The 71,827-nt window shown below is 44.2% G+C and overlaps 2 protein-coding genes and 1 pseudogene across 6 annotated transcripts in view; all 3 read right to left on the reverse strand.

Moving 5' to 3' along the window:
• The window catches only part of PSD4 (pleckstrin and Sec7 domain containing 4), a 44,322-nt gene extending 34,553 nt beyond the window's left edge, over nucleotides 1–9,769 (reverse strand). Inside the window, exon 1 of one of the 2 annotated variants that reach the window (XM_032243650.1) lies at nucleotides 9,605–9,769. The gene's annotated coding sequence lies outside the window, so the exon portion shown is untranslated. Of the gene's footprint in view, nucleotides 1–9,472; nucleotides 9,579–9,604 lie in introns of those variants that run through there. The other variant, XM_032243651.1, reaches the window with a different exon arrangement.
• A 15,458-nt stretch (nucleotides 9,770–25,227) lies between these two features.
• On the reverse strand, nucleotides 25,228–59,524 carry IL1RN (interleukin 1 receptor antagonist). Of its 4 annotated transcripts, XR_004258316.1 has the most exons (10): nucleotides 59,297–59,524; nucleotides 48,242–48,325; nucleotides 46,292–46,406; nucleotides 39,270–39,332; nucleotides 37,334–37,503; nucleotides 30,925–30,976; nucleotides 28,992–29,080; nucleotides 27,773–27,885; nucleotides 25,810–26,604; nucleotides 25,228–25,631 (listed from the first exon to the last, which is right to left on the reverse strand). XR_004258316.1 is itself a non-coding variant. In XM_032243656.1 (5 exons), the coding sequence occupies exons 1-5, from the start codon at nucleotides 41,365–41,367 to the stop codon at nucleotides 26,389–26,391; spliced, it is 480 nt and encodes a 159-aa protein (XP_032099547.1). In that variant the 5' UTR covers nucleotides 41,368–41,510; the 3' UTR covers nucleotides 25,824–26,388. The 4 variants fall into 4 exon arrangements, 3 of the variants coding, with proteins under 3 accessions (XP_032099547.1, XP_032099548.1, XP_032099546.1); XM_032243656.1 differs by lacking the exons at nucleotides 25,228–25,631; nucleotides 37,334–37,503; nucleotides 39,270–39,332; ... (1 more) ...; nucleotides 48,242–48,325; nucleotides 59,297–59,524 and adding an exon at nucleotides 41,358–41,510 and having other exon boundaries at nucleotides 25,824–26,604; XM_032243657.1 differs by lacking the exons at nucleotides 25,228–25,631; nucleotides 37,334–37,503; nucleotides 39,270–39,332; ... (1 more) ...; nucleotides 48,242–48,325; nucleotides 59,297–59,524 and adding an exon at nucleotides 31,115–31,222 and having other exon boundaries at nucleotides 25,824–26,604.
• Nucleotides 59,525–65,432: 5,908 nt separating this feature from the next.
• LOC116527041 lies at nucleotides 65,433–65,545 on the reverse strand (annotated as a pseudogene).
• Nucleotides 65,546–71,827: the final 6,282 nt, after the last annotated feature.

The following is a 71,827-nucleotide window of genomic DNA, read 5'->3' on the forward strand; positions in this document are numbered from 1 at the left end:
CCTTAGAGTGGGAGGGAGAACTCTCCTAGAGTCAGGGAAAAGAGGAAAGGGAGAACAGCCCAGCCAGCGCTGACAGCACCAGCCTCTGACCATGTGTGTGCGCTGGTGCTGCCCTGGGTGTTCTGGAGAAGGGCAGGAAGTGATTACAAAAGCGAATGACAAGTCTCCAACTCTGCACTTGCTTGCCCAATCCCGTGCGGTTGCAGTGACCTTGAGAGGCTGTCCTTACGCTGCCTGTGGCCAGTCAAACGGAGCACACCCAGTGTCTGTGGACAGATGGCCAGGGACGGGGCCACCTGGGTCACAGCTCCCTGACTCTCCTCTGCCCCAGCACAAAATCTTGCCCCAGACTTTCAAGGTCCTTTTCCTGGGCTCTCTCCCAGTTTTGTGTTTTTTAGATAAGCCCTTTCCCTGCAGCCAGCCACTTGTGGTTCTGTCCTTCTCACACGAGCAGTGAGTTGGGTCTGTAGTTATTCACTCTCCGTCCCCCAACCCCCTTGGCACCAGAAGGCACCCACAAAACATCTGCTGAAACACATGTGTGTGCAGTTACTTATGACAGCAAAAATGCTCACCACATCAATATCCACAGTAAGGAATGAGATAAATGAATAGATTACTGGGTAGCCATATAGCTATATGGTGAACCTAGGCAACCTTTAGCTATCTTGTTTTCAAAGAGTATCTAATGAAATGGAAATACGCTCACAGAATTTTGTTAAATAACAAAACTATTTATAATTTCACTATGGTCCCTTTTTTTTTTTTTTTTTTTTTTTTTTTTTTTGAGACAGAGTCTTGCTCTGTCACCCAGGCTGAAGTACAGTGGCATGATCTCAGCTCTCTGCAACCTCTACCTCCTCAGTTCAAGCGATTCTTCTGCCTCAGCCTACTGAGTAGCTGGGATTATAGGCACATGCCACCACGCCTGGCTAATTTTTGTATTTTCAGTAGAGACATGGTTTCATCATGTTAGTCAGGCTGGTTTCCAACTCTTGATCTCGTGATCCACCAGCCTCGGCCTCCCAAAGTGCTGGGATTACAAGCAGAAGCCACCACACCCTGCCAGAAACTTCAGTTTTTCTTATGTGACGAAAAGCAGCAACTTATGGAAAAATAAGGCTGCCTCAGGACAGATCTACTCCCAGAAGGGAGAAGAGGAATAAAACCCATCCCAAATTCCTTCTCCAGGGGAGTTTTAAGGCCCTAAAGGAGACAGAAAGACCACTCCTACCTTGATTGATAAACATTATCACAAACTTTATCTCTCATTTATTCTCCTAAAAATCCATCTGTCTTTCTTAAAGAAACTCATTTTTTCTCCCCATAGAAGCCTGTTTCTGCTCCCTCTCTTTCCCCTACTGAGTTAGGTATATGGCCTTGAACTTTAACCATCTAACAAGCCAGATACTTCCTTTATTGACCTCCTTGTACGTTTCTTCTGTTAATCTTGCTTTTGTCAATTTAATTCGCAGGTCCTAGTCCCTAAACCTAAGAAGGAAGAGGAAAAGGGTTCTTTCCTCCCCTACCTAGGGTTAGGATAAATGTAACCTACCCCAAGATTACCTTCATGAACCCACAAATCTGAGGCTGTGTTTGCCTACATGGATATGCGGTACACGTACTGAACATTAATAGTTAAACATCTATTTGAAACTACATTAGAATAAGATATAGTGTAGCAAAACTGATTTTATAGATAAGATTGCTTAGGAACACACCAAAATAGAAAACATCTACTTTATGTTGTTTTTTAAGTAGTGTATTCAAAGAAAATTGTTAAATATCATTTAATAATATAAATAGGAATAAATATAAAAACGCTCATCTCAAAAATTATAGTAGGGAGATGTAAATGAGCAGGCACTTCGTGCAGCTGATCTGACCTTTGCAGCATTTTCTCCTTTGGAGAAAGAACTGAAAGTCTTCCTAATGCTCATTAGCCCTGATTAGCGACTAATCACTGAATAGAAATTCAGGTGCGTATGATTCACAGAAAAGCAAAGCTCTGGCATTAAACCTAGAACAGGTATGCTTTGACAAAGTGAAGGAGGAAGACAAACTCAGAGCAGGACATTTCCTGGGCCTTGTAAAGGGTCACATATTCCCCTGGGAAGGCCCACACTTAACCCTGCCTATAGCAACAAAGCCGTGAGCGTCCCAGTGCCCTCTGCAGCAGCAGGGGCTGACCCACACTCTGTCCATTATCATCTTCAGAGGAAAACAGGGACCGCTGATTTGGCAGCTCCAAGCCAGAAGAGCTCTGGGGCCTCAGAGCTCATGCCCCTGGAGGAGAGCTGGTACACCTAAGCTTCCTGGGGCCATTTCCCTCCTCTCTGACTCAGTGCATCTGTGCATCCCCCAAGGTCGCACTGGGAGCTCCAGAAACGCAGAGACTACTCGTTGGGTCTTGCTGTATACACCCACCTCCCCTCCCTCCCCTGCCCAGGCTCCACAGCAGCACAGAGTTCAAGCCAAGAGGATAATTTCCTTAGGTTGTCTAGCCAGGAAAGGGCAGAGTTCAAAAGTGCACCACATATTCTTGCCTGGCTCATGCTGTCCGTCTACTCCTCCCTGTAAACCTGCCCCAGGCTCTGTTCTGGCTGGGCATCTCTCACCCTCACATTCTTCTAGGAGGACCTCACCCAGTCCCGCATGTTATCCTCCCACCTACTCACTAAAGGTTCACAATTCCCTCTCTAGCCTAGCCTCTTAATTACCAACAGGAATCTTCTAGCGGGATGTACAGCAGAGCATCAGACTTCGCAGCCTTCTCACATGCCCGTAAACACCCTTCTCAACCTGTGCCATGCCTGCCCTTCCCAGGACCTGTCTAGTGACAGGCATCACGTCCCCCAGCTTCCCAAGTTAGCAACCTTGGCACCAACCCAGGCCTCTCCCCTCATGGCGTTGGTACCCTGTCCTGCTGGGTCCTCCTCCCCTGCGGGTCCCTGGGCTCCACCAGCACACAGAGTGCCTCCTCGATTTTCTGGAGAACTGCAGCAACTGCCTGCCTAATTCTCCCCTGGGAGATCACTCATGCCCTAGAAAATCTTTACCTGGCACCCTCCTCCCCCATTCCCCAATAGTGCCCCTAACTGCCTCTCTCCCCCATTGCTTTAAGGAATGTCCAGCTCTGTTATCTGAGAACTCTCCAGCTTCTCCTATGACCACACACCACCACACCCTGACCTACAGCCCCAGCAGGCTACAGGTCCTTCCCTAAATGTTCTTGGCATGTTCACACGTCCTCTTGGACAGCTCCATTTCTGTCCCCAATCCTCTTCATCTTTTGAGGCTCACACCATAATGCCAACTCTCCATGCAGTCTTTCTAGACCAATCCAATAAGAATTGACTATTACAGGCCGGGTGCGGTGGCTCACGCCTGTAATCCTAGCACTTTGGGAGGCCAAGGTGGGTGGATCACCTGAGGTCAGGAGTTCAAGACCAGCCTGGCCATCATGGTGAAACTCCATCTTTTTTTTTTTTTTTTTTTTTGAGACGGAGTTTCGCTCTTGTTACCCAGGCTGGAGTGCAATGGCGCGATCTCGGCTCACCACAACCTCCGCCTCCTGGGTTCAGGCAATTCTCCTGCCTCAGCCTCCTGAGTAGCTGGGATTACAGGCACGCGCCACCATGCCCAGCTAATTTTTTGTAGTTTTAGTAGTGACGGGGTTTCACTGTGTTGACCAGGATGGTCTCAATCTCTTGACCTCGTGATCCACCCGCCTTGGCCTCCCAAAGTGCTGGGATTACAGGCGTGAGCCACTGTGCCCGGCCTGAAACTCCATCTTAAAAAAAAAAAAAAAAGAATTGACTATTACAATAATTCGGTAACTGCAACTATAGGGTGCAATGCAGCAATCAGAAGCAACAAACCAAGAGTACACACTGCAGTCAGATAGATCTTTTAAAAAATAGTACTGGTTGGTCGGGTGTGGTGGCTCACATCTGTAATCTCAGCACTTTGGGAGGCCGAGGTGGGTGGATCACTTGAGGTCAGGAGTTTGAGACCAGCCTGGCCAACATGGTAAAACCCCGTCTCTACTAAAAATATAAAAATTAGCCGGGTATGCTCACTTGAACCCAGGAGGTAGGTGATGCAGTAAGCCAAAATCATTGACAGAGTGAGACTGTGTCTCAAAATAATAGTGCTGCTTTTAAAAAGCAAGAAAAATATTATTTATAGCACAAAGTGATTGGGTATTTTGTGTGTGTGTGTGTGTGTGTGTGTGTGTGTGTGTGTGTGTGTGTGTTTGAGATGGAGTCTCGCTCTGTTGCCCAGGCTGGAGTTCAGTGGCATGATCTGGGCTCACTGTAACCTCCACCTCCCAGGTTCAAGAGATTCTCCTGCCTCAACCTCCCAAGTAGCTGGGATTACAGGGGCCTGCCACCATGCCCAACTAAGTTTTGTATTTTTAGAGACTAGGTTTCACCATATTGGCCAGGCTGGTCTCAAACTCCTGACCTTGTGGTGTTCCTGCCTTGGCCTCCCAGAGTGCTAGTATTACAGGCATGAGCCACCACACCTGGCCTAAGCTATTGTTTTTAAGGCGGGGTCTCACTCTGTTGCTGAGGCTCTAGTACAGTGATGCTATCATAACTCACTGCAGTCTCAAACTCCTGGGCTCACGTGATCCTCCTGCCTCAGCCTCCCAAGTAGCTAGGGCTATAGGAGTGCGCCACCACACCTGGCTAATATTTTTTTATTATTTGCCTTTTTTTTTTTTTTTTTGTAGAGAAGAGTCTTGTTATGTTGCCCATGCCAGTCTTGAACTCCCGGCCTGAGGCAATCCTCCCACCTTAGCCTCCCAAAAGTCTGGGGTTACAGGCATAAGCCACTGTGCCCAGCCCCACAGAGCAATTTATGTAAGGTTAAAATGCATGCATATATCAATCAACATCACATACCTTTCTTTTTTTCTATATACCTTTCTAAAATACATCCAGGTCTAAGGATAAACCTGTCATAAATATGTCAGGGTAGCTGCTGCTCATGATGGTAGGGTTAGGGGGTAGGTGTGAGGCGAAACCACTGGGACTAGGAATGAGGGATGAAGAGGAATGATAATTCAATAACAACAACAAAAATCCAATTGAAAACATAGGCCAAGTATATGAACAGTCCACAGAAATACCAATGGCTTGTAAGTCCTGTAACACCACTCACTAGAAAGAAACACCTATTAAAACTATAGCATGATGGCATTTTTTTTTAATCTGTCAAATTGGCAAGAACAAAAAGTTGATGATACATCAAGTTGGTGGAGCCGAGGGGAAAGCAGCATTCACCTACATACAAAGACATGCGTGCCTTCGGAAAGCAGGCTGACAGCATTCCGCAAGATCTAAAATATATACGTAACTTTTAAACCATATTTATGAATTCCTCCAGCTGAAACAGTCACAGAACTGAGAGATTATATAGGTACAGGTATGCTTAATGTATTATCGTCTATCACAGCAGAAAAACAGAAATGGGGGAAATAACTTATAAACCCCCAATGTACTGGCTAGATAAATATGGTAACCCATTCAATGAGATACAGTATTATACATGTACTTAAAAAGGATGGAGGCAGGATGTGGAGGCTCACACCTGCAATCCAAGCACTTTGGGAGGGTGGCTGAGGTGGGAGGATTGCTTGAGGCCAGCAGTTTGAGACCAGCCTGGGAAACATAGTGACATTCCCATCTCTACAAAAAATACAAAATTTAGCCTGGTGTGGTGGCACCTGCCTGTGGTCCCAGCTACTGGGCAGGGGCGGACAGGTCAGGGCACTGAGGCTGGAGGATCACTTGAGCCCAGGAGGTGGGGCTGCAGTGAGCCATGATCAGGCCACTGTACTCCAGCCTGGGTGACAGAGTGAGATCTTGTTTCGAAAAAAAAAGAAAAAAATATAAAGATGAAGCCTGTCTATATGTCTTGAAGCAGAATGATTGTTAAGTATATTGAGTTTTTTTAAAAACTGCATACCTAAGTATTATTTCCTACTATTTATATTAAAAAAAATAAGACAAGGAAGGTATACATATATATATGCACTTGTTTACAAATAGAATATATCTCTCTGAAAGTATTCTCAAGAAATTGCCTCCCAGGGGAATTGGAGATCACGGGACAGGAGAGGGAAAGAGATTTTTCACTGTGTACCTTAAGGGTTGCTTGCATTAATTTTTTTTTAGACAGAATTTCACTCTTGTTGCCCAGGCTGGAGTGCAGTGGCATGATCTTAACTCATTGCAACCTTCGCCTCCTGAGTTCAAGCGGTTCTCCTGCCTCAGTCTCCCCAGTAGCTGGGATTACAGGCATGCACCACCTTGCCAGGCTATTTTTTTTTTTTTTTTTAAGTAGAAATGGGGTTTCACCATGTTGGCCAGGCTGATCTCAAACTCCTGACCTTGAGTGATCTGCTGACCTTGGCCTCCCAAAGTACTGCGATTTCAAGCGTGAGCTACCGCAACCGGCTGGCCATGACTGTTTTATAAAGGAACCAATTTCATTTGCCAACTAGAAGCTTCTCCAAAAGTTAGAACAGTCAGAAGTCCCTTTTGGTGGACAGACTCTCTTCAGAATTTGGGCCCAAGTTTGGCTCTCTGACATTGTTACAGCATAGTGTGAGAGCACTTAGCTCAAAAATGACACCACCTGATGGCAAGTTCTGATTTTTCTCTTACTATCCATGTAACCTTGGACAACTTTTGTTTTTTCTATTTTTATTCTTCATTCTTTTTATTTTTTCAGTGAAGACTTTGCAATCATTGGACAACTTTCTTACTCTCTCTGGGCCTCAGTTTTCTTATGTGTGAAGATAGATCATAACTGTATTAACTGCATAGACCAGCTGCGAGAATTATTTGTGTTAGTGCACACAAAGTACCCAAAGGAGGGCCTGGCCTTTAGTGTGTGCTCAATAAATGCTACTGATTATGGTCTCTGGCTGCTTTTTTTTTTTTTTTTTTTTTTTAAGAAAAACCTGCTAATGAGATCATCTAATAATTTTAAGGATAAAAAAAAAATAGATTATTGGCATTTTCCCAGAAGGCAAGTTTTTTCTCATCTTCCATTCTGTGGGCATTTATTTTTAATGACAAAAGCCACAATTGCTTTTGCACTAACCTAATACTAAATTTGGAATCCTCAGGGTCTGCTGCCCACTATAATTCTCATTGTGTGGGCCCATAATGTTTTTGGGTTTTGTTTTGTTTTGTTTTTTATTATTTTTTGAGGCAGGGTCTCACTCTGTCACCCACGCTGGAGTACAGTGGCACAATCTCTGCTCACCACAACTTCTGCCTCCTGGGTTCAAGCGATTCTCATGCCTCAGCCTCCCTAGTAGCTGGGATTATAGGAAAGCACCACTACTCCTGGCTAGTTTCTATACTTTTAGCAGAGATGGGGTTTCACTATGTTGGCCAGGCTGCCCAGTGTTTTGAGGGATGCAGGGTGTGAGTAAGAAAAGCAAATGATATCTCTCGCACCAAAAGACACGCTCTCCATCTCTGTGATCACCTCTTGTCCTGCTTGGTGTAAACCACCAGGCCTGTCCACAAGTTCCTGCCACAGCAGTGAGGGGCATCATCTGCTTTCCTGGATGCCAGTGGTCAAGGCTGAGCCCTACCCCGGCCTCCTTTAAGGCAAGTCTCTGAGATGCCTGCTCCCTACCCAAGTCACACTGGCCTCCTCCCTGTTCATCCAGCATGCCCAGCATTTTCATGCCACACTCTGGCTTCAGGGCCTTTGCACTCACTGTTCCCTCTGTCTAGAATGTTATTCCCCCAGGTAGTCACATGGCCATGTCCCACCTTCATTCAGGTCTCTCTGCTCAAATTTCATCTTAGCACTGGCTGTCCTAACCACTTTATTGAACACAGTAGCCCCAATCAACTTCTAGCCCCTTAAGCTGCTTTGCTTTTCTTCAGAGCCTTCATCTGACACAACATTAAAATTGTATGTTGTTTATTGTCTGTTTCTCCTATAAGCTTTGTGAGAGTAAGGATTGTCTTAGTCACTGGTGTATCCTTCAAACTTCGAATAGTGCCTGGGACATACAGGCCCTCAATAAATGTTTGCTGAATAAATATACAAATGAGTGAGTGAGTCAATAGAGCATGTTTTCTGAGAATCTTAATCTCTGTCTTAGATTTAAGCGTTCCAATAAGAAACATACTCTTAGAGAGGGGCTGCTCACAGCTAGTCCATTTCTCATTGATCCCTTATAGGCAGCTTATAACTCTCGGTTGATAGAAACAGAGGGTACCTCATCCTGTCTCCCTGGATTTTGAGGACCTGAACATGGGACCAATTTCCCACCTAACTTAGAAAGTCTGCTTGCTACATTTTCTAGCTAAGGACAAATTTCTCTTATACGTTTCACTGCCATGCCCCATATCTGTCTTTTGGGGGATTTTTCAGTTTTGTGTTTTCAGCATTTATTGCTCTCTGAAATAATGTCATTCAACTGCTTACTAGCTTATTTTGTCTCTCCAACTTGTATGCAAATGAGAGCAGTCGTATTCCCAGTACCTACATGCCTAATTTGTAGTTGGCACTCAGTAAATATCTGCTAGATGAATGAATGAATGACTCTTTTTCATATGCTTCACATACAGGAAATACCACGTCTGGAAGAAAAGAATGAATCATTTGGCGCTATGCACTGTCTAAACCTGATCTTGGTGTGTTCCTTATGCAGAGAGGCTCATGGACATCCAGTTAGTTGCTAATTACATTCAATCAGGTCTGGGCCTTTGGAGGGGGCCAACCCCCAGGTTCAAGGGCAGATGGGCTGACCTTGCTCAGTCTTCACTTTGACACTAACCCCCTGACCTAGGCATGCAGACCATGCACAGAGGCCTGGCGAGTGCATTGACCAGAGTAGCAAGTCCATCCTGCAGCATGGAAAAATCCAGCAAAGAACTCACATTCTTAGCTCCACCATCCTAAGAAAAGATGAGCTAGGCAATTCTAGGACCGGAAAGAAATCTTAGAGGGATATGAGTTTGTCAGCCGAGCAGACACTGTTTACCTTCCCAGAAATCTCTAATACTTTCTTGCTAGACACACCTAGGAGAAGGGCCAACACCCAAGGGGACAGGGAAGAGATGCCTCGTCCTCAAGCCCAGTGCCCTCTTGGGGGGAAGCTCCCACCAAGCAGGGGACAGCCTGGCCTGGTCATGAGCACCAGGAACCACTGAGCCACAGCGCGATGAGAGATTAGAAGCAAAGCCCTCAGTGTCGCCTGGTTCTGACACTTGGATGACTTTAAGGGCTCCTCCTGCTCGCCAGCGGGGCTTGGAGTCCAGATCCAGCAGCGCAGCTGGGGTAGCCCGCAGCGGGAGAGCGCAGGCTGATTCTCTCAGTGATGAGAGCGTCCCCTAGCTGTCCCAGTCTCCGCCACTTGCTTAGGCTGGATTCTCTGGGTCCTCTGCTCGCTCTCAACCCTCTTTCCAGCTCCAGAGACCCTTACCCTCCTCAGCGACAGCCGCTCCGCAGGTGCTCACTGGCTTGGTGAGACCGGTGCGTGGCACACAGTCACTGTCGAGGGCGGCGACGACGGGAGGTGCCCCCGCCCGGCCCAGGCCTCCCCGCAATCCCTTACCCATTTCCCGCCTGGCTCCTGCTCCGGCCTCCCGCGGGCCCGGGCGCCCCATGGCCGCGCGCCGAGGGGCCGGCGGTGGGCAGCGAGAGCTGCGGGGCCTCGGCTGCGCGGGGGGCTGGGCCAGTCCAGCTCCGGGAGCTCACAGCAGGGACTCGGTTTCCGGGACTGCAGGCGGGAGGGCGGGTGGCGGCGCAGGGCAGGGAGGGGCGGGCTGAGGCCCGGCCCGGGCTGGGGGGCGAAGCTGTCTGACTGGTCTGACCGCGGCGACGCCGGGCTGGGCCGCCAGGCAGACCGGGTACCTCCAGCACGCCCCGCACGGCTCTGCCTGACCTGTGCGCTAGTGAGCTGCGGGCACTCCAAAGCCCTCTGGTTATTTTTCCAGTACCTAAACCGGAAACTGAGGCCTGCCCAGATACGTGCACGCCTTGAAAGGGTTTATCTGGAGTCCTTACATTTATTATTCACTGGGCACAAGAAAAAGTTTTATTATTTGATCTCCGAATTTCAGCTGTCTGTAACTGTTGACTTACAGTGAACATTCACTAGTTGGTTTCGAGATTGGTGGCACAGAAGCAAATAGCTGTGATTTTACACTTAATCTATTTTAGAGAACTTGTGCTCAGAATAGGTTGTCATTGGCGAGAAGCTATTATTTTTCAATATCACCCTTGATGACACTAGCTGGTTTCTATTTCTGTAACTATCTAAGTCACCATACGATGAAATTTTGAACTAAATGATTCCATATTTCCTATATATTGTGAACAAAGGTTCTCTAAAAGGAATCTTCCAGGCAGCAGTTTGTAAAATGGAGAGACACAACCTTTATTGTAAAACAAAGGTGCCCTTCCAAAGAACAAAGGGAAGCCTCGGGTTTTATAGCAAATGGTCGCGCACAGGTTTCCAATCACGTCCATTTATGCAAATGAAGGCTTGAAATTTGCTTAGTTCTGATTGCTTGACAAGGCTGACTTCTGATTGATCATACATCTGAGCCCTGTCTCGTTGATACAGCTGAGCTCTGATTGGCCAAGGCAGGTGAGCTCTGATTGGTTGGTTCAGGTGAGCTCTGAAAAAGGACAAAATGTTGCTGTTTTCCAGAGAGCTCAGAGTATGTGACCTCTAGTCAGTAAATGATCACTTGGCTCTATTTTAAATTTAGGCCAATCGGTCCACTTATTTGACATTTAAAAACGGAAAAATAAAATAAAATAAAATAATATAAAACAGATGTAGGCCCAGTTAACCACTCAGGATCCATCTTGAAGAATTGGCTCTTTAAGGCTCATGTTTTCTCACAATATCTAGTGAACATTTTAGCTCCCCTAGGAATTGGGAACCTAGAGAGGTCCATTTCTTGATTTGATGCTGCTAAAATGAAGCTGACCAGACTCTCAACAAGCAGCAACAACCATGACAACACCTAATATTTATTGAGTGCTAGGCAATAGGCTGTCTTAACATTCATCCTCACGGCAAACTTACTAGCTAGGAAGCTTTTCACATCATGAGAAAACTGAGGCATGGAGAGGCTAAGTGACCTGATCAAGGACACACAGACAGTAAGTCTGGACCCAAAGACCAAGCTCTAAATCAGCACTCCCCAACCTTTTTGGCATCAGGGAGGGACTGGTTTCGTGGAATACAACTTTTCCACAGATGATGGAGATGGGAGTGGGTGGCATTTCAAGATGATTCAAGCACATTACATTTATTGTGTGCACTTCGTTTCTGGAATTGTTACATTGTAATATATAATGAAATGATTATATAATTCACCATAATATAGAATCAGTGGGAGCACTGAGCTTGTTTTCCTGAAACTAGAGAGTCCCATCTGGGGGTGGTAGGAGACAGTGACACATCATCAAGCACTAGATTCTCATAATGATCGCACAACCTAGATCCCTCAAATGCACTGTACACATTAGTGTTTACACTCCTATGAGACCCTAATGCTGCAGTTGATCTGACAGGGGGTGGAGTTCAGGTGGAATGCAGGCAATGGGAAGCGCCTGGAAATCAGATGAAGCTTTGTTCGAACCACCCCCGCTCCCCGCAACTGTGCCTCCAGTTCCTAACAGGTCACGGACAGGGAACTGGGGACCCTTGCTCTAAATCAATGTGCAACACTGCTTAGAATTTTTTTTTTTTTTTTGAGACGAAATTTTGCTCTTGTTACCCAGACTGGATTGCAATGGAATGGTCTTGGCTCACTGCAACCTCTGCTTCCAAGTTCAAGTGATTCTCCTGCCTCAGCCTCCTGAGTAGCTGGGATTACAGGCACTCACCACCATGCCCAGACGCCCGGCTAATTTTGTATTTTTAGTAGAGACGGAGTTTCGCCATGTTGGTCAGGCTGGTCTCGAACTGCTGATCTCAGGTGATCCGCCCACCTTTGCCTCCCAAAGTGCTGGGATTACAAGCATGAGCCACCATGCCCTGCCCCTGCTTAGTCTTTTTAGATGTGGCTCTGATGCTAGGTTTAATAATCCTATAATTTATTAGTTCATTTGTTCACTCTACAAATATTCACTTCGGTATTCACCTACTGTACATATGCTAGGTGCTGGTTAGGCAGTACAGGATAAAACAATGAACCGAACACTCCAGAAACTTGCACTAACAGGGAATATAAGCAGTAGTGTGAAGTACACTGGTAAATTGTAAACTTGGGAGGCAAGAGGGTAACTCAGTGGGATGTCTTTGAGGAGGAAAATTCTGAAAAGGAAGGAGCCACAAAGAACAGAAACCCAACAACTGCATGCAAACTCCTTAAAATCCTTGGCAGATTCCTGAATGAACAATGCGTGGAGCAAGAATCTAAATAACCTAGAGGAAAACAGTAACGAGCAGAGATCTCAGCCGTTAGTTGCCTGTCTCTGGGAAAGTTCTACCATCTGAGAGGAACTTGGTTCTATCGGGCTTTCCACTGAAACCTAGAATGGTCACTGCTTAGCAGGAATGACTGCAACCCAGCATTAAGGTATATACCCTAGAATGAGGGACAAAACCAAAAGAAATTTATCCAAACAAAGTGCAAGGTCTCCACAAAACCAAGATGTGTTTTCAATAATTTAACTTACTGTTAGAACAAAACTTGACACTCTTCAAAGGAAAATAAAAATAAGAGCATCTGCAATATATCAGTCACAGTGTTCATCATATGACAAAAAAATTATTAGACATTCAAAAAAGCAGAAAAATGTGAGCATAGTCAAGAGAAAAAAATCAATTGAAATAGACCCACAGATGACCAAGATATTGGGATCAAAAGATAAGGAATTAAAAACAAAAATTATGATAAATATGGTTAAAAAAACAGCAAAAAATGGTTATAATGGATAAAGAAATCAGGAATTTCAGCAGAAATACAATAACCATTTTTTAAATAAAGCACCAAATGGAATATAAATAAATCCACATCAATGAAGGTGTCATCTGTATCTTTATTACCCCAGAATGAAGAGACATCCCAAAGTTTGCCCTCCAGGGGGAAGCCTAGGCAGGTGTGCCAACAGCTACTATGTAAGTTCAGGGCCTCCTAATATTAGGGTTCCTTTTTTATAATGTACTTCACCATGTGTCCAGGTAACATATGGAGCTCATCACAACTTCCTGTAGAAAGTGGGCCTCAAGGAGCCTGTGTATTATTTTGTTAGTGCTATGAGGAACAAATGTCTTCAATCATCTTCTATTAGAATCTATAAAATAGTGATGGGGTATCTAGTTAGCTTGCAAGCAGAATAAAAACTCAGACCCTTTCAAGTTACTGACTTAACAGAGATAAATATAAAACTCTTAAAAGCAACCAAATTAAAAAAAAAAAAAAAAACACATTCATTGCGTACAGGAATGATGAATAATTTCTTATCAGAAACCATGTAGGCCAGAGGACAAAATGTTCTTTTGTTAGCTTGTTTGTTTGTTTGAGATGAAGTATTGTTCTTTCGCCCAGGCTGGAGTGCAGTGCTGCAATATCCATTCACTGCAACCCCTGCCTACAAGGTTCAAGAGATTCCTCTGCCTCACCCTCCCAAGTAGCTGTGATTACAGGTGCATACCACCACGCCTGACTAATTTCATTTTTTTAATAGAGATAATGTTTCACCATGTTGGCAGGCTGCTCTTGAACTCCTGGCCTCAAGTTTATTCAAAGGGATCATAACAAGAATTTCCCAATCTAGAGAAATAAATCAATATTCAAGTACAACAAGACTATAGAACACCAAGCAGAGTCAATTCAAAGAAGACTACCTGAAGGCATTTAATAATCAAACTCTCAAAGGTCAAGGAAAGAATCCTAATGGCAGTAAAAGAAGAAAAGCAAGTTACCATACAATGGAGCTCAATACATCTAGCAGCAGACTTCTCAGTAGAAACTTTACAGGCCAGGAGAGTGGCATGACATATTTAAGGTGCTGAGGGGCAAAAAAAACCTTTTAACATGGAATAGTATATCCAGCAAAAATATCTTTCAAACATGAAGGAGAAATAAAGACTTTTTCAGACAAACAAAATATGAGAGACTTCATCAACACAAGAACTGTCCTACAAGAAATGCTGAAGGGAGTTCTTCAGTCTGAAAGAAAAGGACATTCATGAGCAATAAGAAATCATCTGAAGGTACAAAATTCAGGTAATTACTGGTAACAGTAAGTACACAAAAAAATAACTCTATAGGAAAAACTATAATAATTCAGTTAAAAATGGGCATAAGATCTGAACAGACATTTCTCAAAAGACAACATACAAATGGAAAACAGATATAGGAAAAGGTGCTCAACATCATCAGAGAAATACAAATCCAAACTACAATGAGCTATCATCTCACCCCAGTTAAAATGACTTTTATCCGAAAGACAAATAATTGCTATTAATTGTAATAACAAATGCTGGTGACAATGTAGAGAAAAGGGAATCCTTGTACACAATTGGTGGGGATGTAAAGTAGTACAACCCCTATGGAGAACATTTGGAGATTCCTCAAAAAACTGAAAGTAGAGCTGCATACAATCCAGCAATCCCACTGCTGGGCACATACCCAAAAGCAAGGAAATCAGTATAATGAAGAGATATCTGCACTCCCGTGTTTATTGTAGCACTCTTCACAATCGCCGAGATTTGGAACCAATTTAAGTGTCAATCACCAGATGATTGGATAAAGAAAATGAGGTATATATGCCCAATGGAGTACTATTCAGTCATAAAAAAAGAATGAGATCCTGCCATTTGCATTAATAGGGATGGAACTGGAGGTCATTATGTTAAGTGAAATAAGTCAGGCATAGAAAGACAAACCTTGCATGTTTTCATTTACTTGTGGGAGTTAAAAATGAAAACAATTGCACTCAAGAGGATGGTAGAATGATGGGTACCAGAGGCTGCAAAAGGTGGTGAGGGAGTGAGGAAAAGCGGAGATGGTTAATGGATGCAAAAAATAGTTAGAAAAATAAATAAGACCAAGTATTTGATAACACAACAGATGACTATAGTCAATAATAATTTAATTGTACATTTTTAAATAAAAGAGTATAACTGGATTATTGTAACACAAAGAATAAATGCTTGAGGGGATGGATATCCCATTTACCCTGATATGATTATTATGTATTGCATGCCCGAATTAAAATATCTCATGTACTCCATAAATACTCACAAAAATTAAAAGTAATTTAAAAAAAACTACAAATCAATTAAAAAATGACAAACTACTCAAAATAATGGCCAAAAGAGTTAAACAGACACTTTGCAATTAAAAAAAAATCACAAATGACCAATAAACACATGAAAAGATGTTCAATGTTTTCAGTACAAATTCAAACCTCAAAGAGATACTACCTCATCTCCAGAAGAATGACTAAAATTTAAAACACTGACAATACCACCAAATATTGTTGAGTTGACAAGGACCTAGAGCCACTGGCACTCTTTTTTTTTTTTTTTTTTGAGACCAAGTCTCACTCTGTCACCCAGGCTGAAGTGCAATAGAGCGATCTCAGCTCACTGCAACCTCCTCCTTCTGAGTTTCTGCAAATCTCCTGCCTCATCCTTCCAAGTAGCTGGAACTACAGGTTCCTACCACCATGTCCAGCTAGTTCTTATATTTAGTAGAGAGGGGGTTTTACCATGTTGGCCAGGCTGGTCTTGAGCTCCGGACATCAGGTGATCTGCTCGCCTTGGCCTCCCAAAGTGCTGGAATTACAGGTGTGTGCCACTGTGCCTGGCCGCCACTGGTACCCTTTTTTGGTTTGTTTGTTTGTTTGTTTTTTGAGGTGGAGTCTCACTCTGTCACCTAGACTGGAGTGTAGTGGCGCAATCTCCGCTCACTGAAGCCTCCACCTCCCAAGTTCAAGCCATTCTCCTGGCCCTACCTTCCAAGTAGCTGGGACTACAGGCACCCGCTACCATGCCCAGCTAATTTTTGTGTTTTTAGTAGAGACAGGATTTCACCATTTTGGCCAGTTTGGTCTCAAACTCCTGTCCATGTGATCCACCCACCTCGGCCTCCTGAAGTGCTGGGATTACAGGCATGAGCCACCACACCTGGCCTGCCACTGGTACTCTTATACCTTGCTGATGGGAGTGTAAAACCATGCAAGAACTTTGGAAAACAAGTTAGCAATTTCTTGTAAATTGACCTACCTTTTGACCTAGACCTTTCACTCCTAGGCATTTACTCAAATCAAGAGAGTTGAAAACAAATGTCCACAAAAAGAATGGTATAAAAGAATAGCTGCTTTATCCGTCATAGACAAAAACTGGAGACATCTCAAAAGTCCATGGATAATATGTTATGATTTATTCATAAGTTGGAATAGTATTCAATAATAGAAAGGAACAATCTGTTGATTTCTCACAACATGGTTTTAATTTCAAAACATTATGTTGAGAGAAAGAAGCCAAGTAAAAGAATACATACTGTGATTCCATTTATATGAAGTTCAAAACAGGACACAACCAACCTATGGGATAAAAGTCCGTCTGGTTTTTGGAATTTTCAGCGTTTTCGTAAAATTAAAAAAAAAGAACTGTGGATACCTCTTGAGTGGGAGGAATTGATTAGTAAGGGACATAGATGAATTTTCAGGAGTTATGGAAATGTTTTAGATTTTCATTGGGTTGGTGGTTAATTTAATGCATATACATGTCAAAATTCATGCAACTGAGCATTTAAAATCTGTACACGGGGCAGGTCAGGGTATAGTGAGGGGTTTAAGGGTGACCTAAGTCAGGACCAAGACATTCAGATAACCCACGGACTGGAGACATCTGGTGATACTTGGGTTATAACTTTATTCAAGCAGTTTTATAGTGAGCTTAACCCAGAGCACTTTTGCATGTTATTTAATGTGACAATAACCCTGAGAAGTATTATGATCTTGGTTTTCTTTCTTTTTTGTTTGTTTTAGAGACAGGGTCTCGCTCTGTCACCCAGGCTGGAGTGCAGTGGCATAATCATGGCTCACGGCAGCCAGGCCTCCAGGGTTCAAGTGATCCTCCTGCCTCAGCCTCCCACACCTGGCTAATTTTGTAGAATTTTCTTGTAGAGATGAGGGGTTTTGCTCCATTGGCCAGGCTGATTTTGAACTCCTGGCCTAAAGCGATCCTTGCACCTGAGGCTCCCAAACTGCTGGGATTGTAGGCATGAGCCACTGCACCCAGCCTTGATTTTCTAAATGAATGAAATGAGCTTCACGAGGCTTCAGAAGCTTGTTCATAATCACCTGACTATTAAATGATGTAGCTGGACCTCATCCCTGAGAGTTATGATTTCAAACTAGAAACTCTTGTCCCTTTCCACCTGCAAATGGCCTGTCTGAACATCAGCTCTGTCTGCAGCTGGCCCCCTTCCCCTCTGCTCCCTGCGGCACAGGCTTCCTAATTGAGCTTCTCAGAAGGGGTGTGGGGGAGGCATACTTTCAGCAGGAGGTTTGCTCTGGTCTGAAAGAGGTACACGTTCTGTTGAAGAGTTTGATATTAAAGGTAACTGTAATTTTAGAGTCCTGCGTTTCCGAAGTGGATGGGCTCTGCGTTTAGCAGAGAACTTTGGTCTGTGTTTAGAGAGGCAAAGGTAAGCCCTGGATGCACTTGGAGTGACAGGAGGTCAGGATAAGTGAGATCCTCCACAGAAGTCAGCAGCAGAACTGCGGGCTTAGTCCCAGCGCAGTGGCTCTGTAATCCCAGCACTTTGGGAGGCTGAGGCAGGCGGATCACCTGAGGTCAGGAGTTCAAGACCAGCCTGATCAACATGGAGAAATCCCACCTCTACTGAAAAAAAAAAAAAAAAAAAAATTAGCCAGATATGATGGCACATGCCTGTAATCCCAACTACTTGGGAGGCTGAGGCAGGAGAATCTCTTAAACCCGGAAGGCGGAGGTTGCACACCATTGCACTCCAGCCTGGAGAGCAAGAGCGAAGCACCATCTCAAAAAAAAAAAAAAAAAAAAATCAGAACCGCAGGCAGATCCTGCCTTATGGGGTGGTGAGGCTGGGGAGTGTTGACAGTGCCATCTCATGGCTCTGCTATGATCCTTTATTCACTATTTTGAGCATTATTCATTCTTCCCAGTTAATTCCACCCCACCTGCCTCTATGAGGTTTTGTGGCTCTCACAGAGAGAAGGAGGATGGGGACTTGCAGGCTTTCTTCACACAGCATGGGTGAACATAGAGACACCCAGTTTGTACCCTGGAGTCCTGTTATTCTACGTCAAGAGAAGGAATTATTATTTTCCCAATTTACCCCACAATACACACAAAAAAGACAAAACTGGGAATATAAATTAACTATGTAAAACGACTACTAATGACACGTGTATATTTGAGCTGGTTTCCATTCACAGCTAAGCACTGTAGGGAGTGCTCTGTGGGTGGTCTCCTGCACCTGGAGTTGAACCATAGTAGGTGCTCAATGAAGAAGGTTGTTGAATTAATGAGCAGGCACTGGTGTGGATGGAAGTGTCCTTATCTTAATGGATCTTAAACGGTAGTAGGAAAAAATCTTAAATAAGCACACAAACACATAACATGGTGGCAGGTAATCATCGTTAGGAAGAAAAAGAAAGGAAAGTACAAAAGCAGTAAGCAAAGGAGGTCCAGGTGGCTTTCAGGAGTCACACGCTCTTTTAGATAAGGTGGTCAAAAAAGACCTCTCTGATAAGGTGCCGTGGGTGCAGAGGCCTCAATGCAGAAGAAGAAACGGCCAGGTGGATCTCTGGGGTAGAGAATTCTAAGACAGAAGAATAAATGGGAAGTGCATATTAAACTAATCTACTTCATAAAGAACTAAAAGGAGAACTACCATTTGATCCAGCAATCCCACTACCGGGAAAAGAAGTCATTATACGAAAAAGATACTTGCACACACATGTTTAGAGCAGTACAATTCACAATTGCAAAATTATAGAACCAACCCAAATGTCATCAGTCAATGAGTGGGTAAAGAAACTGTGATGTATATATATATGATAACATATATGTGCGTGTATATATATATATATATATATACACACACACACATAAAGAAACTGTGATATATATGATTATATATATATATATATATATACACATAAAGAAAGAAACTGTGATATATATATATATATATATATATATATATGATGGAATACTACTCAGCCATAAAAAGGAATGAATTAACAGCATTCACAGGGACCTGGATGAGATTGGAGACTACTATTCTAAGTGAAGTAACTCAGGAATGGAAAACCAAACATCATATGTTCTCACTGATATGTGGGAGCTAAGCTATGAGGATGCAAAGGCATAAGAATGATACAGGGGACTTTGGGGACTTGGGGAGAAGGGTGGGAGAGGGGCGAGGGATAAAAGACCACAAATAGGGTGCAGTGTATCTGATTGTGTGATGGGTGCACCAGGATCTCACAAATCTCCACTAACTAACTTACTTATGTAACCAAATACCACCCCCAAAACCTATGGAAAAATAAAATAAATAAATAAATGAAAATACTTCACAATATGTCGGCAATGAGTTTTCACCAGTTTCAGATAAGGGCCCAGGTGCTCTAGGGAGTGCAAACAGCAAAACACTGAGTTCCTGTGCTGAGTTCTAGCATGTGGGTGTGTGTTCCCAAGGGCGAGGAGGGAAGTGTTAATTCCACACACCAATCAATCATACAGGTAAAAGGTGCTCAGCAAACAACAGGATGGCAGGAAGTAGACTTTAAAGCAGGCACAGAAGACAGAATTTCTTGGGTCCCACCCCTTGGAGATTAGACATTGGCAATAGGGAACATTTATTGGATACTTGTCAGGGGTCAGGCTCCGCTTCGGCTTGATTGATAAGTGAATGAAAATAAACTTTTCCTTAGAGTGAAACACCTAGAGAGTCTTGAAAAACTAGAGCTTCACTAATTTGAGAGCATGAACCAAACTGATTATTTGCCCCGTCAAGATTCTTTCCAGGCCGACTGTGGTGGCTCACATGATAATCCTAGAACTTTGGGAGGCTGAGGCAGACAGATCGCTTGAGTCCAGGAGTTCAAAACCAGCCTGTGCAAAATGGTGTAACCCCGTTTCTATTTTTAAAAAATATATATTTTTTCCAGAACAGTCAGGTGTGTATAAAATGCTGACCCCTGGTGGACATTTCCTGAACTACTCTTTTACCTCCAAGTGAAGGAGACTCAAGAGGCAAGATGTCAAAGCTAATCTTCCCTCTTTTTAAGCTTGCTGAGATTTAAGGCTAGGAACACAATAGATTAGTTTCATTAGCTCCAGAAACTTTTATGAGAGAGCTGGGCTTAATTTAAAGCATGTTGAGATTTACTGTTGTGGCTTAGGGATTTCATAGTTATGTGAAGAGAAAGCGCAAAATTATTTGGTTTCCCCAAGATTTGCAAGGATTTTACCCCAGTTTGACACTCCCCTCTTGTAGCCCAATTTGTGTCCCCCTAAAAGTGAAACTTGAAATGTATTTTGGCCGGGCGTGGTGGCTCATGCCTGTAATCCCTGCACTTTGGGAGTCTGAGGTGGGTGGATCACCTGAGGTCAGGAATTCGAGACCAGCCTGGCCAACATGGTGAAACCCATCTCTACTAAAAACACAAAAAAATTAGCTGAGTGTGGTGGTGGACACCTGTAATCCCAGCTGCTTGGGAGGCTAAGGTAGGAGAATTGCTCGAACCTGGGAGACAGAGGTTGCAGTAAGCCAAGATCACACCATTGCACTCCAGCCTGGGCAACAGAGAGGGACTCTGTCTCAAAAACAAAAAAAAATGAAATGAAAGAGAGAGAAAGAAGGAAGGAAGGAAGGAAGGAAGGAAGGAAGAAAGAAAGGAAGGAAAGAAAGAAATGTTTTAGCCAGTCTGTAATTGAGAAAACAGAAAATCTTCTACCTTCAACCCAAATTAACGTATAGTCAAAATGTACAGCTGATGCAGTAATGAACCTTTCTCTGAAATTAAAGACCATCTCTGTCCTTTGTATTGACAGACACTGCTAGGGCCAGGCAGGAGAGCTGGGAGGACTTGATCTCAGGGTCCCTGACTCAGTAGCCATGTGGTCCAGAGGGCCTCAGCCAATGTCTTTGTCCCACCCCAGATCAAGTCAATCAGAATCCGTGGATGGAGGAAGTCGGGCTTTTTTTTAAAAAAAGCTCCTGCAAATCAGCCTAATGAGGACAGATATCTAGTTCAATTCCATCTTTTTATAAAACTTGAGGCCTTAGGGAGAGGAGATCCCTTGACATAGGCTCTCCCAGAAACTTTATAGGAAAACTGACTCAACTATGGAAGACTTGAATTCAGCCTTGAATTATCAAATAGTTGTCCTTGATTCTGTAGTACTGTAGTTGGTCAGGCCCAGAAGTGACAGAAGAAGCCACATTCCTCTTAAGGCTTGCTTGTCTTCTCTCTCTGTGCTTTTCTCTCCCATCTCAGCCCCTCTACCTCCTGGTCACCTGCGCACCGCCTCTTAATTGAACAAAGCCTCACTTAAACATGAACCCAGGCCTGACTTTCCTAATCCATGGCCCCTGCCTTGTGCTACATAAATGAGCCAAAGATGGCCTCTGTGTGCTGGCCCCTTGATTATTAATTTCTTCACTGCAGGCTGAGACTATGCCTGAAATACCCCACCAAGCCAAACTCAAATGTTTGCATATCCATTTGTTTTAAACATAGCCCAGACAAGCCTATTTTAAGCCATTTAGAACCTTCCTGCTCTGCATACTCCATGAAACTGTACCCAATATCTGCTGGCCAAGGATAAGTCGCAAGCAGAAGGGCCCCAAGCCATTGCAGCCCACAGGAGCTCTCTGATCCACAGATTCCCTGCCGTGTTGCTGGGTGACTTCTGGCCATGTAAGCTGCCTTTCCAGTTCTCTTCTTTCCTGGGAGTTCTCTTGCCCTCCTTCCCTTCTGAGTAAGGACCTCATCTCCACGCTATAGCCCTCTTGATGGACTCCTGTTGTGAAGGACCTTCTCCAGGGCAAACCTGTTAAAGCATCACCCAGAAAGACTGTGTGTGCTACCGCCACCTCGTGGTCATATCTTTTTCCTTAACCCCCAAATCTCCGGAAAATCCTTCACTCTGGGCCCTTCCTCTCTTCTAGGCTTCTTTCAAAAAATTCCAAGTCCCCAGCCTTCTCAAATTTGCTGGCCAGTCTAATAAATTAATCCCTATTGCTATATCAGTGGCTAAGTCATTTATTTACCAAATATTCACTGAGCACCCAGTATATTGCATGCATTGGCCTTGGCACTTGAAATGCCCTGTAGAACAAAGCAGAAAAAATACCTGCATGGGTTGAGCTGACATTCTAGCAGCATCATGATGGTTTAAAGTTTTTCTTCTTAGGAATATTTTATGGAATACTTAAAATGAAAGTTTAAAAATGTGGTTTTTCTATTTGTTTGAGATAGGATGTTACCCTGTCACCCAGGCTGGGGTGCAGCGGCACGATCTTGGCTCACCACAACTGTCACCTCCCAGGTCTGAGCTATTCTTATGCCTCAGTCTGTCAAGTAGTGATCATTACAGGCATGTAGCACCACACCAAGCTTTTTTTTTTTTTTTTTTTTTTTTTTAGCGTTTTCGGTAGAGACAGGGTTTTGCCATGTTAGTCAGGCTAGTCTTGAACTCCTGGCCTTAAGTACTCTGCCCACCTCTGCCTCCCAGAGTGCTGGCATTACAGGTATGAGCCCCCATGGCGGGCTAGGAAGTGTTAAGAAGGGAGTTTTTGGCATCATCAATGGGCTAGTGGGATAGAGAGTAGGGACATGGGCTAGGTTTACAGTTAGGGTCATGCACTGTGTGACTGATGCATTTTAATACAGTGCTTCTCAAATTTAACATGCCTGGGAGATCTGGTTAAGAGGATGACCTTAAATCAGTAAGTCAAGCCTGAGATCTGAGAATTTGTGCTTTAACTCTAGAAGCATGCTGATGCTGCTGATGCATGAACCACACTTGGACAAACAAGGCTCTAAAGCAGACCCCTTTGAGTACTGACTCTTTTAGGACTAATAATAATAATATATGCTCCTCACCACAGAAAACTATTGCAAAGATTAAGTAACTTTGCAATAACTCATCATTCCCTATTATTTGCATTTTGTGATGAGACCACTAAAGCTCCAAGGGATTGGCTAGCTTGCTTATGAGCACACATTGCAAACAGGAAAGTCAGAGTGTGACTGCAGAGTCCCAGAGTTCACCCATGTGACTGTTTTGCTGCCTTGCCTGTTTCTAACGTGTAGCTTGCTGCTTGACCTAGTTTGCAGAGAGAGTCTTAGCCTCTGGTTTTACCGTCCGTAACATGAAGGGAGGCTGCATATAGAGCCTGGCAAATGGTAGCTGCTACTGTTGTCATTAAGTCTTGATGAGTTTTCTGCTTTGAAACTCCTCCTTTTACCAGGATTAAAAATATACCAACCACACACGCCCTTTTATCACTCACATAGCACTTCACGTATGCTATTAGATTCCATCCCTGTATTTATTGTCCACGTGGGGCAGGTGTGGCTACACCCTTTTTTTTTTTTTTTTTTTTTTTTTTGAGACGGAGTCTTACTCTGTCACCCAGGCTGGAGTGCAATGGCGCCATCTCAGCTCACTGCAACCTCTGCCTCTGGAGTTCAAGCGATTCTCCAGCCTCGGCCTCCCGAGTATCTGAGACTACAGGCACCCGCCACCATGCCCAGCTAATTTTTGTATTTTTAGTATAGGCAGGATTTCGCAATATTGGCCAGGCTGGTCTCAAACTCCTAACCTCAGGTGATCTGCCTGACTCAGCCTCCCAAAGTGCCGGGATTACAGGCGTGAGCCACCGCGCCCAGCTGGCTACTCCCATTTTATACACAAGGAAGAGAAAGCTCAGAAATGTTGGGTGACCTCATCAACTGATCTAGAGAAGACCTTAAACATTTTCTCCAGTTCGTTGCCTTTTAGGTTGTTTAGCTTAATTTGCTTTTAGCAATGAAGTCTCCTTTTCAACCAAAGTCCCATAGGAAGTCCAGGTTGTAAAGCAGAGAAAAGCAGAAGGCTCTGTTGGAAACAGGGCTCAAGGGGTGAATCCTGGTCCATTTAGCCTCTGTAGGGCTTCCCATTTCCAGAGCCCTCAGAGGGAAGCGTCCAAGGAGCTCTGTTTGGAAAGTCCCCATCCAAGTCAACACTCCCCCTGGACAAGTGAGGAACAGGCCCCAAAAAATGAGGTGCCTTAGCCAAAATCAGACAGCAGGTACATGGCCCCACTAAGGCCTGCCTCTTGCACTCCAGAGACCAAGCCCAGAATCCAAAATAAATAACCTGGGCAGGAAAAAGGACCACACTCCTCACTTGCCTGACTGTTCACTGAGGTATGTTTGATAAGTGGTCACTCCGGTCTTGCACTCCTACCTGTGGGGCCAAATTCAATTCTCCGCTCACTAATCTCATAATTTTCCAGATGCTCCTTTCCTTACACCCTGATTGAGGGGAGGAGTGCAAGTCTTTTTATTTCCCAGATATTGTGAAATAAAATATACATACAAAAAACTGCCTAACTACATCTATGCCAAGAAATAGAATGTTGTCTGGACCCTAAAAGCCTCCAGGTGCTCCTGCCTGCCACTCTGTCTCCCAGGGTCCAAGCTTCACCAGGCCTTCAGAGAGGGCACAACCTTACTTCTATCTGCATCACCTGTTTCCACAGCCCTCCACACGACAGCTCCAAGTTGTCTGTTTTGAACCTTATAGAAATGGAATCACACTCTACGCATGTTTTTGTGATTCTCGTACCCACGTTATGTTTGTAAGATTCATCTCTCTTGTGAGGTGCAGCTGGCCGTAATTCATTCATTTTTTTCTGAAAGGAGCATCGTGTTGTGTGCAGATATGTGATGTACGAATTCAGTCTTCTGTGATGGGTGCTTGGGTTGTTTCCAGTAGAGGCTATTGTAAACAATGCTGCTCCACATCTTTTTTGCAGGGAGATTTGCTCTCATGTTATCCAGGGAGAGTGAGACTAAAGGAAGGAAAGAACTCTCAGAGAAGAGGCAGCCAAGCCCTAGCCTCTGGGGTGAGAAAGACACGTTGGTCTTTCAATTTCCCCAACACTCTATACCCCAAGCCTGTCAAGGCCAAGGACGTAGTCAACAATATAGGCATTTCCAAGGTTTTATTGTAAAATAGAGCTGAGGTCACAGGAAGTAGGGAACTTTGCACCTAACATATACAGCACTCATTCGCTGAGTGCCTGCCAAGAGTGAGGCTAGGTACTCGGCCCTGCAGGAAACTGAGACACACACAAGTCATGCTCCCTGCTCTGCAGAGCTCCCAGCCTAGTGGTGAAGACAGGCAGAGCCACAGCCATCTTTCATACAAGTCTTCAAGTGCCAGAAGCACTACAGTGTCGAGGAGCAATTCATTCTTTCCGGCAGAGGAGGAAAGAACTCCTAGGAGCCACATTTGCTCAGAGCCTTTGGAGTTGATAGGAGGTAAAGTACTGCGGGCAGCTGTAAAAAATCTGGAGTGGAGACGGAGCTCGGAGCCTGGGCAGCAGTGCCTGGACAGAGGAGTCCAGATTATGGAAGTGTTTTAAAAGGCGAAAAAATACACACACATATATATATATATATATATATATATATATATATATGGGGCCAACGTGGTATCGTAATTTATAATTTTTACAAGTTTGGACATTACAAAAAGATGAATAAAAGGGAAAAGCTACCATCTACTTTTACCATCATTTCATATATGCAGGAACATTTTAAGCTCTCAGCCTCTCCCAGAAAGAACATCGTCTCCAAAGGAAGGGCTCTCCTTCATGTGGACTGAAAAAAATCATGAAATCCTTAATTTTCATTTTCTGCAAACCCTTAGAAAACCTTCCTCATGGACTGGCATTTTTTTGTAAAACAGGGTGTGGGAGCCACTTGGTGGGGGGTCAGCAAGTGGCCTGATGGATCTGGGGCATGGGTATGTGGAGTGAGGGAGGAGAGCAGAGGGAGTCCAGGCCAGGCTGGTGGTTGGGGTTTGATCCTGGACGCAGAGGTGATACGGAAGGGCTTTGCACAGGGGCTGCTGCGCTCTGATTCACACTTTAGAAAGACTATTCTGGAAGCAGCATGGAGGCTGGTCAGTTGAAGAGGCTGGAGGCAGAGTCCTGTGACTGAACTCTGGTGCCTCCTTCTCAGGGTCCACCCTGCAGTGGCCGCTCCTCAGTGCCCCCTCAGCCAGGAACTCTGGGGCAGGGGGACTGGCAGTTCCTGCAGTCCTTGCCATGCTAGGATGGGAACAGGCAGGTCTGGGCAGTACTACTCATCCTCCTGGAAGTAGAACTTGGTGACCATGACGCCTTTGTTGGGCGTATTGGTGAGGCTGACAGGCTGGTCGGCTTCCATCGCCGTGCAGAGGAACCAGCCCCGGCAGGCAGCAGACTCAAAACTGGTGGTGGGGCCGCTGTCTGAGCGGATGAAGGTGAAACGCTCATCCTGCTTTTTGTTCTTGCTCAGGTCAGTGATGTTAACTGCCTGGAAATCAAGAGATGGGCAGGTGAGACCTAGGAAGTCCTATGCTGCCTCCCTCTCCACACACACCACGACATGGCCCTCTGGACAGCCCAGAGTTAGCAATGCAGAAAGGCTGTACCCTAAAAGCCCCCAGATACTCCTGCCTGCCACTTCGTGGGACCCTGAGGCCCAGGTTTTTCAGGACAGCAAAGACACAAAGAGGCTGTCCCACTGTCACACCTTGACTTGGGAAATCTAGCCACCCTGGCCTTGGAGCAGTAAGTCTGGTAAATACACAGCACTGTCAGCAGAAGCCAAGGCCTGTAGAGTTGGTGTTCTGCCAGGGTTTGAGCCTCTGAGGAGATGGGATGGTGGTATGTTACATGCAATGTCCTTGCCATCCCCCCTTCTCACAGAACAGGCAGTCACCCTCCACAACAGTGTTCCTGTCTACTGGCGAGGAATATGACAGTGCCACAGTATGGCCACTCACGTTGAGGTTAAGGTTGCATCCAATGAGCCCCTGAGACAAAGCCATCTTTTCCCAGGGCTTGATGTCATGTTATATTTAAACCCATTAACGTAACATGAGATCAAGGAGCACAGGGCCCTGGGTGGGGCACCAACTAATCAATGTGATTGGAAGAGAAAGATCCTGAGGATGGGCTTTGCTAGAAGAGGGCAGGTCCAAGAGGGTTAGGGGTCCTTGAGCAAGGGAGTAGCACAGAGAATCAGGTCCTGTGGTAGACCGTTACAGTGGTGGCTCCCGGTGACCGTGCCACCAGGTGTTCACACGCTTATGCAGTCCCTCCCACAAGGGGCTAGACTTAGCCACATGACTGGCTTTGGCCAATAGGATGATGCAAGCAGAAGTTTAATAAGCGCCCGCACATTGAGGCTTGTCCTTTTGGAAGTCAGCCGCCATGCTGTAAGGAAGCCCAAGTTGACTCTTGAACACTGAGAGATCACATGGAAAGAGATCCTGGAGAATGAGAGACCACTGTTGATGCCCAGGACAAGCCAGGCTCTCTGCTGAATGCAGCTGCCAAAGTGACCCCAGCAAGTTCCACCATGTGGAACAGAACTACCCAGAACTATCCTGGTCAACCCATAGAATCATAAGAACAAACTATGGTTGTTTTAAGCCACTCTGTGTTGGGGTGATTTGATATCCAAAACAGGGTTTTACCTCCAGCTGGAGTCTGGTCTCATCACCAGTCTTGACACAGGACAGGCACATCTTCCCTCCATGGATTCCCAAGAACAGAGCATGAGGCTCAATGGGTACCACATCTATCTTTTCTGAGGAAGAACAGAGGGAGAGTCAGGTTAATAGAAGAGGAGGCAGCAATAGTGAAGAGACCCTGGGTGTTTTTCTGTCTCCTCTGTTCCCCCAAAACTAAAATCCCAAGGTTAGAAGGGTAGAGAGCCCTCATCTTCCTGGTCTGCAACTAAACAGAAGATTAAACCAAGCACATTATCCAGTTACTTCTAGAGGCCTGAGTCTCCTAGATTTTGTTCCATGTGATTTCCATCCTTCTCTCATTTTCCCCAGGATACCTGTGCTCCAGGTCGATAGGTGTGCTGCCAAGGGGCAGGGTAAATGGCACAAGGCTATGAGTGGGGCTCCACAGGAGCCTGGGGATTTCTGAACCTCCTCTTTCCCTAAGAGGCATCCATGCTCTCATGTAACAATAAAAATCTCAGCCTCCCCATGCTTCAGTGTGTTCATTGGGAGAACTACCAAGAGAGGTACCACTTTCAGAGCGAGGCAGCAGAGGCAGAACAAGGGAAGAGGGAAGGTGGGCGGGTGGAGGTAATGCCATTCTACGACACCAAACACGGGAGTAAAAACATCCTAGAAGGCTGGAGCTAAAAGAATCGCACATCCTGTTGTCCCACTGGCATCCCACTAAAGGGAAAGCTGAGGAACAGAGTGGGTGAAGCTTCTTAAAGTTCATCCAGCTTGTTTAAAGCGTGAATCAGAACATGGCAGAGTATGGTATCCAGGAATAAGAGACTACGTCCAGCCTTATACATGGTGGATTAATTTGGGATTGGGTTAGTGTTTGAACAACATAGGAACATGGAAGCTTTCATAGGCACCAGAGGAAAGGAAGGGTCAACCTTGCCTTCTGGTATCTGCCCTTCCCAGCTGTGGCCCTGGGACCACTGTGCCTATATGCACTGACCCCTGACCGAGACTCTACCTCTCCACGTCCACTTCCGGCTGCCCTCATATATGCCCGTTAGTAGCCAGGCCCTCCCAGCTTCAAACTTGAGTACAAAGACCCAGCAAGGATTAGGGCGTTGCACCCAGGGTCTGTGCAGGCAGGCCATGCTGCTGCAGACCGAGGGGCAAGGTGACCCAATGACCACACACATTGGCTTTCCTGGCAACCACTCACCTTCTAAATAGACATTCTGTCCTTGCAGGTATCCAGCAACTAGTTGGTTGTTCCTCAGGTAGAAGGTCTTCTGGTTAATATCCCAGATTCTGAAAAGGCACAGGACTCCACTGCAGTGCACAGCTGCCATGTGCCCAGCCTTGTACTTGGCACCTTCCTGTGTCCCCCAGAACTTGTCAAATTTGCATCTAACTCTTCCAGGGGTATGGTATTTTAATATACCCATGGCATGCACAGATAAGAAGACTGAGGCTGGCGTTGGTTAAGAGGCAGGCCCAACGCTCTCAGCTGGTGAGCAGTGAGCACGTATTTGACCCCCCTCCTCACTTGCTTCCCATCTTCGATTCCCAGGGCAGGCACTTCTGTTTCAACAAAGCATGCTGTAGAACAGTAACTTCCAAAAGAACTTTCTGGGAGGCAAATGTTCTATAGCTGCACTGCCCAATAGGGTGGCCACTAGCCACGTGTGGCTATTGAGCTCTTGATATGGGTGGTGTGACCAAGGGTCTGGATTTTAAATTTTCTTCTATTTTCACTCATTTAAATGTAAATTTAAATAGCCACCTGAGACTAGTGGCTACCACAGCAACTAGTTAGAAGTTTCCAGAGACAGAGCACCTTGCAGCTAACTCACTCTGAGTTTTGGACCAGGAAGGTCTGTCCCTAGAGCCTTTCCTCCATTAGCTGGTAACCTGCTCAGAGTCCTGCAGGGCCAACTGCCCTTGGGAACAAGCCGGCTTCCTCTCTAGCTCAGCCAGTGACCTGTTTCTGGGTCCCAATCCTTTCTTCTTGGTAAAGGGCCTCTCTGGTTGAGAGCAAGGCTCAGACCTGTGAGATGTAGTAAACAGAGCCCCAGCCAGCGTGACCTGGGACCTGCGCCTCATCTCCTCACCTGTGAAGTGTGGCTAACTGCACCCACTTCATCAAGTGGCTCTGAAGAGCCCACGCACTGGTTGAGTGGTGGCTGAGCAAACCAAAGTGCTTTGCACATGTGAGCATTGGCCCGTTTGTGATTATCCTAGTTTCCAGATTTAGCCTCAGTCTGGAAGGATTAAACACTGCCTCCTGGGGCCTCCAAGGGGATCTCCTGGAGCTTCTAGCTGATCAGAGCTGGCAGAGGCAACCCGGGGAAGCAGACAGTACCCATGTGTGGAAGGAAGAGGCCTGTCACTCATACACCCATAGAGCTCGACCTGCAGCCTCGGCCCAGACAAACAGAAAAATCAAAAGGGGGGAAAAAGCCAACCCAACATGATTTCGCTGCTGGAATGTCACATGGCAGAGGACACGCATAGCAGCCCTATCATTTCTGTCAGCATCACCTCTTTACAATAGTGATGATCTCACAAAGCCCCAATTCCATTTTCAAATCACAGTGGTTTTCAGGATCTTTACAATGCACAGAATACTGTTATGCTATTATCTGTGCATCTAATTTTCACAACAACCCTGTAAAGCACACAGGGAGTTATTGTGAATCTCATGTCACAGATGGGGAAACCAAGGCCCCTGGAGAGTGGGACCTTCCAACGTGTCAGTGCAGACAGGCATTGCCCACATCAGTCTGGGCCTTTGGGCTGTGCCCTGCCCCTGGTGCCCTGCCCCTGGTGCCCCTCTCTGCTTCTCTGGCAGCGCATTCAGCCAGGCCTAAATCCCAGCCTCACTCCTTGGCATGCATTTATTACTAATTGAGTTGCTGAGCCTCTGGGAAAGTAAGCCAGCCCTCCGGTCGTACTATTCACATCTGGGATATTTTGAAATACAAGCCCTGAAGCCCACACATGCAACAGCCTTTTTCTTGAATAATGGACATCCTCTCCAGCCCAAATTCCGTTCTCAGGCCCTACAGGGCCTGGCAGCCCCAGACAGCTGTGATGTGTTTCCAGTCTCCAGCTGATCCACCCTCACTTCCTCCTCCTCAGGGTAGCCTTACCTGAAGGCTTGCATCTTGCAGGGTCTTTTCCCACAGGGGCGGCCGACTGTTTCTGAATGGAACAGGAAGAGGAGGAGAGAGATTAGGTGACTGCGGAGGCCCCTGCAGATTTCCATTCTGTGACTGTAGCAAGGCAGTGGACTGCCATTGTGGGGCCGGAGTTGCGGTTTATAAAGAAATAGTCACTCACCCAAGCTAGGCGACTGCCACCCTGTCGCACTCTGAGAAGCGGAAATACCCTCCTCAAATTTCCAAAAAGAGAAACCCTGCTGTTGTCACTTTCAACCCCGCTAAGTGTCGCAATGGAGTGTTGTAACTGATTCCCTCCCCTTTTTCCCCTGTGCAATTTCCCCAAAATTGAGATTTCTATTTCCCCTTCATTGAGTTCCCGGGAAGAAGAGCACAATGAAAACCAGATCCCCTACTGCGCCTGACAGGTACCCAGAGTCTTGTTTGTTGACTTTTTAAAAAAACAGATTTGCGCAGAAAGGTCCCTTTTTCACAATAAAGTGGTAGGGATCCCCACACACGGGGCAGTCTCGTGTTACTTTGTGTTCTTTGAAGGATGGACAGCCTCGGACCTTGGACCATAGATCGGCAAACATTCCGTAAAGGATGAGATAGTAAATATTTTAGGTTTCGTGGGTCACGATCACTCAGCTCAGCTTGCTGTTTCACAAAAGGACATTGGCAATGCATAAATCAATAAGCCTAGCTGTGTTCCAATACAACTTTATTTACAAAAGCAAAGCATGGACCAAATTTGGCCTGAGTCTGCCGACCCCTGCTGTAAAGTGAGTTCTTCCTGAGAGGTGCTTTGAAACCAACTCTTTTCCCATTATCTTACATCTTTAAAGTTATGGTCGGGACAATGGCATAACCTCAGCACTTGGACAGGGATGGGTCTAAATTCAACTTCTGCCACTTTGCCATGTGCCACCCGTGTGACCTCGAACAAGCGATTTCATTAGTTGGGTCTCTCTCTTCACTCTCAGAATGAGGGTGATCATGTCATCTTCACAGATGGAAGGAAGGAAGGAAGGAATAGGGAGAGAGAGAGGAAATAGGTATAGGGAGGAAGAGGAGCACTTCTGGACCATAGTGGGCTCTGATACATATTAACTTCTTTCCTTACAATTTTTTTTTTTTTTTTTCAGATGGAGTCTTGCTCTATCACCCAGGCTAGAGTGCAGTGGTGTGATCTTGGCTCACTGTAACCTCCGCCTCCCAGGTTCAAGCAATTCTCCTGCCTCAGCCTCCTGAGTAGCTGGGACTACAGGCACATGCCACCACGCCTGGCTAATCTTTCTATTTTTATTAGAGACAGGGTTTCACCATATTAGCCAGGCTGGTCTTGAACTCTCCTGACCTCATGATCCATCCACCTTGGCCTCCCAAAGTTCTGGGATTACAGGCGTGAGCCACCGTGCCCGGCTCCTTCCTTACAATATTCTAGACAGTTAGGAAAAAGGTAAGCATGCTCCTATTTTATGTGTAGGAAAAGGTTGAAGAGAGTTTCTGCATGATCTACGGGATCGACAATGCCGGTGCAGAAACACAGGCTGTAGTGTTTTAGAGCTGGATGGGAACTTGGCAATCATCGTGTCCCAACCTGGCATTGTTTTCAAGAAGACTCAAAAATACTTAGACAAAAAAGCAATCTGTCCAAGGCCATACAGCTTGCTGATGGCAAAGGTATGCAGAGAAATCTAGGCCTTCTAACCTCTAGCCCCCCGCACTTGATTATTAACAAATGCTTCAGAAATATTAAACCCTAATATTCAACACACTCTGGAAGTGGCAAATAAGTAGACAGATTCATATACATCACCTCCTTCAGCTAGTCCTCACAAAAACAAACAAACGAACCAATGAAATGGTTCCTTGGCCTTAAAGGAAGACACTATTTCTCTGACGTGTTTCAAAAAGGATGGGTAAGCTAAGGAAGGTGGCTCACACTGGTAATCCCAGCACTTTGGGAGGCCACGGTGGGTGCATCATCTGAGGTCAGGAGTTCAAGACCAACCTGGCCAACACAGTGAAACCCCATCTCTACTAAAAATATAAAAATTAGCCAGGTATGATAGTGTGTACCTGTATTCCCAGCTACTTGGGAGGCTGAGGCAGGAGACTCACTTGAACCCAGGAGGTGGAGGTTACAGTGAGCCAAGATTATGCCACTGCACTCCAGTCTGGGTGACAGAGTAAGACTCCGTCTCCAAAAAAAAAAAAAAAAAAAAAGTATGAGTTACTCACTCAAGGTCACAGCTTGGGAGGACAGTACAGGAATACAGACAAAATGTCAAAATATTTACTACTACAGCAATTGGTTTTGATGAGTCTGACTTTATTTTCAACCAACAAATCTTTCAATCAATTAATCAGAATCAGACACCTTGTGTCCAAAGTGTTAATTCTTCAAAGGAGGGAAGCTATGAATGAATTTCCCAAAAGTTTAAAGAGCTTATCGTTCAGAGGAAATAGAACATTTCTGCAAAAAAGTGTGTCACCTCCCTGGATGATGGGTTTGACAGGCAAAATGGCATGTTTGTATTCCTGTACTGTCCTCACAAGCTGTGTGACCTTGAGTGAGTCACCCAACCTTTTTGAAACACATTCAAGAAATAGCGTCTTCCTCTGAGAGCCAAGGAAGCATTTCGTTGGTTCATCTGTTTGTTTTTGTGAGGACTAGCTGAAGGAGGTAATGTATATGAACCTGTCTACTTATTGCCACTTCCAGAGTGTGTTGAATATTAGGGTTTAAAATTTCTGAAGCATTTGTTAATAATCAAATGTACCACTTTATCATCATACCCTCTGAAAGAGAAGACAGCTAGCACCCAGCTGGGGTAGGTTCTCTCCTATTTGTCTTTCTTCAGCCCTCCTGAATTGGAAAACCATATTTCTCTCAAAAGTGCCCTTACAGATTGCAGAAGAGAAGTGGTTTTCCAAGGTAGGGTGAAGAGTTCCATCCTGGCCACTGCCCTCAGCCGATGTTTCAAGTAAAACGTCCCACCCACATCGTGGCTCCTGGGTAAATGTTTCTCTGACCCCAGTCTGAATTCAGAGACAGAGTGTTCTCCTGGAGAAAAGCTGCTCTGGGATCCTGGAACCTCCCTGCTCTGTGTCATTTCCCCACTGTGTCCTGAGAAGTATCCCAACATGTCCTTTCTCGATATGTAGGGAGTGAGGTTCGGGGTGGTTCCTGGGGCAGGAGTTATGGAGTCTAGGTCTGAATCCTCCTGTGTCATTTCCAAGCTGGGCCACCCCCCACAATGTGCAGAGCCTGCCTTGGTCTCAGTTTCATTATCTGATAGAGCTAATAATAGAAGCCAAGTGATTGGCTGCTATAAGGATTGCATGAAATGCTGCACGTGATGAATCATGCCCTGGCCTGGCACTCGGAGAATACTCACACAGTGGCTTTTGCGTATGCTTCTTTACGCAGGTAAAGCGGGAGAGATCAGGCACAATGCCCCAGTCCCTTGCCCCTGCCCTGCACTTCCAGCCTTCCTGCTCTGTATCTGGACTCACCCTCCATTCCAGTCCAGTCTCAAGCCTGCTCTGACTTCAAATGAGGTGGCTGTCAATCACTGTGGCTTAGGGAGAGGAAGAAAGGGGACAGGGGAAGCTCTCTCTCTCTCCTCACGCTTCTGGCCACAAGTCCACTCTTGGTTCCGCCTTATCTCACCCAAACAGTTGGCGTCCTTATGATTTCTGCCCACAGGAAATTTCTGACTAAGCTTATTCTCAGTTCTGGGTCCTCAGCCCCCCATTGCCCCAATTCTGCTTCCTGGATGAAGTTTTAAGACCACAGCACATAAAGGACTCTGTCTTCCCTATCAGCATCCACAGCTTTCCTGGGAGCTCCTGGTCATCACAATCGCATCCAGTGCCTTCTACGTGCTGAGCACTGTGCTACCAGACACTATTGTGTAAGGTAGTGTCTAACAGGAGTGTCTAAGCCCCATGCAAAGGGGTTTTGGTAAAGTAGAGAGATAGAGAAACCAGGCTGCCCATGTCTTAGGAAGGACACTGCACTGCTGTAAGGAGACACATCTTGTGTTGATGCCTATAAGGGTTTAGCACAGCCGTCCACATGGGAAGTGTTCAATAGATGTTGGCTATTTCTCAATGTTGGTTAATTGCATCTTTCAGTTCTAGGATTTCAATTTGGTTCCTTTTTTGTATAGTTTTTAGTTCTCTGCCAAAAATTCCAATCTTGTGTTTTAAATTTTTAAGCATATTTCCATAGCTCTTTTAAAGGTTGCCCCTGATTCAAATCCATGATTTGAATCCCTGCTGGCTCTCCTTCTATTGCCCATTTCTCTCTAATACATGGGCCATCTTGCATGTGCCTGATTCCATTTTATGGACTGCTGAATACTATATATTAAACACTGTAGAAGTCATTCAAAGCCCTGGGTGATTGTTATCTGTATCCTGAAATGGTTCACTTTTGCTCCCGCTGGACAGGTAGGCCAGGAGCCTTTCAACAGCAGGTACCCTCTACCCTACCAGGACTTGAGATCATTCAGAGGCAGGTTTCGGTACCTGCGAAGGCTGACCCAGATTTCCAGACTGGCTGGGGATTATCAGGGACCCTCATTGTATGCAGGATATAAGGTGTAAATTTTATCTCCCCCACCAAATTCCATGAATGCTGAAAAGCTCAGCTGATGTTTTTGAAACCAGTAGATGACCCCAGGAGTAAAGGGTCCCAGTGCTGGGTGCCATCTCACTGGGTTCAGGCAGTTCCTCACAGCCTTGGCCATTCTCTGATGCCTCCAAAGGGATCTTTTGGAAATATGTTTTGTCTAGCTTTTCTAGTTAATCACAGCAGGAGAGTTGGTTGTAAATAACCTAGGCCAGAGGTATCTGACATAATCTACTTTTTAAAAGTTTTATTGGCCAGGCGAGATGGCTCACGCCTTTAATCCTAGCACTTGGGGAGGCTGAGGTAGGCGGATCACTTGAGGTAAGGAGTTCAAGACCAGCCTGGCCAAAGTGATGAAACCTCATCTCTACTAAAAATACAAAAATTAGCCAGGCATGGTGGTGTGCCCTTATAATCTCAGTTACTCGGGAGGCTGAAGCAGGAGGATCACTTGAACCCAGGGGACAGAGGTTGCAGTGAGTCGAGATTGCACCATTGCACTCCAGCTTGGATGAAAGAGTGAAACTCTGTCTCAAAAAAAAAAATGTCTTATTATTCAGGATGGCTGGAGTTTGAGTGGCATTTAGAGATAGGGGTAGGAAAAATGATTTGAAAAGTTGGGTGAGATCCAGAGAAGGAATGGCCTTTAATGCCACCCCAGTGAGCTGGAAACTTATCTTTTAAAAAATTGAAGAAGAGGGTAATGTTGTCAGCTGTGTTTTTAAAGGTCGTGTTGGAGACAGTGGACAGATGGAGTAAACTTGGATGGGGTCATTGAGCCTGAAGGCAGGGCAGTGGTGTGCTGGTAAATGTTTAACAATTGAATCTACAAACAAAGTTCCCATTTGCCAATTTCCATGACTTAATACTCTCACCATTGATAATTTCAAGCTACTGACATGATTATCACCGAATGGGGAGCTGGGGAGACGTATACACAATTGGATCCTGCTGGCTGCAGCACCCTAGAGAGGCAGGGAGATTCAGTCCTTCTAAGGGGAAATTGCCTCCACATTTCTCAGCTCCAGCCTCCCTCCTTCTCAGCCTAAATGGCTCACCCCACAAGTTCCATCCTCTTTGCAGAAAACAATCCTTACTGACAAATCCAGTTTGTTGGGAACCTTTAACAAATCTCAATACAAACATTTTTATCTGGGCCTCCTGGAGCTGCATTTGTGTCACCCAGGCTCTATTTGTAAAATGTTGGCATCCAGATTTGGGTGGACAGATGTGCACCCTGCCTTGTAAGAGCTTCATCTCATATTTAATCATTTCAGCCAACATTTGAATCCTGAGTGTCACAGCACACACCATACAATATGGGCAATATTGCTGTCCAAGCTTTGTAAATTTTTGCTAAGATAATGCTACAAAGACTCCAGTTGCTCTTTCCGAGTCATGGGTAAATATTTTCGTACAAAGAAGAGAAAGAAGCTCAAGAAATGCAAACCCCCAGGGTATAATGGGATGTCTTCTTTTTGTCAGTCCTCACTGACCCGGCCCTGTCAAGTAGCCGAGTTAATTTTAACCAAATCCGGCAACTTATTAGAAGCTCCCTATGGCAGCAGGTCTAGTTTGGAGATACCTGTCCCCCTGAGCACCTCTACCACCAAGCTGCAGTCCCCAGGTTTGCTGCTATCAGAGTGACCACTTCTGCTCTCCCGGATGATGAAGGGCATCAGGATATGCTGTATAATCCAACTGTTATCTGCAAGAAGCTACTCTTCTCTCAGATCTAGGTGGTTAATTTACTGTGAATCCTTTCTGAGGTTCAGAGCTTTCCAAGGTGGTTTTTGCCCCAGCAGTTTATGGGTAGCTATGGATCTGCACTGAAACTCATTACTTATGCAGTTATCCTGTATTTTCAGAGGTACATGTTTGCTCTTGCCTTCTTGGTTTTCATGATTAGTTTTATTATCCCCCTGCAGGCAGGAGGAAAGGGAGAAGAACAGTCGCCTTTGGGAAGGGGACAACTGCGCTGCTTACCTGTTGTGTTGTAGGTTCTGTGTTACACTTTCACACAGATCGCCTTGTGTCCACATAACAGCTGTGCAAAGTGGACAGACATATTGACACCCACTTTCAAAATAGGTATAAATTCATAGTCACTTTATAGAAGAACTCAAGTTTCAGGCTACTCTGTCTATGGAGTGGTCACTGTCTTTTTTTTTTTTTTTTTTTGAGACAGAGTCTCACTCCATCACCAGGCTGGAGTGCGATGGTGCGACCTCAACTCACTGCAACCTCTGCCTCCTGGGTTCAAGCAATTCTCCTGCCTCAGCCTCCTGAGTAGCTGGGACTACAGGTGTGAGCCACCATGCCCAGCTAATTTTTTTGTATTTTTAGTAGAGATGGGGTTTCACCATGTTGGCCAGGATGGTCTCAATCTCTTGACCTCGTGATCCGCCCGCCTCGGCCTCCCAAAGTGCTAGGATCACAGGCGTGAGCCACCATGCCCAGCCTGGTCACTCTCTTATTCCTTTACTTTCTTAATAAACTTACTTTCACTTTGCAAAAAAAAAAAATAATAAAAAAAAAAAGCTCAGAAAGATTAACTCACTTGCCCCAGATCCTGGTCAGGCCCAGTTTTGTTATTTCTGAAATAACAAAACTGAAACCCAGTTTTGTTGTTTCTTCCCACATTGCAATCCTGCTAAAGAGGCCACTGACTTTTTTTCTCTATGCTTCATTGCATGGTTAACAGAAGCAACAATTATATTTGTTCCTATGGTGTTTCTTTTGGGCTGAAGTGACATCTCATAGAGTAACTATTTAGTTCATAATTGCTTGAAAATTGGGGGAGGATTTTTGGTAATAAGGAAAGAAATGATTCTAAACCTTCACATAGGTTACAGGGAAAGCTCTTTACCTGGTTATGGACTACAGTGACCAATTACCTTGATTTGTCCAGGATTTTCTTGACTTTATTACTGAAAGTTCAACACCTTGGCAAACCCCTCAGTCTCTGAAAAACTGAGATAATTGGGTTATTCTAAGCTCTGAACCCTTAAAGGGCACTGGCACCTCTGGTGGCTGCTGCTGCAAATTGCAGGCACAGTTAATTGTAATTGTACCCTGCCCATGTAGTCTGTTTTCATTTATTTATTTATTTATTTATTTATTGAGATAGAGTTTCACTCTTGTTGCCCAAGCTAGAGTGCAGTGGCGCAAACTCATCTCACCACAACCTCCACCTCCAGTTCAAACAATTTTCCTGCCTCCGCCTCCTGAGTAGCTGAGATCACAGGTGTGCACCACCATGCTGGCTAATTTTGCATTTTTAGTAGAGATAGGGTTTTTCCATGTTGGTCAGGCTGGTCTCGAACTCCCAACCTCATGTGATCTGCCCACTTTGACCTCCCAAAGTGATAGGATTATATTCGTGAGCCACCACACTCAGCCTGTAGTCTGTTTTTATTGGCAGAGATGTGATCCATTTTATTAGACAACAGATAGATACATACATACATAGAGCAATCACACAGGAGTATTCAAAAACCTTAGTGAGGCTGCCAATCAGGAAAATAGACCATAGCAGATATAATAGTAATCAATCATTTTCATTCTGATCAAGTTAATTTTTAATTAAACCATTCATTTTTAATTTCCTTCAACTACATGATCAAGATATTGTTCATAGCTAGTAGCCTAAAATTGCTTTCAAACTTGGATCCTAAAAAGGATTCACCCTTTTAATCAGCACTGTCTTCACCTTCCCCTTCTCCTCCACCTCCTTCTTCATAAGAGTCAGCTGTAAGCTAAGTGGTGGGACCCCATTGTGTAGAGAGAAAGCAGAGGTCAAGAGAAATGAATGGCTAGTCCAAGGTAACACAAAGTGTATGTGCATGGTTCCATCTTTATCCTTTACCCTCTGTTCTCACCCTTCCAGGTTCTAGTCGGTGTATGCATCCCCCTAACTTTTCTCTTCTTGATACCCTGTTCTGTGCTTGGCAAACATTCGTACCTCCTGTATTCCTGGCCTTAGATGGAAAACGTGATTCCTCTGTCCAGGGAACATGGTGTCTTCACTAAGCTCACATGTACTTGTTTCCCAAATTCAATCTAATTCAAGTTCACACACACTTATTTAGCACCTATTGTGTGTCAGTTCAGAATATTTGGGGATGAACCATTTTTAAGCATAGGGATTTATTTCTTCACAACATATCACTATCTGGTTCTAAGAGTGGTTCCAGCATCCCACTTTATCCATTTGAAAAACATGCAAGACCATGGGCTAACATTGTAGCACAACCCACCATGGACCATTGTACCCATTGGGGGACAGGGGAAGATCTGCTGCCCCTGGAATAACTGCTTGTGGTTGACAAAGCAGTTCCCCACTCCATGATTTCATTCAGTCTCTGTGCCTCCATATCATAGTGTAGTGGTTTGAAGACAGACTATCTGCAGTCAACCCACCTCCTCCTCTTATACTAGCTGTCTGGCCTTGGGCAAATTACCTAATCTCTCTATATCCATTTCCTCTTCCGAAAATGTGAGCAATAATAGTCCTTCCTCACAGGGTTATTGAGAGTGCTCCCTGGGATAAACCATGTCAAGAGTTCAGCTTGACGCCTGGCTCGTAGTAAGCACAATGGAATGTCCGTGAAGACACATTAAGAGCTAACATTTCCATCGAGCTTACTACAAGCTAAGAGTTTTCTGGCTAGACCTCCTCTTAACACCCAGAAAGGAGAATAAGGAGAGTAAGATCCAGAAGGAAAATGGTTTGCTCATTAGGGAACTTTTTTTTTTTTTGAGACAGAGTCTCACTTTGTTGCCCAGACTGGAGTGTAGTGGCATGATCTTGGTTCACTGGAACCTCCACCTCCCAGGTTCCATCAATTTTCTGTCTCAGTCACCCAAGTAGCTGGGATTACAGGTGTGCACCACCATGCGCAGCCAATTTTTATATTTTTAATAGAGACAAGGTTTCACCATGTTGGCCAGGCTGGTCTTGAACTCCTGACCTCAAGTGACCCACTCACCTCAGCCTCCCAAAGTGTTGGGATTACAGATGTGAGCCACTGTGGCTGGCCTCAGGGGCCAATTTTAAATTAGAAACTTAAAATTAGAGTCTACAGACCAATAATCCTGAGAATTTGTTTCTTTGCCCCACACAAATCCTAACCAGAGGTTGCAAACTGGAAGCTTATAAATTAAATATTTTATCTGCTTGTTTTATTGTTTTATTTAGTCAGAATACTATACATAATGAAATCAGAATATCTGACTCTTCTGGAAAAGTGAGAAGTTCTGGCCACCTGGGCCTGCATTCTCTGGTGACAACCATCTGGTGGAACCGATGAGTGCCAAGCCCTTAATTCTCCACACTCCCCACCCTTCCCTATCAATCAACCCTCAGACATTGTGGCTCACTGCCATATTCTATTAGTATTTCTCATTGAGCTCACACTGTTCTTTCTCTAATTTAACAGAGCTGTTTCACCAAATGTCCCTATTCTATCAACAGTGGAAAATGACTCACAGACTCCGAGGACTCCATGACTTTTGTCACAGCAGTTACATCTCTCTGTTCACTTCTGTTCACCTGCTGGCCTAGCAGGCACTAGGCTTGCAGCCGCTGTCTCAGACATCATTCCCATGGATGTCTCCCTGTGCCCAGGTGCCCCAGACAGGCCTGGAGCTCCATGCACCTGACATTTTCCTGTACACTTGCTCATCAGAGCCTGAAAGCATTTGGTAAACACCAGTGGTAGACATTTTCCTCTCTCATTTCTCAGATGGAAACATAAGAGTGGAAGGAGCTTACCTAAAGCCATGGGGAGGGCCTGCTAGGACACGAGGTCTTCCAAGGTCTTCCAGACTCTGGCTCTAGGCTGAGCTGCTGCTCATAAAGTAGCATCCAGGCAGCACCTGGGCCACAGCCCCTCCCAGGGTGGAGCTGCTCCTCCTTCCAGAGCACCTCAGGAGGAACCCAGCTTCCCCTCCCACACACTCACAAAGGGCTGGCCAGCCCGAGGAGATGGGCCGGCTGATGGCTGACCTGATGCCAAGCAGGCCCAGTTTCCAGAAGGGTGACTCAGGCTAGCAGAAACCAAACTGGTTCTTATCTGCGCAAGATGAGAGGTCACATGTAGAGAACTGAGCTGGGCCTTCGTGCTTACCCTAACCCTGACTACTGCCAGCTCATGCTTGTATACACACATTCATTCAAAATGCATGTGTTGGCTTAATCCTGTGTGCTAAGCCCTCTTTCAGGCATTGGGAACAAGCCAGACAAGGTCCCCAATGCTCTAACAGAGGAAAACAGACAAGAAACGAGTTACCAAATAAAATAACCCCAGAGGGCGTATGTGCTAAATGGAAAATCAAAACAGTATATGCTTTTGAGGGACCTAGAAGTGGGTGGCTATTTTATGGAAAGTGGCCAGGGAAGCCCTCTCTGAGAGGGTGACATTGGAATGTCAAGGCAGGGGAAGTTTATTCCAGGTGGAGGGAACAGAAAGGGAAAACGTCCTTGGGTGGAGACCCTTGTGGTTTGTTTAAGCACCATGTGGAAGCCATAGCTTAGGGAATAACAGGGTCCATCCCCGCTTCCAGTTACCCACATGCCCTATACCTGGCCTCTGCCGTGACATTGTCCACAAGGCCAGATACTCTCTCCCTGCTTTCTCTAGAAGCACCCGATGTTCTGAACACTCCTCCTCCTTTTTGCCATTGAGAACTACCCTGCTGTAGCTTCATGTCTCTGCATTCTTCAATCAGGGAGCAGACAACTCACAAATGCTTAAAGCCATCCATGTTGATGGGGAGCAGTGGCAAGAGACCCCTGGGCAGGTCGAAGTCCTGGATCTAGTCCCAGGTCTGCAGCCAACCAGTTATGTGTGTCTGAGCACACCACTTCTGCCCTCCAGGCCTCATTTTGACAGCTGCAAAATGGACCTGACACTCCCTGTCCTATCTTAGACTTGGGGCTCACCAGAAGGATGAATGATATGCAGACTATAAAATGCTCTATAAATCACATGCATTTACACAGGACCTTGATGTAGGTAATGCCTTCATACACAGAAGAAAGAGAGAGGAAGGAGCAGGCCAGCCTACTGGCCGCCACCAATCCTGCCACCTTCACACTGCCCCTCCTGACAGGGAAGAAGACTCTCACTTGGAGAAGTGTTCATAATTCATGAACTTCTCAGCAGGGATCTGGTGAGGGCCTTCAATTTCCTCTAACCCTGCAGAGACCTGGACTCATTCCCAGGGTCTCTTCATTCAACTCACAGGGCCTGAATGGGACTGGGAGGTCCAGGGAGCCAGTGACAGGAAAGCCCCCCCCTCCCACCCCGCCTGGGTGCTCCTGACCACAGGGACTTCCCATGGGGCCTTCACTTCCTGCTCTCTTCCGCCTTGGCTCACTAAGGTATAATGCCAAGGACGCTAAGGCTTGGCTGGAAATTTTCGAAGCAGCTTTTGTAGAGAAATGCCTGCTGGCTAAAGAATCAGAAACTAGATTTGTAAACCTGGAAACTTTGTCAACGTCAACTTTGTAAACCTAGAAAGTTGGGCATTGGGGCAGCCTGGGAACCTGCCAGGATAGCCTGTTGTGTCATCATGGTGTTATACTTTTCTGTTATGACAACAGGAGGAGGGCACAGTAAGGTGGGCTCTGGTGGCCAGGGGTTCAAATCCCAGCCTCCTGAACTATAGCTGTGGGATCCTGGGCCACATCTATAAAATGGGGGTAAGACTCTTGCCCATTTCACAAGGTGGTTGTTTACAACAACTGTAAAGTGCTTGTCATGTGTTCAGAATTATTTAGGTACTAGCCATGCTATCAGAGGAAATAGGTTGGATTTCTTCCCTGGGGAGCTAGGGGCCTGGCTACTCCAGGGTCAGTCACAATAGAAAAAAGTAGGCTTCCAATCAGGGCCGGGGATTACAAGCTGATCAGCACGTAAGGCCGGGGGCTCCCTTGTGGTCCCAACACTGGGCACATCCAGGGTAAAGGGACAGTTTAAGGGCATCTATAGCCTCCCAGTGCCTAGGCCACCTCAGAACGCTTCTTTGCAGGCCTACCTACCTCTCCTCTAAGGCTATGAAGCTCTGAGGAATCAGGGGCTTAGCCTAGGGTACTCGGTGCGTCTGAGAAGCCTGGAGCCCAACATCCCAGATATGGAGAACACTGGGAGAGCTGGCATTTGGGAACCTTAGAATTCTGAGTGACTGGGGACCCTTGATCATGGTGAGGGGGCTTCTGAAGAACCCTGAGGACCCACATCCCCAATGACGGTGACTGGCCACTTGCTCTAGCCCTAGCCAGCTAGCCTGAGGCATAGGGAAGGAAGGGGGTAGGGGGAGGGTAGAAAAAAGGGAGGCATCAGGAATGGAGGAGAAAGATACTGAGGTTTAATGTTATTAGAACCCCTCTCTTGGATTAAGATAGTCCCAGGAGAAGCCCTCTGGCAGGAGAAACCCCAAGGCTCCCAAAGAAAGTCCTACTATGGGAATAGAAATCTAGACCACACACCAGGCTCAGCAGCAGGGGGTCCCTGGGTGCTGTGGGAAGACTGAGAGCTTGGGCGAATCCCTTCACTGCAGCCAGGGGAGAGGTGCATCCTGCGTCCTGAAGCTTATACACATGAAGTCAGAGCAATGGATGTGAGGTGTGAAAAGACATGAGATAAGCTTTACAATTCTGATGACTGTAAACCCTTGAGTTGTTTGCCAGGGTTGTAAATAAATCCTTAAGTTTTTGCAGAGTTCATAAGAATCTGCTCAGCCTGGCTCCAGGGTCAGCTTGTGAAACAACCCCCCTTGTTCTCTGAACTCCAGCCACACCATCCTTTTGGTTCCTAAAATTCACCTGTTTCTCTCACCTCAGGACCTTGACACAGGCTCATCCGCTGCATGGAACGCCCTCCCTCCCCTGCTCCATTGACTAGTTACCTATCCTCACCCTTAAGACCTCAGCTTAGACTCTGCAGTTGTGTGATCCTCTGTGTATATCTGTCTCCCAGGGCAGGTCACAGCAAGCACCATGTCTATTTTGTTTTCTATTATATCTATCTCCAACACATAGCCCAGGATTTGGCCCATAGAGAAATAAATGGGAAACTACCACTCATATTCTCATTCTCTCTGTCTCTCTCTCTCTCTGACTCTCTCTGTGTCACACACACACACACACACACACACACACACACACACACAAGCAGACTCATACATCACCATAGATAAATGAGACTCCCGATCATAGCTTTGTAAGTGGTCACACACTGAACCTTGCAAGTTCACATCAATTGTGGTCAAGATATGTAGACTCTTCTTAACCTGTAATCCACTCTTCTGGGAATTACCTTCCTCACCACCACCACAACTCACAGAGCCAGTTGAGTATACATGTACCTGACCTTGTCCCCAGGCCATGACTCACTGGACTTACAGTGGACAGCTGCTTCAAACTAATCCGGTACCAGGAATAAGAAACTGGAACTGGAGCTCACAGGGGCCAGGCAGTGGGTAACTGCTCTCCAACTGAGGACTCCTAAATGCATAAGCCTTAGGGTGGTCGCCTTCTGCAGTTACACAGAGAAACAGAGAAGACCATTTGGCAGAGAGAGAAGAACAAAGCAAACAGATAGAGGCAGGAACAAAAACATTGTGTCCTTGGCTAGAGAGACAATTACTACTGCTACTGCCTTAACTTCTCATAACTTTGCTGTTCCCAGTTACTGCCTCTCACAAGGTCTGGCTGCACTTCCTGTCATGAATCACGAACTCCCCATTACAGCCAAAGCCAGCTCAAGCACGTCTGCCTCCTGCAACCAAAGCCTTACTTAAATAATTCCACCAGAGCCAACAAGCAACCCATAAGGGAACTGAGGAGTCAATAAAAATGAAAACAGACGGAATGAATCCAGTAAGGAACACATTGAAAAATCCTTGGCTATGTGAGCATAGTGCATCCACAGCCACAAAGCTCACGGTCATGAGCCCATTGGTTCAGTCATGCATGTGCAAGGTTTCGTCTGCCCAGCACCTGGCCTCATGTTGCTGAGCAACACCTTCTTTTCTCACTCCAGCCATTTTTAAACCACTTTATTGAGGTACAACTGACATATAAAAAGCTGAATGTATTTAACGTTTACATCTCAATTACTTTGGGGATAAGTATACTCCCATGAAACCATCACCACCATCAAGGCCATAAACATATCCATCACCTTCCAAAGCGTTCTTCTGCCCCTTCATTATTACCATTAGTATTATTGGTAAGAACACATAATATCAGATACACCCTCTTAGCAATTTTAAGTATACAATACAGTATTGTTACTTATAGGTACTCTGTGAAATATTAGTAGGAAACCTCCAGAACTCATTTATCTTGTATAACTGAAACTTTGCACCTTTTAACTATCACTTCTTCATTTCCACTTTTCTCTTGCCCCTGACAATCAGTATTCTACTCTCTTCTTTAAGTTTCACTGTTTTAGATTTCACATACAAGTGAGCTCCTGCAGAAAACATCTTTTTGTGTCTGTCTTATTTCATTCAGTGTAATTCCCTCCAGGTCCAACCATATTGTCACAAATGTCAGGATTTCTTTCTTTTTTAAGGCTGCATAATATTCCAGTGTATGTATGTACCACAATTTCTTTATCCATTCATCCACCAGTTGACATTTAGGTTCTTTCCATATCTTGGCTATGTGAACAAAGTTGCAAACTCCAACCAGCTTACCCCACCCTCAGCTACCGTACATCATGTACGTGACCCAATTCAGACCAATACGAATCTTCCTGATATTATTCAAGCTGAAACTGAAGGAAGAGATGCAGTTCCTCTTCCTCTCATGCTACAAAACACAAGGTGGTAGGGCCATCAGCTAGATCAAGGTGGGGTTTTGTCGCTTGCTGCAACAACAAACAACGATAACAAAAGAGTCCTTCCTAATGTGTGTTTGCCTCTTGAATATTTACTTCCAACCACTGTGTGCCAGGTGCAATATTAGATTGTGAGGCTCCCAAGGTCAACAAGGTAGGCGTGTATTTGTCTTCATAGGATTTATAGTCTTCACACCTCCAGAAAGCCACATCACAGCATAATATATGCAACAATGAAGGAGGCACAGGGTTTTGTGGGAGCACAGAGGAGGGGCACCCCACTCAGGCTTGGGTCTGGGGTCAGAGGAGGAAGATGGAGGGAGAGGAAGGATGAGAAGCCCCAAAGTAAGAGAAAGTGTGGATGGGGAATTCAGGCAATTATAAGTGAGTCACAGAGCTAAACTGTAACATTCAAGGGGAAAAGCAAGGGAGCAACTTACAGGGCGAGGGGGGCTCCGGCCTCCACACTCACATCCTTTCACCTTATCAAGGGCCTCAGACTTGGGGCAAATTTGGGGGTTCCAGAACTTCTAGCAGGGGAAGCTCGGCGTGGCAATCTGGTTGGAAGTGGAGGACAAGCTACCAACTCTTTAATTTGCATTTTCCTCCTTATATTTTATGCTGGTTTGGAGGAAGGGGAGTTGGAGAGCAGATGACAATTATAGGGTCCTACATCCAGAAAAACAACTCTAGCCAAAGAATATCTCTGTTGATTGTTGTATGTAACACGGTGGCTAGGCCCTCAGAAGCTCTGCCCCAAATGTTGGTCACTTAAACTAGCTTCCCTTTCTGAGGCCAGGGGCTTTCACAGGGAAGGTAGAAGCATTCAAACCATGGGATTTTGCAGTGTGTCAGAATTCCTGGAGAGACTGGCCTACAAACCTCTGTGCTCAGTAACAGGAACGAGCTACAACCTGCGGTCTCTTACAAAGGATTGCAACATTGGCAAAAGGAGGCTGTGCCTAGTCACACATCAACCCAAAGTCTGGAGCTGCCTCAGACCTAATGTTGTCTCATATGGCTGAGTTTCAGAGCTGGGGGATAAGACCATGAACTTATACCACAGGAGGGCCTGTTTGTCTTATTCTGTTGTAAAAACAGGATGCACATCTAACCCAGACTGGCCTCTTTGCCTCTGCAAATAAGGGGTCTGACTGATAGAGGATGGTTTTCGTGTATGCATACGAAACCTAGCATGTGACAGAGGTTAGCGTGTGAGGCATTTAATGGCTGGGTCCTCACCTGTGTGAGTGTAAAGGAAGGACTGAATGGAAAGAAGCGTTGAGCTGCAATTAAGTTGTAATGCAGGCCTCAGTCCATTCTCCAGGAGGAGGGGTGGCCCTGGCAAGGGAGCCAGGCCTTTATACACCCACATTGAGCAGTCACTGGATGCAGGCTTCACCTGGGGAAAGAATGTGGCCTCTTGAGCTATGGGCCATTCTAATGGGTAGGGGTGGGGATGGGAATCTAGGCAGTGCACTACAGCATCCACTACAGTAACAATGAAGAGCTCTCATGCCATCATGTGATCTATCTCATTGAATTTTTACAACAATATTCAGAATATATTATTATTATCTTCATTTTACAGATGAATAAACTGAGGCACAGAGCTGTGTGACTCTGAGCCACTTGGCCACCATAGTGCTTTCTCCATGAATAAACACTAGATACATAGTCAGGAAATGCCAGTTCAGCAAATCTTAACTTCTTATTTACTCATACACTGTCTCCTAAACAAATCTTTCAAACTTTTCGAGATTCCGTTTTCCCAGCTTTATAATGAGGATTATAATGCTTGACCTACCTTTTACTTCTCTCATAGAATTTCTGCCAAGATCAATTCAAAACAAGCCCTTATATATGAGTGTGCTTGGTGAACTGCTAATTCCTAGACAAACGTAAGAAAGAATGCTTATTCCACATAAAAAGGCAGAATGTGGTCAAACAGGGCAATGTAGGACCTCTCCAAAATCTCTATGGGTAATCAGGATGCTAAGCCTTTTGGTTACTCCAAGTAGCAGATACCAAATGTAAACATTTCCATTTGATGAATGGAGAGACAGAAGTAAGTATCAGGGAAGTTGGTAGGCATAACTCAGTCCAGAAATTAGTTCTTGGGATCCATGTACAGACACATGGACTTAGTATGACTCTGATAACACCATGGAAACCAGAGGCAGCCCACCCAAGAGGATATGGACTCCCACAGTGGGATAGGAATGAGGTAACATTTGTTAAACACCCACCTGTGCCAGGTATCATGCCAGATGCTTTATATAGGTTGTGTTTTTATCCCTTTAAGAATCACAGGCACTTTACCATTGACAAAGCTTCAAAGAGAAGGAGTAGTAGTAACTTGCTAAGAAGCAGCATCTGGCTTTCTTCAGCAGACCTAATTATCTCCTTGTCAGGTGAGGGCCCTGCTCCAATACTTCAGGAGTCATAATTGAGGGGGCACTGGGAGCTATAGGGGCTGGCCAGCATTGGAACCTGTTTCTACCCAATAGTTCAAACTGTGTGAGAGGTGAATGTCTTTGTCTCTTGCAGCAAAACCTACCTCTTTAATTTGGGGATGGTCCAAGAACCTGATGTGGCTGATCAGAGAAAGCTGCAATCTTGGAAAGCCCACAGCACAAAAAAAAAAAAAAGCTTCTACGAAGAAAAAGGAGCACCGAGAAGAAACATTCTCATAAACCCAGAATAACAGTGGTTTCCTCAAAGGCTACAGAGTAACACCTGGGATTTGAGTGTTGGCACTACTGCCAGACCAGAATAGGACTGTGTGTGCATGTATACATGTGCATGTGTGCGACTGTTGCACGTGTGTGTGAGTGTGATTGACGTGGAGGCAGATATACCATGGGGCCCCTTGTTTCATCTGCAACCAGAGAAGCCTCCATCTGTATCTAAACACATTCTGAAGGTGACTGTGATCCTTTGGTAAAGGCACACCACTTCTCATCCTGATTGATAATGTGAAATAGGTCTCCAGGTGAGGTGTGAGGATCAATGAGTAGGAAGCAGAGTCCAGAAGAAACTAAGGCATGGCCCAAACCTTTTTCTCTCCAGTGAAATTTCCCCATCTGTAAAATGGGGATGAAGACAGCACCTCGGTAATGCGGGTAAATGTTTGTAGTAGGACAATGTAAATATGGTAAGTGCATGTTGACTGATAGCCATGGCTCTTCCAAAATTTTATTTATGCTGAGGTTTTTTGTTTCTTTTTTTGCAGTCATACATGTTTAGAAGTGTTATACATTTGTTGAGAATTAAATGCTTCATCGCTATGTTGTACCTTTCCTCCTTCCTGTTAGTGTTTTCTCAGTGAAATTCTGGTCTGATACAAAAGGGTGACCCCAGCTCTCTTCTAGTTAGTTTGTCTGTGTTCTTCCATAACTTTACTTTCAACTTGTCTGTGTTTAATATTTTAGAAGTGTGTCTTGGAAATAGCATTGTCAGATTTTAAAATCTAATCTGATTACATGTCTTTCAACTAGGAAGTTTAGTTCATTTTCGCTTGTTATAATCTTTAATGTATTCACATTTGTTTTACTATCTTAATTTTTAATTTTATTTTAGCCCCTATTCAATGCTTCCTTTTTCTTCTTTTTTTTTTTCTCTCACACTATTCTTTATTTTGGGTGGGGATGTTTGTGGTTGCTATTGTTTTCTTATTCCATCCCCCTTCCCATACTGATTTAGAAGTTATATACCCTTCTTCACTTCTTTAATGGTAACTACTAAAATTTTTTTCATGACTATTTTACTCTTCAGGGTCTCAAATTAATAAATATCTAACACCCCTACCCCAAAACCTATGATTTATGAGTATTTTTAACTTTCATCATCTCCCTCTCAACTTATATGCTTAACATTTTAATTTGTCTTAACATTTTAGTTCTGCTTTTTTTCTTTTTCTTTTTCTTTTTTTTTTTTTTTTTGAGACGGAGTTTCGCTCTTGTTACCCAGGTTGGAGTGCAATGGCGCGATCTCGGCTCACTGCAACCTCCGCCTCCTGGGTTCAGGCAATTCTCCTGCCTCAGCCTCCTGATTAGCTGGGACTACAGGCACGCGCCACCATGCCCAGCTAATTTTTTGTAGCTTTAGTAGAGACGGGGTTTCACCATGTTGACCAGGATGGTCTTGATCTCTTGACCTCGTGATCCACCTGCCTCGGCCTCCCAAAGTACTGGGATTACAGGCTTGAGCCACCGCGCCCGGCCAGTTCTGCCTTTTTTCTAACCTCACATTTAGACTTATTCTTCAGACGAGATTTGTTTAGATTATTCTACATATTTACTCATTTCTTCCTCACCAATTTTACTGATATCCAGGGTCCCCTGTGGTAAGTAGAATAATGCCCCTACCCTGCCACCCACGATACCCACATCCTATTATTCCCTTGGGCCTGTGACTATGTTAGGTTACATGGCTAAAAAGAAATTAAGGTTGCAGATGGAATTGAGGTTGCTAATCAGCTGACCTTAAAATAAGGAGATTACCTTAGATTATTTAGGTGGACCCAATTTAATCACAAGGATACTTAAAAGTAGAGGAAAGAGGCAGAAGAGGTCACAGTGATAACATGAGAAAAGGATTCGACTGCCACTGTTAGCTCTGAAGATGTAAGGAGAAGCCCACCAGCTAAGGAATCCAAACGCCTCTAGAAGTTAGAAAAACATGATCTCCAGAGTGTACAGTGGCCCTGTCGATACCTTGATTTTAGCCCAGTGAGACTTTTTTTTTTTTTTCTTTAAAGACGGGGTTTCACCATGTTGGTCAGGCTGGTCTTGAACTCCCAACCTCAGGTGATCTGCCCTCCTTGGCCTCCAAAGTGCTTGGATTACAGGCGTGAGCCACTACACCCGGCCTAGCCCAGTAAGACTTAACTAGAAATCAGGAGATCAAATTTCTGACCTACAGAACTGGAAGATAATTTTGTGTTGTTTAAATGTTTAAAGCTACTAAGTTTGTTGTGATGTGTTATAGCAACTAATAGCAAGCTAATATACCTCCCTTTAGGGATCATTTTTCTTCTTTTTGAAACATCCTTAGATATTCTTATTGGTTATAACATAACTAAAGTATAAATGCTTGAGGCGATTACCCCCTCCAATTTTTTTTTTTAATTTTAAAAAAAGAAACATCCTTACATATTCAATAAGGAAGTAATCTCATTCATTGTTTATCTGAAATTGCCTTTATGATGTATTTCTTGAAAGATTTGTTTTGGTTTGTTTTTAAGACAGAGTCTTGCTCAGTTGCCCAGGCTGGAGCACAGTGGTGCAACCTCAGCTCACTGTAACCTCCACCTTTTGGGTTCAAGCGATTCTCCTTCCTTAGCCTCCCAAGTATCTGGGATTACAGGCACATGCCATCACATGTGGCTATTTTTTTCAAAGTTTTTAATTTTTTTTGTATTTTTAGTAGAGATGGGGTTTCATCATGTTGGCCAGGCTGGTCTTGAACTCCTGACCTCAGCTGATCCACCATCCTCAGCCTCCCAAAGTGCTAGGATTACAGGCGTGAGTCATCACACCTGGCTGAAAGATATTTTTGATAGGTACACAGTTTTATGTTAACAGTTTTTCTCTCATCATTTTTAAGATGACATTCAACTGTCTCCTTGCTTCCATTGTTGTTGAGAAGTCAGCTGTCATTCTACTTGTGAAATAATATCTTTAGCTTTGGTGATTCACAGATTCATTACAATGTATCTATGGCGAATTTTTCTTCATTTATCCTTTGTAAAAGCTGTGTTTCTGAGATCCGTGGATTCATTCATTTATTTATCAGTTCTGGAATAGTCTCAGACATCAACTCCTCAATATTGTTGCTGTCTCTATCCTTTCACCTTAAGGGGCTGTGATTAGATGTGTATCAGGTCTTCTCATACTATCCTCACAGGGTCTTAACATATCTGTCATATACTGAATTGCCCTATTTCATCATTTTGCATTCTATGTAACATTTTTTGAACTCTTTCAGCACAATAGTTTTCTTTAATTATATTCATTTTCCTGTTTAAACCTATTGACTTGAGTTTTTACTTCAACAACTGTATATATTATTTCTAAAAGCTCAATTTAATTATTTCTCATATATCCCAGTTCATTTGTTATTCTTACTTCTTGCTCACTTTTTTTTTTTTTTTTTTTTTTGAGAAGGAGTCCTAGTCTGTCACTCAGGCTAGAGTTCAGTGGCATGATCTCAGCTCACTGCAACCTCTGCCTCCCAGGTTCAAGCAATTCTTCTGCCTCAGCCTCCTGAGTAGCTGGGATTACAGGCACACACCATCATGCTAAGCTAATTTTTGTATTTTTAGTAGAGGCTGATCTCGAACTCCTGACTTCATGATCCACCCACCTCGGCCTCCCAAAGTGCTGGGATTATAGGCATGAGCCACTATGTCTGTCTCTTGCTCACTTTTTAATTTGACTTTTTTTCTTTATATCTTTCAAACATAATTATATTAAATTCTGAATCTGGTAAGTCTGGTTTCTGAGGGCCTCAGTCTGCTATTTTTGTTTTAGACTCTGAGGTTTCCACATCACTGGGACCATTTCATGCCTGTAGTTGGAGGTTTGAGCAGTGAGATCAAATTCCTACCTGGTACTTTAAAGCCCACTTAGTGATAACCTCAAAACTCTCAAAAAAAAAAAATGGGAAAAGGGGCCACATTAAATTATTTATAATATTGATGTTCTAACACAAAATTCAACAATTTAGCTATTTGCTAAGACAAGTAATCATAAGCAATAGTTAAACATTTTGGTTAAAGCAGTTACTACAGATAATTAGTTATTATAGATTATTTCGACATGTTTCTTAACCTGAGAATGTTTTGTGGATATACTCCAGGGGGTCTAACAACTCATCTAAGTTTTATGCACTAAGTCAGTTTCATTTGGGGGATAAGAATACATATCTCAATGTAATTTATAATCTCAAAAAGGTCAAGAATTACTGCCTGGGAAAAGCTTCAAAAATAAAAGTAAGTTATTATTTTGTGTCTTTATTCACTATCCCTTGCTGTTCTTTTTCTTTACTCATGTTTAGCCTCTAAGAAAGAATCTTTGCTTATTTTATCACATGTAATTTTGAAGTGATACAAATTGGAAAGAAAAATATTAAAATTCCAGTAAAGAAGTGAGCAAAAGAAATTGTGCAAAACAGTAGAATTTAGAGAGAAAATACTTAACTTTCACCAATAACAAGGGAATAATAGTTAAAATAAGGCATTAACAACTAATGAATTAGCAGAAAATAGGAAAAGCCCATTTTCCAACATTAGTGAGATTGCCATGAAATGGGATGCCAGCAATAGGCTCTCATTCTAACTCTTCCAGAAGGTGACTGAGTGACATGTATCAAAAGTCATGAAAATGTTACTAATCTTTGATCAATTAATCTCATTTCCAGGAACATTACAGTGTAAAATAATTCAAAGAATAAAAACCTCATGATTATTTCAACATCATTAAAAATAGCAAAACATTAGTGGTAACCTCAATGTGCAAAGAAGGAAAATCAACTAATAATGCTACATTTGTAGACAATTATACAGCTGTTTGGAATGCGTAATTTTGAATACGGGGTAGTAAACATGAAAAGTGCCTATAACACACTGTCAATGTCATCTCACCCACCTGGGGGATCAAAAAGGGGAAGGAGATTCCTGAGCTGCACAGTTCTCAGAAGAGTTGGAAGTAGGATGTAAATTTCTCCCAGTTTAAAAAAGTTCTGAGCAGATGGTTGTGCCTCATGATTAAATGACCATATCCTTTGGGTGGCAAATTGTGAGGGCTGTAACTACATATATAGAGTTTCAATTCTCACAAAAAATTTACCTTGATACATCTTTAATGTGAGTGACATAATAACTACTGAGCAGGATGACAAGTAAGCCCAAACATTTGTGTTGTCATGAGAGATGATATACACGCAGCCTGGTCCTAGTATTCTGCTGGAAATGTTAGGGTTCACAGAAACTTCAGTCATCAACTGTGCCAGCAGCAGCCCTTGACGTCATAAGCTCCTGACTCATCGTGTTCATCAGCCTAGTACTCACTCTTTCCAAACATGTTTACCATCTTCATGCCTTTCTCTATGTTCTCCCTCTACCCACCATGCACTTCTAGCCAGGAACTCATCCACCCCTGAGCCCAGCTGCAAGGCCACCTCCTCTGAAAACTTTCCTCCGTGCATTCTCAATTGGTGTTACAGCTTCCTTGCAGGGTTCTCACTTCTTTGTTTTTATTTTTACATTTCTACACTGTGTTTTGGTAATTTGTGATTCCATCTGATTTCCCACTAGGACTGGGAGTTTCTCAAAATCAGAACTATGTTTAATTCATGGCAAAATAAATCAGATGTGGATTTGGAATTGAATAAACCTGGTTTTAAATTTCAGCTGGACCACTTACTAGCTACATGACCTTGGCCAAGTTACTGGGGCTTTCTGGCCTTCTGTTTCTTCATCAGTATAGTGGGAATCAAAAAGAACCTGTTTCATAAAGCTCTTTGGCACATGCTAAGTGCACAGTAAATGTTAGCCATGTACCCAGGCTTGTGGGCCACTGGGGTAGACCAAGACCAAAGCCTTTTGACTCCTCACTCAGCACCATACATGTAAAATAAAGGGAGGTGTCGAAATCCCAAACACCCCAGCTACTTGAATCAACAAGACTCCAACTCCAAGTCATCAGTTACTTTTCTGTCTCCTGGGAGCACCCAGACACTGCGGAAATCCCTTTGCATACCTTTTGCCCCCACTGTGAGAAGGGCCAGGAATAGACACTGTGGGGGCAGGAGGAGTCAGATACTCTACCCACTACATGGCCTTTCATCCCTCCCTCCACTGGACCAACAGACAGTGAGTCACTGCTAACATCCCCCAGAACACCCACTGGTCTTAGAGCTGGTGACTTCATGCTGTGAAGAAATTTTCCTCTGAGAAGCATCTCCTCCAAGTTATCAAAGATTCACTCCTCTCCAAGTACCATTGCCCTGAACTTTATTTACCTCTAACCTTCTAACCCTGACAGTACCTCTGCCTCACTTTGTGTGTTACTGAGAAGACTCCAGACACTTCCCAGGAACTCTCTAGACTTCCTTCCTCAGTGCTTCAGTAGAACCGTAGTACCATGTAATGATGAAAACCATTCCATCTAGTCTTAGTCACATCTCTTAAACCCTGGTCCCTTACATGGGACACTTAACTGAGAAAATTTGGTTTAAGAAAAAAGAAAAGCACCCCTGGATGCCGCGAAAATTGAATAACTTGGTGAAAGAACCAAAAACCTTTTAGGTATACTCAAAACACATTGAATATTACCTACTTCTCTCCCTTTCAAAATATTGTTGTTCCTTCTTTTTTTCTCTTTGAAACTCCAGCTTTTGATGGACAGTTCCCCAATAATATGCATACGATACCCAGAATGTCCCAAACAGAATCCATCACCTTGCCACCGCACCCTCTGCTTTCCCCAGCCATCTTTCTTCTGAAGGCTGTATTTCTGATGATGATACAACCCTTCCTGTATTTGTTTCCCATTGCTGCTATAACAAATTACCACAAACTTCGTGCCTTAAAACACGAATTTATCCTCTTACAGTTCTGTAGGTCAGAAGAAAGAGGGGATACTAGGCTCAAATCAAGGTGTCAGCACTGCTATGGTCTTTCCGGACTCTACAGGAGAATCTATTTCCTCATTGTTGTCAGCTGCTAGAGGCAACATATTTCTCATGGCCACGTCACTCCGCTAGAAACTCTCCTCTTTTTTTTTTGAGATGGACTCTTGCTCTTTTGCCCAGGCTGGAGTGCAGTGGTGCAATCTGGGCTCACTGCAACCCCTACCTCCCGTGTTCAAGTTATTCTCCTGCCTCAGCCTCCCGAATAGCTGGGATTACAGGTGCCTGTCACCACGCCTGACTAATTTTTGTATTTTTAGTAGAGACAGGTTTCACCACATTAGCCAGGCTTGTCTCGAACTCCCAACCCCGTGATCCACTCGCCTCAGCTTCCCAAAGTCCAGGGATTACAGCATAAGTCACTGTGCCAGACCCAACCTCTCCTTTTATCAGCACATCTCCTTTGCAGTTCAATTTCCTGTGTCCCTCTTTGGAGAACCCTTGCTATCACATTGGATACACCTGGATAATCCAGGAGAGCCTTTCTATTTTGAGATCCTTAGTTAATCTCATCTGCAAAATCCTATTTTCTATGTTAGGTAACACTTGGATTGATTATAGACATTAGGACATGGATGTCTTTGGGGACCATAATATTATCTACCTCACTTCTCCCAGACTCCCAGCCCTGTGACATCAGGACCACCTGTGACTCCTCCACCTCCATTCCGATCCCATCTCTACTCACAGGATGTAGTGACAGCACCAGGTCATGTGCCCACTCTGATCTACTGATACAGGCTGCCTGAACTATGATGCTGAGGACTGTGAGTTTGTGTCTTTGATTCCAATAAAGTATTGTCTGATCAAGTAGTATGTCTGCCGTAGGCGTGGGATGTCAGGTCAGCAGGAATACTTTGCACCTCCATCCCAGCTCCTCCTGGGCCTGACCTCTCCTTCCCATTCCCACAGGCTTCCTCCTCCCCCAATTAGAACTGCTCGTCTAAACCATTGCAATAGGTCTGTGTGGACTGGATCCCTCCGCAATTGAAGTCCTAAACCCCAATGTGGCTATATTGAAGATGGAGCCTATAGGAAAGTAATTAAGGTTAAATAAGGGCGAGACCCTGACACAATAGAATTGGTGTCCTTATAAGAAGAGGTAGAGACACCAGAGAGCTCTCACTGTTTCTGTGCCTGCACAGACACCAAAGAAACACCACACTGAGAAGGTAGCTGTCTGCCAGCTGGCAAGCGGGTGACCTGAGACTTGATCACAGCCTCCAGAACAGAGAGCAAATACATGTCTGTTGGTTAAGCCACCTAGCCTGTGGTATTTTGTTATGACAGTCTGAGGTGACTAAGACAAGCTCCTCAAGAATAAAAATCTCTCAGCAAACTGACACAAGAACAGAAAACCAAACACCTCATGTTCCCACTCATACCGGGTGTTGAACAATGAGAACACATAGGCACAGGGAGGGGAGCATTACACACTGGGGTCTGTTGGGGGTGAGGGCTAGGGGAGGGACAGTGGGGTTGGGGGCAGGGAGGTTGGGAGGGATAACACTGGGAGAAATGCCCAATGTAGGTGATAGGGGGATGGAGACAGCAAACCACCAAGGCATGTGTGTACCTATGCAACAATCCTGCAAGATCTGCACATGTACCCCAGAACTTAAAGTACAATAAAAAAAAAAGAATTAAAATCTCTCTTCCCGGCTCTAACTTGCCTGCTATACTATTTCCAGATATTTCAGAGCAGTGGTTTCTACACGTTCGTCCTTAGACCAGTGCCAGTTTTAATAATGAGCCAAATGAAATGAGAAAATCATATGTTAGGGTGCTATTGTTAACTCTTCCCTCTTGAGAAGGGCAGTCCTTTCTTCTGAGATCATGCTCATTGAGTGGAGAGTAAATGTAAAAATGGCCTTTCTTTTATGAAATAGAGGTTATAGTAGGTGCAACCTGTTATTTTTATTAATGTTCTTGTAAAAATTAAAAGTTGTTTTCCCAAATTTTTAAGAAGATTACTGGTATGAGATATCAAAATATCTGTGAATGCCAGTTTTATATCACAGCTCAAATCACATCAGGCCTCCTGCTCCCAGTCTTGAAATGTGAATATCTCTTCCCATAAGGGGAAGGAAACCCCCTGGCTACTCCAACCCCTACTCCCCACCCCAACCTCATCCACCAGGGAGGACAAAGGTCAACCAATGAAGACAACTTTAAGACTCTTATGAGTCTGGAGATGGCACCAGAAGCTTTTACATTAACAAGCTTTACCAACTTTCCCTGACATTTCACTTTTCCACAAGTCACTACTATTAGAGACTCAAAGTCCTTTTTAATTCTCGAGTCGTGTCTCTAAAACTACACTGTTCTTTGTTGAGGATGCTATATAAGCTGGAATTCAAAGTCACCTCTTTAAGAGCTACTTATTCTCTGGGTGTCTCCCATGTATACATACAATACACATGTTATTATACTTGTTTTTCTCTTATTAATCTGTCCATTCCAACTAAGAACTTATGAGAACAGAGAAAAAATATTTTTCCTCTCCTACAAAGTCTTCCTGATCACCCAGCCACTGACAGTCTTCTCCTCCCCACAGGTCATTTGGATCTTCTTTGTGGCATTTGAATCTTGGCTTGTTAGAGCTTGTTAGATACCTTCTGCTAAGAAGGAGCATGAATATGTGGTGATTACAAACACGGCTTCGTCAGAACAGTCTAAATTTGATTCTTGTCGGCACCACTTACTAACTGGGATAAACTCCTTAACCTCTGTGAGCCTCAGTTTCTTCATCTGTGTGATGGGGTGATTGAAGTGCCTCTAGGTGGGGTGCCATAGGAAGCACAGTGGCACAGTGCCTACAAAGGAAACCATTAGGCCAACCTCATCGCTGTGAGGACCACAGCTCATTCTTCTGTGTCTCCTTCGGGGGCCAGTGCTTGGTCTGACAGGCTCCTGTCCTCATCTCGTCGTTTGCTGCTTCTCTTGTGACTAGCACAAGGCTCAGCTAGTACCTATTGGCCTGAACATGAATGTGCCTGACCTCAAAATAATCTCCAGTTTTTCAGCTTTTAAGAAGGAAGAGGATACTGAGGAAAAATGGCAGATAGGAGGCAGGAATGATTTGCAGCTCCCATCAGATGAACAGAGCAGTGTGTAGAGACCCACATCATGAACTTTTCCTCCAAGAACTACCACAGAATCATACTAGGAAAGTAGGGAGGGTCCACAGACTCTTTGAAGGAGCTGGATTGCCGCTGCAGGCTCCATGGGACAACGGAGGAACTGAGTTTGCTTGCTTTCTCAGCTGGGAGGCTTGTAGCCTGCGGCAAGTTCTCAGCCCTGCCCACCGGCTGCCTGGAAATAAACTTAGTGCTGTTGGTGGGGCATGGTAGGAGTGAAACTAGCTTTTTGGGCTGTGGGCTGCATGAGAGCTGAGTGAGGCCTGTGGCTGCCAGCTTTCCCCAACTTCCCCAGCAACCTGCGTGACACAGCAGACCCAGCCATAATCCACCTGGGAACATAACTGCATTGGCCTGGGAACAACAATGCCATACACCATAGCTGCAACAGCAAATCCAGCCCAAGGAGAGTATGAGCTCAGACAAGCCTAATCCTGCCCCCGCCTGATGACCTTTCTCTACCTGCCCTGATAGCTAAATACAAAGGACATAATCTCTTAGGAGCTCTATGGCCAGGAGTGAGTCTCACCCACTGCCTGATCCTCCCTACACTGATGCATTCTTGAAAGCACCACCTCCTAGCTGGAGGCCAACCAACACAAAACCAGTGCACTTAACAAAAATACAAGGACCCTCACAGAGTCTCCTTCAACTCCCCTGCTACCTCCACCAGAGCAAGTGCTCACATCTGTGGCTGAGACTTGAAGATGGATCATATTATGGGACCCGCACCAGCCCAGAGCCCAGTAGCTCTACTGGGTGGCCAGGTGCAATAGAGAAATAACAATCACTGCAGTTCAGCTCTCAGGAAGCCTCATCCCTAGGGGAAGGGAGAGCACCACATCAAGGGAGCACCCCGAGGGACAAAAGAATCTGAACAGCAGCCCTTGTGTCCCAGATCTTCCCTCTGACATAGTCTACCCAAATGAGAATAAAGCAGAAAAACTATTCTGGTAATATGACAAGATCAGAGCAGAACTAAATGAAATTGAAAGCAAAAGAAATACAAAAGAAAAATGAAACAAAAGATGGTTCTTTAAAAAGATAAACAAAATTGATAGACTGTTGGTGAGATTAACCAAGAAAAGAAAAGAGAAGATCCAAATAAACTCAATTAGAAATTAAATGAAAGACATTCTGATACCATAGAAATGCAAAAGGTCATTCAAGGCTACTATGAACACATTTGTATGCATAAACTAGAATACGTAGAGGAGATGGATAAATTCCTGGAAATATACACCCTCCTAGATTAAACCAGAAAAAAATAGAAACTCTGAACAGACCAATAACAAGCAAGGGGATTGAAATGGTAATTAAAAGTAATTGCAATTGAAATAGTAACAGAGAAAAAGCGCAAGACCATATGGATTCTCAGCTGAATTCTATCAGACGTTCAAAGAATTGGTATCAACACTATTGACACTACTCCAAAAGATAGAGAAAGAGGGAATCGTCACCAAATCATTCTGTGAAGGCAGTATCACCCTAATACCAAACCAGGAAAGGACACAACAAAAAAAGAAAACTACAGACCAATATCCCTCATGAACATAGATGCAAAAATCGTCAACAAAACACTAGCTAATCAGTAAGATAATCCACCATGATCAAGTGGGTTTCATACCAGGAATGCAGGGATAGTTTAACATTCACAAGTCAATAAATGTGATACATCACATAAAGAGAATTAAAAACAAAAATCACATGATCATCTCAATAGGTGCAGAAAAAGCATATGACAAAATTCAGTGTCTTTTTATGATTAAAACTCTCAGCAAAGTCGGCATAGAAGGGTCATATCTTAAGATAATAAAAGCCATCTATGACAAACCTACAACCAACATTGTACTGAACAGAAAAAAGTTGAAAGCATTCCCTCTGAGAATAGGACAAGACAAAAATGCCCACTTTCACCACTTCTATTTAACATGGTACTGGAAGTCCTAGCCAAAGAAATCAGGGAAGAAAAAGAAATAAACAGCATCCAGACCAGTAAAGAGGAAGTCAAACTGCTGTTGTTTGCTGATGACATGATTGTATACCTAGAAAACACAAAAGACTCATCCAGAAGTACCTAGAACTGGTAAGTGAATTCAGCAAAGTTTCAGGATACAAAATTAATGTACACTAATCAGCAGCCCTGCTATACACCAACAGCAACCAAGCTTGGAATCAAATCAAGAACTCAGCCCCTTTTATGACAGCTGCAAAAAATAATAAAATACTTAGGAATATACTTAACCAAGGAGGAGAAAGACCTCTACAAGGAAAACTACAAAACACGGCTGAAAGAAATTCTAGATGACACAAACAAATGGAAACACATCCCATGCTCATGGATGAGTAGAATCAATATTGTGAAAATGACCATACTGCCAAAAGCACTCTACAAATTCAGTGAAATTCCCATAAAAATACCACCATCATTTTTCACAGAACTAGGAAAAAAATCCTAAAATTCATATGGAACCAAAAAAGAACCCACATAGTCAAAGAAAGATTAAGCAAAAAGAACAAATCTGGAGGCATTAAATTACTCGACTTCAAGCTGTACTATAAGGCCATAGTTACCAAAATAGCATAGTACTGGTATAAAAACCAGCATATAGACCAATGGAACAGAATAGAGAACCCAGCAAAAAGGCCAGATACTTACAGTCAACTGATCTTTGACAAAGCCAACAAAGGACACTCTTTTCAACAAATGGTGCTGACATAATTGGGAAGCCATAAGTAGAAGAACGAAACTGGATCCTCATCTCTCACCTTATACAAAAATCAACCCAAGATGGATCACGAACTTAAATTTAAGACCTGAAGCCATAAAAATTCTGGAAGATAACATTGGAAAACCCCTTCCAGACATTGGGTTAGGCAAAGGCTTTATGACAAAGAACCCAAAAGCAAACACAACAAAAATAAAGACAAATAAATGTGACTTAATTAAACTAAAAAGCTGCTGCCTAACAAAAGAAATAATCATCAGAGTAAACCGAAAACCCACAGAGTGGAAGAAAATGTTCACAATCTATACATCCAACAAAAGACTAATATCCAGAATCTACAAGGACTCAAACAAATCAGCAAGAAAAAAACAATCCCATCAAAAAGTGGGGTAAGGACATGAATAGACAATTCTCAAAAGAAGATATACGAATGGCCAACAAACCTACAGAAAAATGTTCAATATCACTGTCAGGAATATGCAAATCAAAACTTCAATGCAATGCCAAGTTATTCCTGCAGGAATGGCCATAAGCAAAAAAATTAAAAAATAATAGATATTGGCATGGATGTGATAAAAAGGGAACACTTTTACACTGTAGTTGAGAATATAAACTAGTACAACCACTATGGAAAACACTGTGGAGATTTCTTAAAGAACTAAAAATAGATCTACTATTTGATCTAGCAATCCCACTCCTGGGTATCTACCCAGAGAAAAAGAAGTCATTATATGAAAAAGATACTTGCCACATATGTTTCTAGCAGCACAATTCAGAATTTCAAAAATACGAAACCATCCCAAATGTCCATCAATCAACAAGTGGATACAGAAAATGTGATAAATATATATACCATGGAATACTACTTGGCCATGAAAAGGAATGAAATCATGGCATTTGCAGCAACCTGGATGGAATGGGAGACCGTTATTTTTAAGCGAAATAACTCAGGAATGGATAACCAAACATTGTATGTTTTCACTCGTAAGTGGGAGCTAGACCATTAGGTCTCAAAGGCATAAGAATAATACATGGACTTTGGGGACTCAGGGGAAAGGGTGCGAGGGGTGAGGAATAAGACTACACAGTGTACACTGGGTGATGAGTGCACTAAAATCTCAAAAATCCCTGCTAAAGAACTTACTCATGTAACCAAACACACCTGTTTTCTAGAAACGTATTGAAAAAAATGTAATCACACACAAAAAAGAAGTAATCCTGAAAATAAAATGATTTTCAATCCAGTGGCGCCCCCCTCAGCCCCACCACACACACACACCACCAGAAAAGAAAAGGAAGAGAATGTTACAGCAGAATGCTCCTTTCACTGTGAATAGCCCTTCTCTCTCTATCCTTTATTGGAACTTTTCCCACTCCCAACAAAAATCTTCCTTGATCTTTGTCCATTTTCTGAGCCAGTTCTCCAGCCTTCCTATTAATTCTGGGAACTAACCTGATTTTATTTTACGTACTGTCTTTTTCTAAAACTTTTCAATAAATTTCTGTTTAAATTAATCTGAGACTATTCCCACTGCTTGTTCCACAGAAACCTGACTGATGCACATGGATCTACCCACAGTGATTAATTTGCCACACTAATTGTTGTCAACACTTCACATTTGTGTTCCTAAAGTGTACAATGTATATCATTGATGGTGCATAAAATAATTTCAGATCTCAGGATATATTTCTGTGTTTTAAAGTGTTTAAGATGTAATAGAAATACACAGTTAGCCTATTAAACTTAGGACTTCATGGACATCAGTGCCATGCCCTGGAGGAAGCAAAAGTGGGCAATCTCTATTTAAAAGTATGTACAATTATACAGGCATTTACAGTGTAGTGGCTTTTACATTTTCTGCCCATTAACTAACATATTTTCTATTTGGGGATAAATTCCACACTGATCTCATTTTGGTAGGAGACAGGGCTCCGCCTTCCGTTTCATAACCGGGAAGAACTAACTAGTCCCCTCTCCTCCCTGACAGTGAAAATGGTGTGGGCACATGAGCAAAGATAGGACCTATGGATGCTCTTACTGAAGACTTTGAATCTGAGGGACTGAAGTAAGACACAGAAAGCATTGAGTTACCTGTGGCAGTGGCTGCCATCCTTACCACTCACTTTATAAGTGAGCATTTTGATGTCACAAAGCACCAAACAAGATCCAGAACATTGCAGGAGTCTGTCCAGGGTCGCACAGCTATTGAAGAGTAAGGCTCATGGTGGGACAAGACCTCTCCTTCCAGCCCCAAACTCTGTACTACACTCCCTTGTAGAAGAACATCAGGTTTGTCTCTGTGAGTCAGCCAACCCATGAGCACTGTCCCCAGACATGTTGACGCCAAGCTGGGCTCTAAGCTGCAAGGTGTTAGTGTCAAACTTCTGACCTCAGGTGATCCACCTGCCCCACCTCCCAAGTGCGAGGATTACAGCTGTGAGCCACAGTACCCAGCCATCATCTCCAACTTTTCTGTTCCTAGTTAAAATAAATATGCCATTGCAAAGATTTGAACAAAAGAACATCCAGTTAAGAATGAAAATTTTTTATGTTTACTAATCAGTGTAAGACATCAAAGGTTTCAGAAAATGTTTCAATGTACTATAGAAAAAAACCCTGAAAATGAAACCTGTAAGTTGTTGTCTTAATTGGCAACTTGTTGCTGTTCTGATTTTAAAAATACGTCTATTAATTCTTTAAGACTTTTCTTTTTCTTTTTTTTTTTTTGGGACGGAGTTTCGCTCTTGTTACCCAGGCTGGAGTGCAATGGCGCAATCTCGGCTCACTGCAATCTCCGCCTCCTGGGTTCAGGCAATTCTTCTGCCTCAGCTTCCTCAGTAGCTGGGATCACAGGCACGCGCCACCATGCCCAGCTAATTTTTTGTAGTTTTTCAGTAGAGACGGGGTTTCACCATGTTGACCAGGATGGTCTCGATCTGTTGACCTCGTGATCCACCCACCTTGGCCTCCCAAAGTGCTGGGATTACAGGCGTGAGCCACCGCGCCCGGCCAAGACTTTTCTTATTAAAATGTGGAGTATGATTTTCCTCCCTTTGCATACAGACTGGCATTAGTGAATAGAATGAGGCAAAAGTTATATGGAATGACTTCTGAAGCTAGGTCATCAAAAGTTATGCAGTTTCTGCCTGACTCTCTCTCCCAGCCCTCACTCCCAAATCTCAGTCACCATATTTTGGGGAATTGCAGGTGTCATGAAGAGGCCAAGCAAAGGTGATTAGGCCAACAATCCCGCTGAGGTTCCAGCAGAGAACCAGCATCAGTCTCCAGACCTGAAAGTAAGGCAGCCATCTGATCACTCCAGTTCCCACCCTCTGACTCCCATCAGTTGACATTGAGTGGAATGAAGACAAGATGTCCCTACTGAGTCCTGCCCAATTACAGATTCACAAAGCAGAATAAATATTTTCTTAAAAAAAAATTCTTCTGGAATACTTCATGAATTTCCATGTCATCCTTGTGCAGGGGCCATGCTAAACTTCTCCCTATTGTTACGATTTTAGAAAATGTGCTGCCAAAGCTAGCACAAAATAAATGATTTCTATTTTTAAGCCACTAAGCTTAAGGGTGGTTTATTCCACAGCAATAGATACATGAAACATAGATAAATAGATAAATGGAAATAATACTGAAAAAGCATTTTCATATTTTTAATGGTATAAATGCTGAAAAGATTTATTACTAAGTATAAAGAAGGTCACCTACATTTTTCTCTTTTTTTTTCTTTTTCTTTTTATTTTTTTGAAATTAAGTCTTGCTCTGTAGCCCAGGCTGGAGTACAGTGGTGTGATCTTGGCACACTGCAACCTTCACCTCCCAGGTTCAAGCAATTCTCCTGCCTCTGCCTCCCTAGTACCTGGGACTATAGGCGCATGCCACCACACCCAGCTAATTTTTTATTTTTAATAGAGGTGGGTTTCACTGACACGGCCAGGCTGGTCTTGAACCCCTCTCCTCAGGTGGTCCACCCACCTTAGCCTCCCAAAGTACTGGGATTACAGGCATAAGTCACCACACCTGGCCAACCACTGACTGACATGTTTCTTTGCTCCTAGATTCATCAGAAAGTAACAACAGCATGATTCTACTACACTTACAACTTTAAAAGTAATTTGAGTACACCGATTTCATTCAATGTTCTCTGCTGAGAAATAACAGAGTAGAAATTTGAATCCAGGCAGGTTTGCTCGAGAGCTCATGCATGTACCCATACTGTAACCTCGCCCTGTTTTTTCCAACCTGCCAGTGTCCATTGGCTCCTTCCTATCAGCTTTCACACTTGTTTAAACCTGCCACATCTTGTCAGTTTCTTCCCTTAGCCCCGTGACTCCCTCTAGCTACACCCTTCTCTCTCTCCTCCCCTTCACAGCCAAAGTTATTAAAAGAATTCTCTACTCACTATCGCTGTGTTCTCACTTTCTACTCACTCCTGAAGACCCTGCATCTTCCCTTCTGCTCAGTCACTCTCCTGACAGCACTCTGGAGTGTCTAGCTCCTAGACCCAATGAACGCTTTTCAAACTTTTCTGGACTTGATCTGCTGATAGTGTTCAACACTGCCAGCTCTCGCCCTAAAGCCCTCTTACACAGACTTCCATGATTCCACTTCTGATTTTCCTTCTGCCTCTCCATGCCTCTCCTTCTAAACCTCCGTTGAAGGCTTTTCATCTTCTGCCTGCCTCTCAAATATCTCTCTCTCCTAGGCCGTCTTCTCTCTTAAACTAAGCTCTCTCTTCGTTTCATTCACCTTGTAAGTTCAATTATCTTTCTGCTGAAAACTTCAAAATTTATATCTCCATTCCAAATTTCTCTCCTGCACTCCAGGTCTATATATGTAATTGCCCACTGAAAACCTCTACCTGGATGTTCGCATACACCTCAAAATTCAACACAGGCAAAAGCAGAGCTTGTCATTTCCACACTCCCCACCCCCAAACTACCACTTTCTTCTCCAGCATTCCTTACGTCAGTGAATAGAATCACCATCCATCAACAGAATCACCACTCATTAGTAGAGATATCTACCAATAGACAGCAAAACTAGAAACTTTCACAATGACTCACTCTGCCTACAATAAATCACCAAAATCTATCAACTCTACCTCCCAAAGGTGTCTTAAATCTATTAACTTCTCTCAAATCTCCTGCAGGAATTGTTAAACACCCATCATCCCTCACCTGGACTGGAGGTGAGCCCCACTGGAGCAGGGAAACCACTTGACTGGCTGTGCCAACGATCCATACTCCAGTCGGCAGCCAGAGCAACTATTTTAGGAGGTCAATCTGATCATGTGACTCCCCTGCTTGAAATTACCCATGGTGACTCCATATTGCCCTCCTGACAAAGATCAGGCTTGTATGGATTTCCTGATCTGGCTGTGCTGTTCACTTTAACAACTTGTGGCTCCTTGGAGTGAATTAACAAAAGCCTGCCTATTCTGATTTTATTCCCATCAGCTGGAAAGTTATGAGTTATGAGGAAGCTTTTTTTTTTTTTTTTTTAGTACAAGGCACTTTATAGCCAATTGTCATAATATTGTTATAGTAAATATTCAATTCTGTGATATCAACATGTGGGTGGTGCCCTCTAGAGCTTTGCCGTGGAAACCCTGCACGTCTATATAAGGTGGCCCAATGATTTTGTGTTCATTTATGAGAGCAATCTTGCTGCATACTGAAGTTTCAGTCAATGATGAACTGTCTACACAACGGTGGTCCCATTGATTATAGCATCATATTTTTACTGTATCTTTTCTATGCTTGCATATGTACAGTATTCAGTATAGTCACATGTTGTGTGGGTTTGTAGCCTAGGAGCAAAAGGCTATGCCATACAGTCTAGGTGTGCAGTCGGCTGTACCATCTAGTTTTGTGTAAGTACACTCTGTGATATTCACACAACAAAATTGCCTAATGACACATTTCTCAGACTATATCTGTCATTTTGTGAGCAAGACTCTCTATCTAGAAATAAAAATGCCAAGGCCCCTACCCCTTAGGAGCTCACAATATGGTGCCGTATAAGAACACTGATAAAGGTTAAGTGTCTCCTACTGCCATCAGGGTGTGTGGGGAGTAGCAATGAGCTCTGCCACATATATTCTCTGCTCAGGATCTCTTCAGAGCAAGAGCTGCCATCCCTTTGGTCAAGTGATTGGCCAGGCCCAGAGGGTACCATCTATATGGTACAACAAAGCTGTACGAAAGGACAACACTATATGGAAGAGGACTCAACCTCCAGAACAGGGAAGGAGGCATCATCTATCTTGAACACACACCATCAAAAAACATATTCCTAACTCCACACTACACAGCCCTGGGCAAAGCACCTCCCAACCCTACGGGAGTCCAAACCCTCCGTCTCCTGTGTTAGGAGCGATGTGAGCTCTCCGAACCAAACTTCCCTGAATTTGCATACTGGGTCACCTGCTTTGGCTCTCCCTCAGGGTGTGGGGGTAATGACTGATGAGCAGTCTCTCATAATGAGGATGATTTTCCATGACCTCCTATGACTAATGCACATGAGCAGAGAGCGACAGGGTCAGAATTTGGTGCATGGTTCCACATAAAAAACTTAAAAGTTTTATTTTCAACTTCCTGTTTTAGTTTTTTTTTTTTTTTTTTTTTTTTGTCATGGGAACATAAGCATACTGAGCGTCATGTTCCCTGATTGGGATCTAACTTCTGTGGGGCTGACTTGTGACTTACAACAGGTGGCTTTGTTTTTAAATCATGTGACAAGCACATGTTACAGCTGGTGGTAGTAAGGAGGGATTCTGTCTATTTAGCATCAATGGCAGAAATGGTCATGGAAGAAGTGACGTTCTATAGAGGCTGGAGATCCTCAGACTCTTGGTAAGAATAACCCACAGGCTGCCTAGAAATTCAGCTTCCTAGGCTCAGTCCCATAATTTTGTATCAGCCGGTAAAGGGTAGAGGCCCAGAAACCTTCATTTTAAACTAGCATTTCAACTGATCCTTATGTAACTGGTGAAGAGAATTTGAGAGCCTCTAGTTCCCTGACAGTCAATTATTATTTAACATAGTAAGCATGCAAATATATAACGTCGACAGCATCCTCTGAGTTGATGTAAAAAGGGAGGCCATGGAGATAATCTTGGATTTGGGTCAGGCTACTCTTGGGTATGTCTGAGAAAACATACGTTGATATTCCTCTCGGCTTGCATAGGAATCATTCAAAGCCATTAATTAAGCTCTCAGTGTGTGCTGAACATTGAATTCTGGGCTTGGGAGAGCATGAGGAACAAGGAGTAGTGTGAGCAGTGTATGAACTTGAGAAGGCTGTGAAATCGAACCTTATACATAGCCGTGGCACAGGAGCTAAGCCTTAGGCTTGTCCTTGCTTCTCCTAGTTTACTTCCCACACACTGGGACTCCAGCGGGGCTTCACTTTCCTCTGGAAGTCCTTCCAAGGGCTGACCCTCTCACTTGGGTTCCTAGTTAACATTAAAACCAGTGAGCAAGATGAAGAACATTTGAGAGAGCTTGGGTAAGGCTGGCTCTCTCATCCTCCTTAGGAGCATCAAGTACTAGACCCCATTCAATTCTGTATGCTCCATTCCCAGCTCTGCATTTGAATCCATTGGTGGGGGGGGCGGTCAGTAACATTTGATGAAATAATCAGTGAAGAGTTTGCTGGCTACACAGCCATGTCAGAGTTTCTCATGGAGGCAGCATAGGATGATGGTCAGGAGTGCACATTCGGGAATCTGTCTGTACTTTACCCCCTCCTCTTCTATTTGTTCACGGTGACTTTGGGCACAAATTCTTTTTTTTTTTTTTAATTTGATTGCATTTTAGGTTTTCGGGTACATGTAAAGAACATGCAAGATTGTTGCATAGGCACACACGTGGCAGTGTGATCTGCTGCCTTCCTCCCCATCACCCACATCTAGCACTTCTCCCCATGCTATCTCTCCCCAACTCCCCTTCCCCCGCTGTCCCTCCCCTATTTCCCCCCAATAGACCCGAGTGTGTAGTGCTCCCCTCCCTGTGTCCATGTGTTCTCATTGTTCAACACCCGACTATGAGTGAGAACATGCAGTGTTTGATTTATAGAAGGATTATTCTAAAAGCTGTGTGTGGAGACTCTAAACCAGTGGAGGCTGCATGTGAGGTAGCTCATGCCTGTAATCCCAGCACTTTGGGAGGCCCAGACAGTAGGGCTTCATGAGGCCAGGAGCTTGAGACCAGCCCAGGCAGCAGAGCAAGATCTCATCTCTACAAAATATTTTTTTTCCCATTTATTTTATTGCATTTTAGGTTTTGGGGTACATGTGAAGAACATGCAAAATTGTTGCATAAGTACACACGTGGCAGTGTGATTTGCTGCCTTCCTCTCCATCACCTACATCTGGCATTTCTCCCCTTGCTGTCTCTCAAATTCTTTGTAGGTCTTCCCTTCAAGAGGAAGAGTCCATTTCTCTATCCACATCTCCATAAATCAGTGCTGGTCTTGGGACTTACTTAGACCAACAGGCTATGGCAGGAGTGAATAACATGAGGCAGGACATGACAAAGTGCTTCAGATATTGGCTGGGAGCCCCAGGACCCCACCCTCCACCCTCACCAGCGCCCCCACCCGCCCCTGCTGGAGACTAGACCCTTTCTCCACTACTCCCACCTGCTGCCACAGTCCTTGCTGACAAATGTGAGCTTTGGAGCCTAGGCCTCAAGAGCATTTGCAGCTTCTACCTTTCCCCTTTTGAGAAGCAGCACTAAGATCACCATGTAGAAGTCATTCCAGTTTACTGGAGGATGGGAGGACACATGAAGAGCCAAGGCCCCCAACCAACAGCCAGCACCAACAGCCAGACATGGGTGAGACTATCTTGGACTTTCCAGCTGAGCTGAGGCTCCAGCTGAATGCAACAAAGCCCTGGCAACGTCAGCAGAGGAACCACCTAGTCAACTCACAGAATCAGGAGGAATAATAAATCATTGATGTTGTAAGTCACTACATTTTGGGTTGGTTCATCACTCAGCAATCGATAACTAAGACACCATGCAAAGTGCTTCAGGCATTGACTGGGAACCCTGAGATCCTGTCCGCCCCTCACCAGCCTTCCTTCTGGGGACTAGACCCTTTTCTCACTACTCCCACCTTCCGCCACAGTCCTTCCTGACAAATCTGAACAGGGGTCCTGGTTCTATTCTTCACACAGCGTGACCTCTAAGTAGGAGCATTTTGGGAATCCTGCTTGGACATCCTAAGACTGATGCCCATGGAGACTTGACAAACCAAGTATTCTCCCAACTTACTTGTACATTTATTCTTTTCTTCATTCAGCAAATGCTGCTGAGCGCCTGACGCAGCATAAAATCTTGTGCATGATGGAAGTACATAAACAAAGCAAAAAGAAAATCCTCTGCCCTGTGGATCTTGCATTCTAGTGGAGGATAAAGGAAAAAAGTACAATGAGTAAACAATAAATTCTAGAAGGACTAGAATGTGATAGTACCGTAGGTAATCTAAGTGTGCTGAGGTTGGAGGGGGTGCATATTGCAGTTTTAAATGGGGTAATCAGGGTAAGCTTTACTGAGGAAACAACTCAGGCAGGTAATTGGGGAACAAGTGTTCCAAACACAAGGTGGCTGCCGCTGAAGACCTGCAGTGGCATCGTGCCTGGAGCGTTTGTCTTTGAGAAATCGTGAGGACACCAGTGTCTGAAGCAGAGGGTATGAACAGGGAGAGGTATGTGGAAAAGAATACCAAAAATAACCCATTTTCACATAAACCTATGAGCACTCATTGGATTGTGTGCACTGGAACCAGTCTAAAAAATATAT

This window comes from Sapajus apella, unplaced genomic scaffold, assembly GCF_009761245.1.
Source record: "Sapajus apella isolate SASKATOON/1434 unplaced genomic scaffold, GSC_monkey_1.0 scaffold52, whole genome shotgun sequence".
Lineage (NCBI taxonomy): Eukaryota > Metazoa > Chordata > Mammalia > Primates > Cebidae > Sapajus > Sapajus apella.

Coding starts and splice junctions, on each gene's coding strand:
- IL1RN (XM_032243655.1), bottom strand. CDS start 31,040: ATGGAAATCTGCAGGGGCCTCCGCAGTCACCTAATCTCTCTCCTCCTC. Junction 29,081..30,924: donor TGCAAGATGCAAGCCTTCAG/GTAAGGCTACCC, acceptor GTGCCTTTTCAG/AATCTGGGATATTAACCAGA. Junction 27,886..28,991: donor ACAGAATGTCTATTTAGAAG/GTGAGTGGTTGC, acceptor GTTCTTCCTCAG/AAAAGATAGATGTGGTACCC.